Here is a 72,089-nt window from a genome sequence, read left to right as displayed (position 1 = left end):
GGGTGGGGGGGTTAGGAGTCTTAGGAGGACGGGACAAAGGCTGACGACGATGGTTCCGGGCAGGTCTGGGTGGTGTAGGGTGGGGAGTGGTCTCTGGACAACTGACAACATCAGAGGACATGACGAGAGAAATCACAGGACACTGGACAACATTTACTGGACACCGGACAACATCTACTGGACACTAGACAACATCAGTGGAGACAGAAACTGGCTCAGGAACCGCCCTCACTACGACTGGCTTGGGATCAGCGCTAACTGCGGCTGGCTCGGGATCAGCGCTCACTGCTGCTGGCTCGGGATCTCTGGGGACAGGGTCTGGGGACAAGACAGGACTGGCAGGGACTTCTAAAATCTGAACTAGACGAGACAAATAATCAGACAGAGTCTTGGCAGCAAGGACAACAGGCATCTCTTTACGAGCCGAGACAGATTGCAACAGCGCTTCTGCTGCAGAGTCGGCCGCGGCTCTCTCCTCAGCCCTCACGACTGTGGACTTGGATACAGTTCTCTCAGTTGCCGGTTCGGGGTCAAGGTTCACTGCTGCTGACTCGGGGACGCCAGCTCTCACTGCTGTTGGCTCGGGAGGCATCGCCGACCCAGGAGGAGACAGAGACGCAGGACCGGAAGACCCCTTCTTCCTCCTCTTCCTCCTTGGCCGCGGTGCAGAGGTTACAGCTGGGTCTGAGACTGGTTGAGGAAGTTCGGTCTCAGGCAGGGCAGACTCCGTCGCTGAGGACTCTGAAGCAGACTCCCACGAGAACCGTCTGCCTTGCTTCTTGGGGAGACTGATGGGTGTGGGAGGTACCTCAGGATTCGGGGAGGGATTTGCCTGATCCCCCAGTGTTGTAACGGCCAGGAGACGACCCTCTGGGATCACTGGCAGCTGGTGGGGACCTTGAGGGGGAAACCTGCGGCTCCTCCTGGGAGAAACTCTCCCATAGCCGGGCATAGTTCTTCAGAATCCACTCACCCTGAGATGACACTGGGAGGGTGACACTCCTCTTGACAGTGGGGGACGACAACCAGCATTGCTGGCGGAACTCCAATTGACGTTGAAGCTCGGAGGCCCTCCTGTCTGCTGAGTTCCTAGTTGGTCAGTTCATTCTGTTATGTGGAGGGTAGGGATGAACTCACTTGCAGACAGGAAGTACAACACAACGGTTTATTAAATACAAAAAGGGGAAAACAAAACCCACTAGGGGCAAAACAACGACTAGGGCTGAGACGAAATGATTTAACAAGACTTGGTCAACACGATAAACAAAGACTCTTAACATAGAAACACTAACTTCAGATAAACAAACACAGGACTCACTACGTCTTCTTCTAGGTGCAACAATGGGTAGCAAAATATCACAATATAGAGACAATGAACCGACAAAAGACAGAGCACACTAGGGGATATAAATAAGAAGACTAATCAAGACACAACAGGTGGCACAGGTAAGGCAATCACGACAAAACTAGGATAACAAGGGGGGCGGGGCAAGGGAACGAGACAACACAAGCACATGGCCCAAAGACAAGGCCATGTGCTTGTACACAAAACACGGGTCTGTCATGATCCTGCCTCAAGACTAGAGGAAAGTCAGGACATGAAGGCAGAATCATGAAAAATATGGCCTATTGGTGTCACTATGCCTTTTCTTACATTGTACTTAGCACATACTTCACATGTGGACAACAATTCATCCACCATTGAATATAAATAAGGAGACCAATATCCTTGCTGTTTAATTTTTCTTACTACTTCTCCCCTTGCACAATGGTCAAAACCATGTGCATCTGTAATAAGAATATTCAACAGTAAAGTAGGTGCAACAATGTATCCTTCATGTGGAAGCCAGATCTCCTGTGAGTCTTTTTTAGCTCCCCTTTGCTGCCATATTGATTGTTCATAGGGGCCTGCTTGTTGTTGAATTCGAATAATGTCATCCAATTGAGGATGAGGTTCGATAAGTACAACAGGTGCTAATACTGCTACTTGACACCCTGAAGCTTTTTTTTGCTTCTAAATCTGCTGCATTATTTCCTTTAATGACATAGTCATTTCCCTTATTGTGTGCTTGACATTTGATTATTGCTAGTCGTTTTGGTAGCATCATAGCAGCAATCAATTGCCCTATTTGTTCACTATGTTGGATGGGAGTCCCATCACTCTTTTTGAAACCTCTTTGTTTCCACATTGCTCCGAATAGATGACATACACCATGAGCATACGCTGAATCTGTAAAAATGTTAGCAGTTTGTCCTTTTGCTAACTGACATGCAGTTGTGAGAGGTTTTAATTCTGCTAATTGAGCAGAGCAAGGCTGTACACAATGTTGTGATATCACAGATTCATATTCTTTTTTGTTTTTCTTCACTACTGAATATCCTGTATGATTTCCTTCGTGAACTCTAAACTAGAACCATCTACGAAGTAAGTAACTTCTGCTTCAGAAATAGGTGTTGATTCAAGATCTGGTCGTAATCTAGTAAATGCCAAGGACTCATTCACACACTCATGAGGTTCTCCTTCAAAAGTCAAAGGAATTAATTCAGCTGGATTAACTGTATGGCATCTTTTAATGGTAACATCTGGATATGTGAGTAATGAGGAATATGCTAGAATTCGAGCTTGTGTCAGAACAAATTTCCCTTGTTCTATTGATTCCACAACTTCGTGATGGGTATATATTGTTACTGGGTACCCCATAGTTATTGTGGATGCTTTTTCATAAGCATAATACACTGCAGCTAAACCCTGTTGATAACATGGTGGGTATCCCTGGACAACATTGTCTAACTTTGTGCTGTAGTATGCTATAGTCTGTTTTTTCCTCCCACTACAGTTCTCTTGCATTAATACAGCTGATGCATAACCATCAGCTCTATTTGCCACATATAGATGAAACATTTTATCATATTCTGCCATTCCCAGGGCAGGGGCCTGTTGTAGTTCTTTTTTTTATTGTTTCAAATGCTAGTAAGGCATCTGTGTTCCATTTTAATGGATTGCTCAGATGTTGTAATCCTGCTTGTTTCATAATTTCTCTCAAAGGCCCTGTTTTTACTTCATAGTCTTCTATCCAGTCGGCACTAAAACCAGTCATTCCTAGAAAAGTCATCATTTGTCCTACTGTTTGAGGTAACAGTGTTTTACTTAAACCTTCTAATTGAGCTGGAGCTATAGCTTGTGTGCCAAATGAAATTAATCTTCCCAAGTATTCCACTTGAGGCTGGCAATACTGCAATTTGTTTTTAGACACCTTGTGTCCTCCTTGTGCTAATTTTGTCAACACCTTAATTGAATCTTTGCGACATTGTTCTAGTGAGGTAGAACAGATAATTAAATCATCCATGTATTGTAATAGTGTACCGTCTATTACGAGGTCTTCTAAATCAGCCTTAAGAATCTTGTTGAATATATGTGGTGAATGTTTATATCCCTGAGGAATTCTAGAATATGTATATTGTTTATTTGCATGTGTAAATGCAAATAAATATCTACTCTCTTGTGCAAGCGGTACAGTGAAGTAGGCAGAGCAAAGATCAATTACAGTAAAGTATTTGGCATCAGGAGGGACATTTGTCAGTAAAGTGTGCGGGTTTGCTACCTCAGCTGGCATATCTTCCGTTATTTCATTTATTGTTCGTAAATCATGAACAAGTCGCCATCTGTTTTTGTCTGATTTGATTACAGGCATAATTAGAGTGTTACAGTAACTAATAGTTTCTATCAATACTCCTGCCTTCACTAAGCCTTCAATTGTGTCCTTTATTCCTGCTTCAGCATCTGCCCGTAAAGGATATTGTGCTTTTCTAGGTAGACGTGCATTTGGCTTAAGTTGAACTCTTACTGGATTTGCTGATTTTATTAATCCAATATCTGTGTCATGTTGAGACCATAGTTCAGTTGGTACCTGACACTCCATTTCCTTAAATAATTCAGTCTCATTTGTGTTTATTAAATCAGATGCTGTAGTCATCTGTGTCACTTTTTTTTGGCTGATAACTACTTCCTGTGGAATTCCCAGCAAACTGGTTGCACACAAAATTTTGATGTAATTTTTGTCAGCTGAATTAAAAATTAATGGGTTTTCTGTTGATTCCCATTTGCTTTGTTCTGCCCTTTTCATCATTGGTCCTAAATCTTTTGCTTCCCAATTTTTTCCTACATATACTGCAATATGCGGGACAGAGTTATTTACATTGAAACATTTTTTTACAAATTCACCTTCTGGTATGTTTAAAGCTGCTCCCTGTTTACCTATGATGATGTACTGGGAGACTATCTCAATCCGCTGTCCTTTTGTTTCTTTTTGCCATTTCTTTTCTATATTTTCATCCCTTTCTTAATCATACATTATTGTGCAATGAAATTCAGACTTTGATAGCTGTGCTTCAGGTAAACTTTCCCCATTTATTGACTGTCTGTCTCACATCTTGTTCTATCTGTCTTGTCCAATAAACATTTGCTTTTGGCTCTGCAACCATCATTTGTGTTTCTGTTCCTATTATATATATATCAATATATATTCCTTCTGGAGAACACCAAATTTGTATTCCTAATTTACATAATGCATCTCTTCCTAGCAAATTAATAGGAGTTTGATTTGATACCAGAATGGGCATTGTTATACTTTGATCTTTTGTTTGTATACACACTGGAGCTGTTATGGGAATCAATTGAATTTTTCCCGAGAATCCTATTGTCTTTGCAAATTTTCCAGACAAGGGGAGATGTGTGACAGTGGGTATAAAGATAGTCTGGAAGCAGATGCGAGATTAACAGTTTAATGAGATGAGATGAAGATAAATACACAAACAAACAATGATGCTGAGACGACGACACTCCGTAGTGGTGAGGAGGTGAGGAATCCTGATGGTGGCGGAGAGAAGGTGAGTAATCCAATGATGATGGCGTGTAGACAGCAGGAGAGGATGGCACAGGAACTGCGGGGAATAGAGCCGAAGGTAAGTGTCCGTGGCTGAGTGAACGTGCGAAGAGTGGATGAGGTTCAAAGGTAAACACAGACATCCAACGCATACAACACTAAAGCTAGACGGACAGGGTAACCACATTAAACAAATAACAACAATCTCACAAACATATATTGACAAGCCAATATATAGTGGATGAGTAATGAGTGGCAGCTGTTGCTGATGACAATTAACGGAGACGCCCACAAGCTAATCAGTGCAGACGCGAAACACACAGATTTCACAACAAAGTGCAAACATCCCGAGATCACGGTTTACCAACCGTGACAAGATGTTAAGTATATTTCAAATGAATGCAAGTTAGATTAGCGCCTGTATCTACCATAAACAGAATTTGTTTTCCCTCTATTTTAATCTGCGTAATAGGCTCTTGATCAGCTTTTGTTGATAAAATTGGAAGCTGACTCTCCCCTTTAGGATTCTCTGGGCACCCCTAATAGCCTGGATTGGGACCTCCCCAAGGGTTTACTGGGCCCTGCACTGGACTCTGGTTGGGCTGTTGCCAGCTCACCTCCCTTCCGCCATGAGGTTGCTGTGGCCATAGGCGAGTTGGACAGTCAGCTTTTACTGTGCCCGGGCTGTCCACGGGCCCAGCACAAACCTGGAGGCCTGCCTCTGCCTCTTTGGCCTTGCTGTATGGGGTTTTTTCTCCATCCCATTGGTCCTGGCTGTTGAGTATTAACATTTATTATGGGCACAGAGTTCAAGTGTTCATTTGGAGGGACTGCTGTAAGTGGGCTTGACTGAAGAGTAGGTTGTGGAGCAATTACTGGAGGCATTATAGTCATTTGTTCTGCTGCTGCATTTGTTACTGAAGCGTGAATATTTTTCTTATTTTTCTTTGTGAGTTCTTCAAGCTGTAATTGAGTTAGTTTACGTTGTAACTCTTTCTCTTGACTTTTAAGTTTTTAAGTTAATTTTTTCTGTGTTGTTCCACTGCATGAGACACATGGTCACCAAACTCTTTGTGTTTTAGAAGTTAAACCGACAACATCCTCCAGCTTGCTTTTTACCGCTGACGGCATAGCATCAATCACAGCTTGTCTAAACAAGGTTGCCATTAATGGGTCTCCCTCGGGATCACCCTCAGATTCTTGTTTCCACCTTTTCAGCTGTTTCTGAACATATGTGGTTGGATTTTCTGTGTCCCCCACCTCTTCTCCCTTCATTGATTTAGGATTCAGTCTGATCGGATACTCCGCACGCAATGCCTGCCATACTGCTGGGCGGAATGCATCAAAAACAATCCCATCCATATTGTGAGAGTTCACTGCTCTGTTTAGAGTCGTTGTAAGAAGAATTTCATCCATCTTTGTCCCTCCAATAATTTTAGCCAGCAGAGCTTTAACATCTCCCACTGACAATAGCTTTCCAATTGTTTCCTCCTCAAACATCCTAATGAATTTACCCGCCCCCTCATGAATATCAGGAAGGCGAGTGACAAGCCCCTCGAGGTCCTGTGAAGCCCAGGGGACATACTGTCCCTGCTCACCCTTGATTAAAATTGGGAGCTGTGCGGCCAGTGGTCTAAGTGTCCCTTTTTCTCTGCCTTGTTCCCATTTACCATTATTAAATAACTCCTCTGCCTGATTCTCATCCAATTCTCATCACACTTCTGTGTGGCCGGACACTGGCCATCATGGAAACAGCTTTTAGTACACAGTGGAATCATCTCCGGTATTGGACATTGACCCGGCTTCACTGTGTGGACACAGATAGTCAGTTTTAGTTTGTGTATATAGACAGTATGCCACTTCAGTATACAACACAAAACACTCAAAGCATGAATAGCAGGTTTTACCTACAGAGTGAATTATATTCTATCGGGGTCCGGTGCTCAGGCGGCGGGCTGGTCGGTCACTCACTTTCTGGAGAGATAAGAGACACAACATTAGCTGGCGATCTTCTGGAGAGCTTTCTCACCCCTGTCTTCTCGGGTGCAGCTTTTGTAGTCCTCGTCTGAGCATCTTCAGCTGGGACTGATCAGCCCGCGGTGATTGTGTGCAGGTGAATTTCCTCTGTTGTCAGGGCGACGCTGATAGGTGCCCGGGACACGGCTCACACTCCCACCCCCCCCCCCCCAAGCGTCGTCCTGGTCCCTCGGGCGAGTGGGGAAGTGGGGGCTGGGGGGGAATTACACCTGACAGACCTGCGAAAGCTGTCCACAAGCGGGAGAGTCCATCCGCATTGGTGTTGGCGGTTCCAGCTCGATGTCGCATGTCGAAGTGGAAGTCCTGGAGTGCTAGGAACCACCGTGTCACCCGGGCATTGGTATCTTTAGCACGGGCCATCCATTGCAAAGGGGCGTGATCGGTGATCAGGGGGAATTTCCGTCCCAGGAGATAATACTTCAGCTCCAGGACTGCCCACTTGACGGCCAGCGCTGTCGCTAGGGAGGAGACGTTGGGTATGAAACACCTATAGTACCCCGCCAATCCCAAAAAGGCCCGTACCTGTATCTTGGAAGTGGGCCTCGGGGCCGCGAGGATGGCTGCCACTTTCCCCTTCTGCAGACCCCCTTCGAGAAGCACCCTCCGGAGCCGCTCCAGGTGGTCCTCCCAGGTCTCAGAGTGGATGACGACATCGTTGATGTAGGCTGCTGCCTAAGCCTGATGGGGTCTCAGCACGATGTCCATCATCTGTTGGAAGGTGGCTGGAGCCCCGTGAAGCCCGAAGTGGAAAACCCGGTACTGCCAGTGGCCACTGGGGGTGGAGAAGGCGGTCTTGGCTTTGGTGGGTTCTGTTAACGGTACCTTTGGTGAGGTCGAGCGTGGAAATGAACCGGGCTCTCCCCAGCCGCTCCAGCAGCTCGCGACACGGGGCATCGGGTATCCATCAAACTCTGAGACTTCGTTAAGGTGGCAGAAGTCATTACAGAACCGGAGGGTGCCGTTCGGCTTTGGGACCATGACTATGGGATTGGACCACGGACTGCGGGAAGGCTCGATGATCCCCAACTTCAGCATCTCCTGAACCTCCCTTTCGACTGCGTGTCGCCGGGCCTCCGGGATTCGGTAGGGCCCCTGCCGCATGGTGGTCCCTGGTGGTATGCGCACATCATGCTGAAGTACGTGGGTCCGCCTGGGACGTGGGGAGAACACATCAGAGAATTGACCGACCAGATGTTGGAGCTCCATCCTCTGGGCGGCCGACAGTTGGGGGCTGATGTCAACAACCACGGGAGAGGTGGCGGCGAGTGCGGCGACCCGAGTCCTTGTTCCCTCCCAGTGCTTCAGGAGATTAATGTGGTATAGTTGACTTTCCTTCCTTCGTCCAGGTTGGCGTACTCTGTAGGTCACGGGCCCCACTTTCTCCATGACGATATACGGGCCTTGCCATTTAGTGAGGAATTTACATGCTGCCGTGGGGACGAGGATCAACACGTAGTCACCTGGCTGGAACTCACGTGGTTGGGCCGCCCGGTCGTATCGTCGACGTTGTGCTTCCTGGGCTGCTGTCAGGTGTTCCCGGACGAGGGGCATGACGTGGTCGATCCTTTCCCTCATCTCCCTCACGTGCTTGATCGTGGTCCGATGGGTGGTCGGCTGCTGCTCCCAGGCCTCTTTGGCGACATCGAGCAGGCCACGGGGCTGCCGCCCAAACAGCAGTTCGAAAGGTGTGAATCCCGTGGAGGCCTGGGGGACTTCCTGGATGCCGAAGAGGACGTACGGCAGCATTTGGTCCCAATCCCGTCAGTTGTCCGCAGCCACGCGACAGAGCATCCGCTTCAACGTCTGGTTGAACCTTTCGACCAGATCATCGATCTGAGGGTGGTTGACGGTGGTACGAAGCTGCTTCACCTTAAGGAGGCTGCAGAGGTCAGCCATCATCCGGGACATGAAGGGGGTGCCCTGGTTGGTCAATATCTCTCAGGGGATGCCGACCCGGCTACACAGCAGGAAGACTAGACTTTTAGACTTTATACTTTATTTGTCCCCATAGGGCAATTGGTTTTGCAGCAAGATAAACACAGAACAGTCACAGATGCACAAATACAAGACAAAAACACATAAGAAATATTTAATGTAACTGGCCCTTGTTAAAGTAAAATCTGACAATTTCATAATATAGCAACAATTCCATAACCAACCCCATCACAGCAACAACATAATCAAAAACAAGCAATACTATACATATTATAATAATAATAATAACCCCATAACTATTTAATAGTTATAGTCTGTCTACTCCTCCGGGCTGAATTCATAAACAAGATGGCTCTCGGGACGCTTATGCTTATATCTGTTATTCTTCACTGGAGGTAAACTGTACCGAGACCCGGAAGGCAATATCCGGAACTCAGAGTGAAGGGGGGGGGGAGCTATCAGAGATAACTGCGTTGGCCTTCCTAACTACCTGTCTATCATACAGGACAGAAAGGCTACTCTGCTGGACACCTATAATTTTACTACTGACCTTCACTATATTGGAAAGGGCAGTTTTGGCCTTGACAGTGAGACTACCATACCAGCAAATTAATGAGAATGTTAGAACAGACTCAATGTATGATTTATAAAAAAGGGTCATGAGAGTCTTGTCAACACGAAATTTTGACAGTTTGCGAAGACAAAACAGTCTTTGTTGGCCTCTTTTGCAAAGCATTTCAGTGTTGGAGATAAAAGTTATCTTCCCATTTATAATAGTGGTCTGTGGAGTTGATGACTTTCGCCTAAAATCAATCTGCATATCCTTTGTCTTTTCAACATTTAGTTGAAGGAATGCCCTATCACACCAAAGTTCAAAATCATCCACAACTGGACCATGGTCACTTCATTAGAGAGGAGACTGACAATAGCAGAGTCATCAGCAAATTTTAAAATATGTCTATTTTCATGCTGACTGCGGCAATCATCAGAATAAAGAATATAAAGGAGAGGTGAGAGGACACATCCCTGAGGAGACCCAGTGGATGATGACATCTCCTCAGACAAGCAACTATTTACCCTCACTCTCTGAGTTCTGTCGGTTAAAAAATCAAGAATCCATCCCACAATATTAAAATCGAGGTCAAAGTTCTTTAAGAGCTTATCAACTAAAATCAACAAATAAAATCCTAGGCCAAATGCATTGAAGTAAATGGCAGGTGGGATTTTTTTAGAAAGGTCCTAGGGGCTCGAAATTTGGAACGGTGGCTCCCGAGGGCCCCTAGAACGTGCAGTCAAAAGCGCGAGGACCTAGCGCGATGCACTTTTTTTCCTTGGGTCCTACGGCTACGTGTTCCGGGGCCCCTGGTTGAGGGGCCCATGAGATGCCAGGATCTCAAATCTGGGGGCCCCATGACCAATCGTCTCCGAACTGTGGACGTCCCACCTCCCATTGAAATGCGTACCGGTTTGGTGGACTTGGGGTCACTTCTGTAACCGTTTGACCCCTAAAGAAGGTCGTAGGGCCACCAGACTTCTGTGCCGGTCGAGGGGGTCCCCATGAGACACATATCCAAAATTCGGCCCGATCGGACCCTTGCGAACCCGCTAGGCTGAACCCATTCAAGTAAATGGCAGGTGGGACTTCTATAGAAAAGACCCAGGGGTCCGAAACCCGGATTGGTGGGTCCAGGGGGCCGCCCCGATTAAGCTGCCGAAAGCGCGGGGCCCCGGGTCCCTCGCGCAACGTGTCCACAAATCCGCTAGGCCGGACAGGTGGGAATTTTTTTGAAACGTCGCAGGGGTCCCAAACTTCACAGCGGGGTCCGTGGGGCCCCCCCAGCGACCCCACAGAGACTGCGGGCCGATCGGAGCGACTTGCGTCGGCGACCCCAAAAACGGTCACAGGTGGCGCCGGTGAGCGCCCGTGGGGCGGGGGCTCCCGCCCCCCACCTCTGGGACCCTTTTGGGAACGTTCACCTCCTTTGGGCCGTGCGATATGACGGGATGAGCTGGACACAGTTATGGTCGGCCCTGCCCAGTGGGGGGAGCGGGAGAGCTTTATATGCGTCCTTGATAGAACCGTAACACAAGTCCAGTGACTTCTTTTGTCTGGTCGGGCACGTAACATATTGGTGAAAGTCTCTCAGACATTTCTTCAGCGAACAATGGTTAAAATCACCAAAAACGAAGACAGGTGCTTCGGGCGATATTCCTTGCAGTTTTTGTGTTACTTGCAGTATCAACTGCGCTGCTTTATCCGCATTTGCTCTTGGATGAATATACACAACTGTCACAAATATTTGGGGAAACTCCCGCGGCAAGTATGTGGGGCGCAGGGACACTGACAGAAGTTCAACATCCTTAGTGCATAAACTTTCTCTAACAAGGACATTTTTACAATATCTTTGATTCACGTATAGGCAAACCCCCCCCCACCTCGCGACCTTCCAGTAACACTCGGATCTCGGTCCAGGCGGACAGGTGCCCCAAAACCATCAATGACCAGCTCCGAGTTCAAATCACTTTCTGAAAGCCATGTCTCTGTGATCGCCAGTAAACACGCGTCTCTGAATTCATGCTGGAAGCGTACATTGGCTTGCAGCTCATCAGTTTTATTTCGAAGTGACTGGGCATTTGATACAATGATAGAAGGCAGGGGGAACTGGGAAAGAGATTGTTTTCTCAGTCTATGAAGTACGCCACCTCGCTTACCTTGTTTCCTGGTCTTGCGGGGTGGCTCATCTGTAAATTCCCCCTTTCCTCTCGATTTATCGGCAAAACAGCTTAGGTTAGGGAAGATTAAATCCAAGGGAGGGTTATTGACTTGGAAGTTACTCCATTTTAGGAGAAAGTCTCTACTGTATCGGATGTGCGTAGGGTTGGGCAACTCATTCAGTGTCTCCACGAGGTGTAACACCGTCCACAACAAAAACAAAGCAGTCCACTCCATACTACTTGAAAATAAATGAAATAAACTGATATATAAACAAGAAATAAATGAAATAAATTAATATAAACAAACGATGAAAAAAACGTAACGTAAACATTAAACATTAACAAAACATTAATCCTGTGCCTCACTGCTGGTCGCTGCATGAGCATGCCCCCTCCAAGCTCAGGAAGAGCTCCTGGGCGATGGCCTTGGAGGTAGCCTTGCGCAATGGAATGGCTTCGGGGTACCGGGTCGCATAGTCCATGATGACCAATATATGTTCGTGCCCCTGGGCGGACTTTGGCAGCGGCCCTACTAGATCCATTCCTATTTGCTCAAATGGCACCTCGATGATGGGCAGAGGAATTAGCAGAGCTGGGGGAGGAGTATGTAGCGACGTCCGTTGGCAGTCTGGACAAGCCTGACAGAACCGTTTGATCTCCGCCTCCATGCCGGGCCAGTGGAACAGTGTTAATTTCGTTGACTAAATATTTTCGTCATTATTTTCGTCACAAATATATTTTTGCGGACGAAAACGAAACGAAAACTAAAAAAGAAGGCACTGATGGAGACTAAAACTATGACTAAATTGATTGACATGACACGAATAAAGGACGAGACGAAAATAGACTGTGACGAAAATCAAATCAGCAGATGGGAGAGATGCGAGGAATGAGCAAAAGAACCGGCAAAACGGAACAGGCGAGACTGCATGAGAGAAGAGAACCAATCTGAGCCTGACTTATTGAGACGTGAAGCAAAGGTTTTCAGTTTTTAAATGAGCTCCCGGGAAGTCGGCATTCGAAGAGGTGATGTCTAAAAGAGCGACAAAATGTCCACAGCTCACTTCACATGTGACGACGAACAAAACAAAACAAAGTGTAAAGCACGCGGAGCGCTCATTCGTGGCAAGAACACAACCAATTTGAAAAGACATTTACAGACGAGCCACCTGGACATTTTCTCAAATGTAATTTCACAACGATGTTCTTTTGTTTATTGAGCTAAGCAAAATGGGAAGACTGTAGTGCATAGATGTTGTAGCATTAAATATTACAAACTGAAAAGTACTGTAAAATAGCCCCTTCTTCAAGTTAGATGAGAGCACAATACTAATACGCAATATTATGATACATACATTTGATTAATACTAATGTTTAGTATATTTTATAATGTTCTACTTGTTGACAATATCACAAATATTTCTATATTAGTCATGTGAAACGTGAATGTTCACATCCTATATCATTATACGTACTAATATAGAAATATTGTAGTATTTAAAACATACAATATTGCTAGACAAATGAATACCTTATAAAATCTTGTTACTTTTTTTATCCACCCAACTTATTAAATATTTACTTTAAATGTATGCACTTATTGTTCAGCTCAGCTGTAAGATTTAAGGTCCTGGACCTAACTTTATTTTTCTTTTATTGATGGTCAGTTGGCAGCTAGTTATTGTTTACATTATCATGACAGTGTTTGTTGCTGCATAAAAGCTTTTGAATCGAAATAAAGACACAGTTGTGTTGAAATAAATTTGTGTTTTATATATTTTGGTTAAGTTTGTTTCCTATACCAGCTGTAAAAAATTGTCTAGTAAATCTGTTATTGATTTTAGTCTTATTTTAGTCGACTAAAATACCAAGCAATTTTAGTCGACTAAAATACCAAGCAATTTTAGTCGACTAAAATAAGACTAAAATTAAAACAAATCAGATGACTAAAACTTGACTAAAACTAAAAAGAATTATAGTCAAAAGACTAAGACTAAAACTAAATTAAAATTTCATGTCAAAATTAACACTGCAGTGGAATCTGTCTTGGATCCATTGGGTAGCATTCTGCACCCCCAGGTGGCCAGCCATCAGATGGGAATGGGCGAGCTCAATGACCATCTGTGTCCTTGTGTGTGGGTCTACCAGCAGTTTCACCTCCTCCCCTCTCCCCTGTGCGACATAGTACAGCAGGCCATTCTGGACCACGAAGTGTGGAGTCGGGTGTGGTGGTGGTTGGACCTCTTTTCCCTCAACCACCCTTACTTGCTTCCAGCAGTATTTTAGCCGATCATCCCCGAGCTGCTCCTCCACAAATTTCCCCCCGCCCCTAACCTGTTGGAAGACATCATAAAAAAGGTTAGAACTTTGGGGTTGGGGGGGGGACTCACCATCTCGGGCACTGTCCGAGGCTAGGAGGGCAGGGCATCGTCGGGGAGCTCGGTGGAGGTCCTTCTTCTTTGGGCGATTCCCAGCCGAGCTGACAGGCTGGGTGACTCGGCTGAGTAGCTGATCCAAGCCTGGCCAGTCTCTCCCCAGCAGCATGGGTACCGGCAAGTCCTTGACCACGCCCACTTCCAGGGGCCCTGTGCCGGTCTTCGTGGAGATGGTCACCACTCGGGAAGGTACACTCTGGGTGTCACCGTGGACGCATGTGATGGATATGCGGGCTTTGGTTCCCACCCGTGGGGGAAATATAGAGGACTGGACCAGGCTTACGGCGCTTCCGGAGTCTAGCAGAGCTGTAAACGGATGACCGTTGATGAAAACCTCGGTCTGGGGTGCGCCTCGCGGTGGTTCCAGATGACGGCACAGCCTGCCAGCCAGGGGCGATTGGGTGAGGGCGGTAGCTCAGTTGGCATTGGCTCATCCTGTACGCCGGGAACCGCCGACCTGCTGACTGTGCGCTGGGTGCCCTCTGGCATGCGTCGTTCCTGGTACACCCTCCAGGGGAACGGTGGTGCTCGCTCCCCAGCCTCTCGCTTCTGCTAGCTCGACTGCCTCGACGAGATCTCCTACGGTCTGCGGATTCCTCATTCCGGCTGCCTGCCGAAGGGGTCGTGGCAGGGCATACAGGTACCGGTCCATGACGACGCGTTCGGCCACTTGGGCAGCGCTGGGGTTCCTGGTGAGCAACCAGTGGTGGGCGAGGCAGTTGAGTTCGGCGGCTTGGGCACGGGCTGGCAACCGGCTGTTGTATTCCCATGTTTGGAACAATTGGGCCGCAGCGATGGGAGACAGCCCTACACGGGCCAGGATTTCCTTCCGTAGTTCGTCGTACGATTCTCTTTGGCTCACTGGCATGGAGAAATAGGCTTGCTGGGGTTCCCCTGTCAGCAACGGGCAATTTCTTTTTTGTAGAATAAAAATAGATGTCTATTAGAAGTCTTTAAGATGTTTATGATTTAGAACGTATGTAAAACTGACAATTGAAAGACATCTGTCAGATGTTTTTTGAAAGCAGATGCTTTCCAGATCAAGAGATCTTTAACAGACATCTTGCAGACGTACATGTGCTATAATTTCTGTAAACATTTAGATTTTACAGTATTTTAGCCTATTTTTAGCCTCTCAAATCACAATTTATTTATCTATGCAGAATTTTTTTTAAATATTGTGAAGTTGTTTGCTTAATAATCATTGTGTTCTGTTTCTGCATGTTTTTGCCAAGATCTTTTATTTTGGTCTTGCGTCCTCCGAGAAGGAGTAACTTGTATTGTAAAAGGATGTGCGGGAAGAGAGGGAGAGCAGAGTGTGGCGGGCATGGAGACGAGTGTTGCTCTCCTCCAGTTCATGGACGTTGCTCAATAAAAAGTCACTAGCCGTCAATATTTCCAAGTCCATCAACTTTATTCATATCAACCCACGGGCAGCTAAACACCACGCCTTACATATTTATTGGTGGCAGCGGTGGTTGTATTTCTTGCTGTTGGACTGTTATGGTGACAAAGACTAAAATGTATGATAATCACAGCCCTTTATTCATATATGCTGGATCATTTGTATTAGTGGATTCATTTTAGACTGAAACGCGTTTTGCTTTAAAGGGGGGGTGAAATGCTCGTTTTCACTAAATATCCTGTTAATCTTGAGTACATATAGAGTAGTACTGCATCCTTCATAAATCCAAAAAGAATTTAGTTTTATTATATTCATAAGAGAAAGATAGTCTGTACCGATTTTTCCCGGAAAAACACGACCGACTGGAGGCGTGACGTGTGGGCGGGGCTAAAGAATCACGAGCGCGAATAGGCTTTTGCGTTGAGAGAATGTGGAAGCTGTGACATTACCGTGAGGGAAAACCCATCATCCAAAACAAACCATGGCTTATACAGTCAGATTCAGCCGTTTATTTATGATCCAGAATCAGATCCCGAGGCTGAAACTGAACGAAAGCAGCAGCAGCAACAACTCGCTCCGAGCGGGGCTCGAACCCGGGTCTCCGGCATGGGAGGGGACGCACTAACAAGGAGGCAGAGATATTTGAAACAGTTTTACTCACCGTCTACGGTTCCATCACACGATCGTGACCCTTTTTCCTTGGGATTGCATCATCCTTAAGAAATAAACGATACGCAAATCCGTCGTCAAACTGTGCCTTGTGAACAAGCATCTTCGAAATACAGGGAACAAACAAAAACACTTGCACAACTCCGTTGATGCTCCGTAAAAATAAACTCCATCCACTGGTCCCTTAATGCTGTTTTTTTTTTTTTTTTTTGGTAATCTGTGCAGGGTTGTCTTGCCCTGGCAACCAAAAACACACTTCTTTTGTGACTTTTCGCGACGCTCTCGCTCTGATCAGTGAATCGCTCTGATCAGCGAAATGTCTGTGCTGCTCAGCCTCGCTATACGGGAGCGCCCACTCTTCTGGCAGAAGTGCCTTAGCACCCATATAAGGAAATTCCGCTCCATCTAACGTCACACAGAGCCATACGCGAAAAAAACTTGCCGAAACTTGTGACAAACCAGAAGGAGTATTTTGGGAACAAAAATACTCCTTCAAATGTACAACTTAATTTTTGAAACTTTGTCCATGTTTAGCATGGGAATCCAACTCTTTAACACTGTAAAAAACTCAGTATGCATGAAATAGCATTTCACCCCCCCTTTAAGTATCATTTCGATTACATGGATTGTATTCTGACGGTCTATTTATAACTTCAGAGCAGTTTTGTTGTTTTCACCATCGTGTGAGTTTTCATTTCATGTTCATTTATATGTTTCTTAAATTTTTTTTCATGTCGGAGAAAGAAGGGGAAAAATAAGTAAAAACAGAGTATGCAACGGGAGTATTAGAAGTTGGCTTATTGCCAGGATTTAATAGCGCTCACTTTTTTTTTTACACGTGTGCACTATGCTCCCTCCTGTGGCGCCCTTTGGTCACAGCACATAGCCTCAGAACCAAAGCAGACAGTATTGCAAATAAGACAAAAATTGTGTTCATCGACCTTCACTACATTAAGTCTAACCTGCAAACCATCTTTATCTTTAAAATACTTTGAATTAATACAACACTGCATTGACTTCACTCTTTTCAAACATGGCAGAGGACAATGTAACAAACCCGCGAGTGCACTTCAGAGCTGTTTTACCTCCAGACTTCACTGGAGATGGCAACAAAAGCTTTTTTCAATGGGCTTGTCGAAACCTCAGGTATGGACAAACCTCAGCTTGCCAAAGTACTTCCTTCAGATTGGCAGGTGCTGCATTCAGTTACTGGGATAGTTTGTCAGATGATATAAAAGCTAATTACGACACCACTTGTAGCAAATTAGCTGCAGTTTTCAATCAAAAACAGCTATTAAGAAACTTTCAAACTAACTTGAATGCCAGACCGTGTCTGAGTAATGAGCCATTGGAAATCTATGCTGCCGAATTGACCCGCCTTGTTCACCAAGATTTTCCAGACTATGGAGAATCAGCCATCAAAGGTGAAATTTTGTGACGTTTTATAGCTGGACTTGAACCTGCATTGCAAACTAAGTTGTATGAGTTTGGTGTTACTACACTTGAAGATGCGATTAAAGTAGCTGGTCGGTGTGAGAGAGCACGTTCTGCAGAGTCTTTTCCTTAACCGGGGCCTGCTGCACCTCAACCTGCCATGGTACACAGCCTCACGACAGAGTCCACCAATATGCTTGCTGCGCAGCTCAATGACCTCCATCTGAAAGTAGACAAACTTCAGTCTGTTGTTACTATGCTGACGCAGCCAAAGCCTCATTATACCAGTTCCATTTCATCTCCAGAACATCACTTTGTCTATCGTCGATGATCACCCTCACTAGACAGAGCTGAAGACAATCATTATTTGTGATCTTCTCGCTATCAACATTTCACTGCATCTGATGAGCCCTACTTCAGAGGTAGATCTCTTGTACGTTCCAGTGACAGCCATCACAGACCAAAAGGAAGCCCCAGGCCAAGTTATCATCCGCAGCAAGGCTATGAAAGATCCTTACACTATGACTGTCGAGATATTCGCTTTTGCCCTCAGTGGGGGTTTGCTGCATATGATGACTCACTGACTGCTCAGCCCAACTATAGGCGTCAATCAAACGACGACAGCAGTCCAGGCAGGAACCGAGATCGACAGAGGGGTGAGTAGTATTACAGACATCGCTCTCCAAGTCTAGAACGACCACATTCATGCCATGTACGCTTCACCGAAACAGCAGCGTTCAGGAAACGAATGGTAGCTGGAGATGAGGGCCAATCTTCAGTTCAACTGTCAGCGGCCCATAGCGACAACACAGTGACATCTTCAGACTCTGCAATCTGGACACCGTACATAAAAGGACTCATTGAGGACCAAGAAGTCAGTGTTTTTCTTGACACTGGTGCTGGTTTGTCACTCATTAGTGAGGCCTTACGTCAACGCATCCCTGCACTGAAACACCGCCCCTTACTGAAAAGTTTCCAGGTGGCACACACACTGACAGGACAACAATTAGACATTTTAGGCTCATTACCTGTCACATTACATCTTGGGTCATACACATTTAGTATGAACATGTATGTTGTAAGAGACTCCAGACAGGATGCCCTTCTTGGGTGGGACTTTTTCAAAACACATGGTGCCTCAATTGACACAGCCTCTGGTACTTTTATGTTCAATAATGAGAAAATTTCCCTTCTCAGTTCCTCACATGCATTGCCTTTTTGCTGTAATGTGTTCTTGCTCTCACAGGTCTCAGCCCCCCCCCCTTGACAGAGTTTGTTGTTCCTGCTTCAGTTGCATGCAACTCAGAAACAAAAATTCAGCTTCATGGTTTTCATGGTAATCTAGAACCAAATGTGACATTTGACATAGACTTGGCTGTTGCTCGTAGCTTCTCTAATGTTGAAAATGGGCTCACTGTAGTTCATTTACTTAATCCTACACACCAGGATATTGAGCTGCCCAAACAGACCCATTTAGGTCAATTCTACACTGAGCGTAATGTGCCTTTTGATTTGTATAGGCCTATGGATAGTATTTTGGCTCAGGTTAGCCTGCAGAGCCTTTCATGCCAAATACCTGATGTTCACATAGGTACTGACACTCTTACTCCAAGTGAGGTAGAAGTAGTTAACTCCCTCCTACAAGAGAACTGTGATGTCTTTAGCACTACCTCTGCGGATCTAGGTAGAACTGATTTGATTAAAGGGGGGGTGAAATGCTCGTTTTTACTCAATATCCTGTTAATCTTGAGTACCTATAGAGTAGTACTAGATCCTTCATAACTCCAAAAAGTCTTTAGTTTTATTATATTCATAAGAGAAACATAGTCTGTACCGATTTTTCCCGGAAAAACACGAGCGCCTGGAGGCGTGACGTGTGGGCGGAGCTAAAGAATCACGAGCGTGAGTAGGCTTTTGCGTTGAGAGTGTTTGGAAGCTGTGACATTACCGTGAGGGAAAAAACATCATCCAAAAAAAAAACAACATGGCTAACAGTCAGATTCAGCGTATATTTATGATCCAGAATCAGATCCAGAGGCTGAAATTTAACAAGAGCAGCATCAGCAACGACGTCTCTATGTGGTATGTATTGAAACTGTATATATTTGCTTAGCGGTTTTGGAAAATGACTAAGTTCCACTTTATGTCATCTTTTTTTTTTTTTTTTAAGCTGTACATGTGGAAAGTGCAGTTTGATGACAACATCGCATGTTGTTTACTTGATGTGCTTACGTGCCGATAGCTAAGTTTACAACAAAGAGATATTTGAAGCAGTTTTACTCACTGCTTTACTCACCATATAAGGAGATTCCGCTCCATCTAACGTCACACTCGAAAAAAACTTTCTGAAACTTGTGACAAACCGGAAGAGGTATTTTTGGAACAAAAATACTCCTTCAAACTTACAGCTTAATTTTTGAAACTTTATCCATGTTTAGCATGGGAATCCAACTCTTTAACAGTGTAAAAACTCAGTATGCATGAAATAGCATTTCACCCCCCCCCCCCCCCCCCCCCCCCCCCTTTAAGCATAGCATACAGACATCCTCTACACCCCCTGTACATCAGAGAGCATACTGTACATCTCCTGTACTACGAAAGGAAATCGACAACCAAGTACAGAAACTTCTTGATGCTGACTTAATTGAGCCAAGTCATAGTCCATGGGCTTTCCCGGTGATACTTGTCCATAAGAAAGATGGCTCTTATAGATTTTGTATTGATTATATGCATTGATTCAAAGATACACACCCACTTCCACATGTGGATGACAGTTTAGACGCCCTTTCTGGAGCCACCTTGTTTAGCACTCTAGATTTGTCCAGTGTCTACTGGCAAATTCAAATGGATGATTCTAGTAAGGAGAAAACTTACCTACAGGTAAAAACCTTTACTACAGGTGATTCCCTCTATCAATTTAAGGTCATGCCAATGGGTCTCACTAATGCCCCTCCAACATTTCAGAGATTGATGGAGCTTGTTCTCCGTGGCCTCCACTGGTCCAAGACTTTAGTATATCTTGACGACATAATAGTCTTCAGTAAGACCTTTAAAGACCACATTCATGATCTCTCTGAAGTGTTTGGTAGACTACGGCAAGCTGGCCTCAAACTCCATCCTCAATAGTGTCCGTTTTTCAAGCAGTCTGTACTCTTTCTAGTACATGTTGTTTCGAAGGATGGCATTTAACCAGATTGTAAAGTCACCGAGAAAGTGTTGAACTGGCCTCGTCCAACTACACCTACAGAGGTTAGAGCTTTCATAGGCCTCTGTTCCTACTATCGGCAATTTATCAAAGACTTTGCAGAAATGGCAGCCCCTTTACACAGCCTTACGAAGAAACATGCCAAATTTACATAGAGTGACCAATGTGAGGACACTTTTCAGTATTTTCGCTATGCTTTAGCTTCCCCTCCTATTCTGACCTACCCTGATTTCAGCAAGTCTTTTATCCTGTATACGGATGCATCTCACCATGCCGTTGCTTTAGCTTCCCCTCCTATTCTGACCTACCCTGATTTCAGCAAGTATTTTATCCTGTATACGGATGCATCTCACCATGCCATTGGCTCTGCTCTTGCACAACAACAACAGGGTGTTGAAAAGTTCGTAGCCTATGCAAGTCATGTGCTAAGTGCAACAGAGCGCAACTGGTCCACCTTTGACAGCGAATGGTGGGCTATTGTTTTGTCCATTAGACATTTCTCACACTACTTGCAATGGTGCCCCTTTGTGATTGTTACTGATCATCGCCCCTTGTTAGGTTTAAAGAAAATGCCTATCGATCAAGATCCAACAGGACGTAGGACACGTTGGGCATTGGAGCTTGATGTGTACAATTGGGTCACAAAGCACAGGAATAGTGCAAAGCACACAAATGCAGTATGGACATTCCACTGTAGTTCAACTTGGTCATAAAAAGACACTTGCAGGAGCTACAGAGCATTTCTACTGGCCATACATGACTAGAGATATAGAGAACTACTGCCAACAGTGTGTCCCATGTCAGTTAAGATCTATGCCAATCCCACATCGTGTAGCTCCCCTGCAGACTATTCATGCTAGTCGTCCTTTTGAAAAGGTGGCAGCTGACATTACTGAGCTTCCTGTGTCACCATTAGGCCACAAATATGTTTTTGTTCTCAAGACTACTTCACCAAGTATGTAAATTTGTCTCCTATGAAAGACCAAAAAGCTGTAACAGTTGCACAATGTATCTTTGAACAGTATGACACAGAGCATGGTGTTCCTGAATGTCTTCATACAGATCAAGGTCTTCAGTTTGAGGCAGACATAATCAAGGAGTTGTGTTCAAAGTTAGGCATCACAAAAACCAGAAATTCTTGTTATCATCCTGAAGGAGATGGTTTAATTGAAAGATTTAATCGCACCCTGAAAGATCAGTTGAGGAAATGTCTGTATCAGCAAACAGAGCCATGGGATACCATGTTGAGGGCAATCCAGCTGTCTTATAATACTAATGTGCACAGCAGCACTGGATAAACCCCTTTCTTCCTTGTACATGGATGTGAAGCCAGATTGCCAGTTCATGTGCTTTTCCCTTGTCCTACTGAACCTTCCAGTGTCTCTGCCAGCACCCCAGCAGAGTATGCTACGTCTGTCTACAGGAAATTGCAGTTTTCTTTCAAGTTCCGTCAGGAGAATCAGGAGCATGCTCATGAGCAGCAAAAAACTCATTATGAAAAAAAGGTCAAATACACCTCATACAATGTGGGGGACTTGGTTTGGTTAAATGATCCTGCTCATTCCCATTGTAAACTGGCCCCACGTTAGAAAGGACCCTACATTGTAACACAAAAGGTTCAGCATAATGATGGTTATTCTGTACTGTATGCTATTCAGCCAAAAGGTTTTCCTGTAAAGACACAGCAAGTGGTACATCATAACCATCTGAAACCTTACCTGTCTTCCACCTATCAGCTTGGACAAACAGTCTCAGATACATCATCTTCCATTGCACAGCCTGTTGAAAGGAAAGTAACCACTAGTACTTCTAATTCCTCTACACCTGCTGTCCAGGAGAACTTGCCCTCTTTTATCTTTACTGGTGAGGTCCCCAGTCAGAGTCCAGCTAGGTCTTTGCTTTCGGGACAGTCCCCCGGTAACTTTAATCAAAATACTGGACAGTTTACTGTCACACAGCCTGATGACGTAGACACTGTATCCTCAAAAGTGAACCATCCTACAATGGCTCCGCATGGTGTATTAGGTCGCAGGCCTGTCAAATTGCCCGCAAGGTTTAAAGATTATGTTGTGAAATAAGAGAGAGAGAAAAAAATAGTTTTAGAACCTTTGCTGCAGTTCAAATAAACACTCTGTATTGTGTTAAATGAAAATTTAGCATCAATAATCTGCATATTGTTTTGTCTGGTTTAAATACATTCTTACTTTCTGTATGTTGAAAACGTGGACGTTTCTTTTCCCACAGGGTAACTAATGCGAAGTTGTTTGCTTAATATTCATTGTCTTCTGTTTCTGCATGTTTTTGCAAGGACTTTTATTTTGGTCTTGCCTCCTCCGAGAAGGAGGAACTTGTATTGTAAAAGGAAGTGCAGGAAGAGAGGGAGAGCAGAGTGTGGCGGGCACGGAGACGAGTGTTGCTCTCCTCCAGTTCATGGACGTTGCTCGATAAAAAGTTACTAGCCGTCAATATTTCCAAGTCCATCGTCTTTATTCATATCAACCCATTGGCAACTAAACCCCACGCCTTACAATATCTTGAAAAATGCTTTAATGTCTTTAAAGCTTTGGCCATTTTTTCTTTCTTTTTTTCTTCTCTCTGGCCAAAATCTAGAAAAAAATATGCTGGTTATGACTAAGTGCAATTTAGGCTAAGACTCTCTTTGTTTAGTTTTTTTGCTATGAAAAAATGACACTAAACATATTTACTACTAAAACCGGTTTCAGAACAGTAATAATACAGAGAAACACACGAACAGAGATGATAAAATACAGATTCTGCTCTGAGTGAACCGATATTTATTTCTCTCTTTCGTTTTTAAGCCCTGCCTATAGCATATGGAGCCACGCACATGCAGGGAAAAAAATAGGCTAATTAATATGGCATGGCGTGAACACAGAATTCAGCTCATCCAACCACAATCAAACATACCTGAGCAAACTAATCAAGGCATTCAGATTACTTGAAAGCTAGAGGCAGGTGAGTTTGATCAGGGTTGTTATTGACCTGCTCTCCATGGATCTTTAAAACACCATTTTACTGAGGTAGATATTACAGCACCACTTATTCATTTGATTGTTGTGCGCTTCGCTGTCCGCTTCTCCTGACGCACCAATTCAGCGCATTTTCCAGCAGAGGATGACAGCTCGAGTGTATTTCTCATTGATTGCTGTTTTATTGTGTCTGTTTGGATACTTGAACATAACTCACGCTATTCAAAGACGAACCACAGGTGAGAAGACCTGTTTACTTCATTACACCGCCTGAAGAAATGCAGAAATTAGTGACTCTCCATCTTTAAAAGTTTAAAACACGAGGAAATGGGCACAGAGACGAGTGTTGCAGGAAATGGGCTACAGAGAAGCAGCACTGGACTGTTGCTCAGTGGTCCAAAGTACTTTTTTCGGATGAAAGCAAATTTTGCGGGTCATTCGGAAATCAAGGCTGAAATCAGACTGAGAGCTGATTTCTGCTCAGCGGACGTTTGGCCATGCAGGTCAGGTGACCCATGAGATGAGCGCGCGCGCTGCACCTACTGCTGCTGGTCCGTGAAACACAGGAGGACGGTCACACACAGAGTAGCAACGACAAAAACGCTGGAATCAGTCGATTGAGATGTATGGTAAATCAATGTTTAGTTAGTTCTCTCTGAATGTGTAGGAAAAATGTATCTAGCACTAAGTAGCAGCTTAAAGTCGAACTACACTGCACTGGCTAGCTTAGTAGCCTGCAAACTAAGTTAAGCATTGAAGGTTAGAATACCGCCGGTGCAGCAGCAGTCTATCTGTTCCCCTCGAAATGTCCGTTTCCCTTTACGCAAACATAGTCAAGTCACCTTTATTTATATAGCGCTTTTAACAAAAAGGATTGCGTCAAAGCAACTGAACAAAATTAATTAGGAAAACAGTGTGTCAATAATGCAAAATGACAGTTAAAGGCAGTTCATCTTTGCTTCAGTGATGTCATCATCTCAGTTCAGTTGCCGAGTACGATCAGAACTAGCGTGCACAAGAAGCGAGACTGCATGTACGGCAAGTAAAATGGTTCAAAATACCGTCCTAAATCCTAAACCTGAAAATAGTTTTAAGACGAGGGGGTTTTTTTATTTTATTTTTTTATCAGATTTATTACCGATTTCAGTGTGATGCTTGAGGCTTTGTCTATTTTGTTTTAATACTGTCTTATACTTATTCATTTATGCTCATTTATTTTTATTTTTGTATTATATGCCTTGCTGTTGTTGTATTTATGTATGCACTGAAAGCTTAACTGTGTGGTGTGTATGCAAAACATACACTAGAATAAGTATACAATGAACCATAAAAGTTGTGTATAAATCAGAACCATATGCACACATGACAACTTTAATTCATAGTGACCCCCCCCCCCCCCCCCTTTATTCAATAAACTATAAACCTGGTAAACAGACTCTGTGCCTTGGTCAGAAAGTACGAATGATCTTTGTTGCCCCAAACCTGTGAAATAAATTAATGCAGTACACAACTGCTTCATATTTAGTCAGAATAGCATAGGCTATTTTGTGTAATGGTCAATAAATGTACTCATTTAAATTTTTGGTCCTGGACATGCATTTGTGACTATGAAATTAATCCTAGCTGTTAACATAACATAATCAGTTTATATGTCTCAAAGAAGTGTTGAAAAGGAAAATATTTAGTACAGTAGTAGCCTTTTTAACCATTTATCAATGTCTTGCTTTTTTCCAATTCTAAAATAATAATTGCCTGGCCTCTTTTTGTCCAGCAGCCACTTTTTTCTTCTAAACTTTACATTGTTTTCTGAGGAGATGTGATTAAGTTTGCCATCTATTGAAATAGCTTTATTGTTAAAATCTAAACAAATAACCTGCAATGAGGTTATAAAGGCCTAATTGAAGGAATATACCTATATAAACCAAAATTAGAAAACAGGTCATTGTCCATGTGCTAGTTGCTTTAAGTCAGTTAAGTATAGTTTCTTGACAAGCACTGACTTTTTTTTATTATAAAGTGTTGGTGTATCATTATACTCACTTTACTATGAAAAAATGTGTTAGTGTAGAGAAGTTGCTTACCATTAACTTGGAAATTGGAGGACATATCCAAGTTAAATATTTATGCTCTTTTTTTTAAGACATGGATAAATACCTTGAGTTTTGTAATTTAGAATTTCCTCATATAGGTTTGATCTATATGAACTATATTCCACTGTATCAGTAAGAAGGTAAACAGATTAATCATAGAATATCAGTTAAAATGTATTGTTGCTCTATATTGAAACGTCAGCATTTGGACATCAGCATGGACAGATTACACTAATTTGCAATGGAAAAATTAAACTGCAAAAACTAATAACAGAACATTAACTGGAGTGTGAGAATCATTTTACTATGTTTCAGTGTAGCAAGAGATTTGTCCCTTTTTGCTTTCCTTACATCCAGGTGTGTTTGGTGTATTTGCATGCGGCACAATTTAGGCTACTTTGGGGCAATGTTTGATAAACTATTTGGTTGGGTTTATTACACAGACCTTGCAACCCGAGAGGAAACAAGAATTCCAGAGGGGAACAGAATCAACTGCTGCGCCATGAAATATGAAAAGCTATTTTCTGGACTGAAGACTTAGGGTGTTTTTTTGCAGATGTGTGTGTTCAGTAGAGCTAATGTTATATTTTTGGCCAACCAGTGTGTGAAATATAGTGTGACAGCCTAGATTTAAGTAACTATAACACAAGAACAAGCTTTGACTTATTTATTTGCTCTGTGATTAAAGGGCTGTTTAAAGTCTTTTAGTCTTGAAGATGTCTACAGCTATGTCTAAGTCATGAAATCACAGAAAAGGCGATTAAAGCTGCAAACTGTGCGTGTATAAGCAGCAAACCACGTATCTCAAATGCATGTTCAAATAAAATATAGCCTATTCTGCAATTTGAGGTCACAATATCAGACATAAGTTGATTTGTATTTTTTTATTAGTAATTTAATTTTATAGTACAGTGCACTTATACTATAAAATATGCGAAAATTAAACCATTTAAATGCATAAACAAATTCTACTGTTATGTTGATTTCTGGCCTTTTTCACTTTTTTTTGTTTTTATCATTGCACGCCTCATCCATGATTAATGTTGGAGAACAAGCATTTACAATTTTTGAGAAGCTGAATGAGCAATAAAGTTAAAGTGAGCCCCTTTTTTAAAATACCTGGAGGTGAGGAATAATAAAAAAATTAATTGTACTCAGTTGTGTTTAAGGCACTAAAATAGCCCATTATGCCTACATTATAGTCAAACACATTTTTTATATAAAATAATGAAGATTTCTGTGCCACCCCAGACTGGTTGCTGGCCCTTACTTGGCCACCCCTATAAAAACATCCTGGCTTCGCCACTGCTGAAGTCCAGTGTCAAGTACCCACAGTCAGTGATGGTCTGGGGTGCCACGTCAGCTGCTGGTGTTGGTCCACTGTGTTTTATCAAGGGCAGGGTCAATGCAGCTAGTTATCAGGAGATTTTGGAGCACTTCATGCTTCCATCTGCTGAAAAGCTTTATGGAGATGAAGATTTTGTTTTTCAGCATGACCTGGCACCTGCTCACAGTGCCAAAACCACTGGTAAATGGTTTACCGACCATGGTATTGCTGTGCTCAATTGGCCCGCCAACTCTCCTGACCTGAACCCCATAGAGAATCTGTGGGATATTGTGAAGAGAAAGTTGAGAGACGCAAGACCCAACACTCTGGATGAGCTTAAGGCTGCTATCAAAGCATCCTGGGCCTCCATAACACCTCAGCAGTGCCACAGGCTGATTGCCTCCATGCCACGCCGCATTGAAGCAGTCTGTTCTGCAAAAGGATTCCCGACCAAGTATTGAGTGCATAACTGAACACAATTATTTGAAGGTTGACTTTTTTTTTTCTGTATTAAAAACACTTTTCTTTTATTGGTCAGATGAAATATGCAATTTTTTTTGAGATGGGAATTTTGGGTTTTCATGAGCTGTATGCCAAAATCATCAGTATTAAAACAATAAAAGACCTGAAATATTTCAGTTGGTGTGCAATGAATCTAAAATATATGAAAGTTTTTGTAATGTACTTTTTGTAAAAATGTAATTTTTATCATTACATTATGGAAAATAATGAACTTTATCACAATATGCAAATTTTTTGAGAAGGACCTGTTTGTGTGTGTGTGTATATATATATATATATATATATATATATATTTATTTTTTTGTAGAATAAAAATAGATGTCTATTAGAAGTCTTTAAGATGTTTATGATTTAGAACGTATGTAAAACTGACATCTGAAAGACATCTGCCAGACGTTTGTAGACAGCAGATGCTTTCCAGATCAAGAGATCTTTAACAGACATCTTACAGACGTACATGTGCTATAATGTTTGTAAACATTCAGATTTCACAGCATTTTAGCCTATTTTTAGCCTGTCAGAACACATTTTTTTTTATATATGCAGCAAACATTTTAAATATCTTGAAAAATGCTTTAATGTCTTTAAAGCTTTGGCCATTTTTTTCTTTCTTTTTTCTCTAGTTTAAATCTGGCCAGAATCTAGAAAAAAAATGATGCTGGCTATGACTAAGTGCAATTAAGGCTAAGACTCTCGTTGTGTGTTTTTTTTTCACCCTATGAAAAAATGACGCTAAACATCTTTACTACTAAAACCGGTTTCAGAACAGCAATACTACAGAGAAACGCATCAACAGAGATGATAAAATAGAGATTCTGCTCTGAGTGAACCGATATTTCTTTCTCTCTTTCGTTTTTAAGCCCTGCCTATAGCATATGGAGCCACGCACATGCAGGAAAAATAATAGGCTAATTACAGTATTATGGCATGGTGTGAACGCAGCATTTAGCTCATACAATCCCAATCAAACATACCTGAGCAAACTAATCAAGGCATTCAGATTACTTGAAAGCTAGAGGCAGGTGAGTTTGATCAGGGTTGTAATTGACCTGCTCTCCATGGATCTTTAAAACCCCATTTTACTGAGGTAGTTATTACAGCACCACTTATTTGTTTGATTGTTGTGCGCTTCGCTGTCCGCTTCTCCTGACGCAACAATTCAGCACATTTTCCAGCAGAGATCGTTGTGAGATCGCAGGACGGGAGGATGACAGCTCGAGTGTATTTCTCGTTGATTGCTGTTTTATTGTGTCTGTTTGGATACTTGAACATAACTCACGCTATTCAAAGACGAACCACAGGTGAGAAGACCTGTTGACTTCATTACACTTCCTGAAGAAATGCAGAAATTAGTGACTCCATCTTTAAAAGTTATTAACACCATTTAGGAATGAGTAGTAGGTTTTAAAGGATGGCTTTACAAAAAAGAAAAAGCAGTATAATACTTAGAATATAATTCACTCTGTAGGTAAAACCTGCTATTCATGCTTTGAGTGTTTCATGTTGTATACTTAAATGGCATACTGTCTATATGCACAAACTAAAACTGACTATCTGTGTCTACACAGTGAAGCCGGGTCAATGTCCATTACCAGGGATGATTCCACGGTGTGCTAAAAGCTGTTTCCATGATGGCCAATGTCCGGCCACACAGAAGTGTTGCCCAACCACTGGTGGCTTTGCATGCAGTGAAACAAGCGGCCAGGGACAAGGCCAGGGAAGTGGTCCGGGACAAGGTCAGGGACAAGGACAGGGAAGTGGACAGGGACAAGGCCAGGGTAGGGGACAGGGCCAGGGACAAGGCCAGGGTAGTGGTCAGGGACAAGGACAGGGCCAGGGTAGCGGCCAGGGACAGGGACAAGGTCAGGGACAGGGTAGCGGTCAGGGACAAGGACAGGGTAGCGGTCAGGGACAGGGAAGTGGCCAGGGACAAGGACAGGGCCAGGGACAAGGCCAGGGTAGGGGCCAGGGCCAGGGACAGGGCCAGGGACAAGGCCAGGGTAGGGGACAGGGCCAGGGACAAGGCCAGGGTAGTGGTCAGGGACAAGGACAGGGTAGCGGTCAGGGACAGGGACAGGGAAGTGGACAGGGACAAGGACAGGGTAGCGGTCATGGACAGGGAAGGGGACAGGGCCAAGGACAGGGACAGGGCCAAGGCCAGGGTAGTGGCCAGGGCCAAGGCCAAGGCCAAGGCCAGGGAATCGGCCAGGGAAGTGGTCAGGGACAAGGCCAGGGAAGTAGTCAGGGACAAGGCCAGGGAAGTGGACAGGGACAAGGCCAGGGTAGTGGTCAGGGACAGGGTAGCGGCCAGGGACAGGGTAGCGGTCAGGGACAAGGCCAGGGAAGGGGACAGGGCCAGGGACAAGGCCAGGGACAAGGCCAGGGTAGTGGTCAGGGCCAGGGACAGGGTAGCGGCCAGGGGCAAGGTCAGGGACAGGGAAGTGGACAGGGACAAGGACAGGGTAGCGGTCAGGGACAAGGCCAGGGTAGGGGACAGGGCCAGGGACAAGGCCAGGGTAGTGGTCAGGGACAGGGACAAGGACAGGGCCAGGGTAGTGGCCAGGGACAAGGTCAGGGACAGGGTAGTGGTCAGGGACAGGGCCAGGGTAGCGGTCAGGGACAGGGAAGTGGTCAGGGCCAGGGACAGGGACAAGGCCAGGGAAGTGGTCAGGGGAGTGGTTATGGTCAGGGGAGTGGTTATGGTCAGGGCAGCGGCCATGGTCAGGGGAGTGGTTATGGTCAGGGAAGCGGTCAGGGCAGCGGTTATGGTCAGGGTTGTAATTGACCTGCTCTCCATGGATCTTTAAAACCCCATTTTACTGAGGTAGTTATTACAGCACCACTTATTTGTTTGATTGTTGTGCGCTTCGCTGTCCGCTTCTCCTGACGCAACAATTCAGCACATTTTCCAGCAGAGATCGTTGTGAGATCGCAGGACGGGAGGATGACAGCTCGAGTGTATTTCTCGTTGATTGCTGTTTTATTGTGTCTGTTTGGATACTTGAACATAACTCACGCTATTCAAAGACGAACCACAGGTGAGAAGACCTGTTGACTTCATTACACTTCCTGAAGAAATGCAGAAATTAGTGACTCCATCTTTAAAAGTTATTAACACCATTTAGGAATGAGTAGTAGGTTTTAAAGGATGGCTTTACAAAAAAGAAAAAGCAGTATAATACTTAGAATATAATTCACTCTGTAGGTAAAACCTGCTATTCATGCTTTGAGTGTTTCATGTTGTATACTTAAATGGCATACTGTCTATATGCACAAACTAAAACTGACTATCTGTGTCTACACAGTGAAGCCGGGTCAATGTCCATTACCAGGGATGATTCCACGGTGTGCTAAAAGCTGTTTCCATGATGGCCAATGTCCGGCCACACAGAAGTGTTGCCCAACCACTGGTGGCTTTGCATGCAGTGAAACAAGCGGCCAGGGACAAGGCCAGGGAAGTGGTCCGGGACAAGGTCAGGGACAAGGACAGGGAAGTGGACAGGGACAAGGCCAGGGTAGGGGACAGGGCCAGGGACAAGGCCAGGGTAGTGGTCAGGGACAAGGACAGGGCCAGGGTAGCGGCCAGGGACAGGGACAAGGTCAGGGACAGGGTAGCGGTCAGGGACAAGGACAGGGTAGCGGTCAGGGACAGGGAAGTGGCCAGGGACAAGGACAGGGCCAGGGACAAGGCCAGGGTAGGGGCCAGGGCCAGGGACAGGGCCAGGGACAAGGCCAGGGTAGGGGACAGGGCCAGGGACAAGGCCAGGGTAGTGGTCAGGGACAAGGACAGGGTAGCGGTCAGGGACAGGGACAGGGAAGTGGACAGGGACAAGGACAGGGTAGCGGTCATGGACAGGGAAGGGGACAGGGCCAAGGACAGGGACAGGGCCAAGGCCAGGGTAGTGGCCAGGGCCAAGGCCAAGGCCAAGGCCAGGGAATCGGCCAGGGAAGTGGTCAGGGACAAGGCCAGGGAAGTAGTCAGGGACAAGGCCAGGGAAGTGGACAGGGACAAGGCCAGGGTAGTGGTCAGGGACAGGGTAGCGGCCAGGGACAGGGTAGCGGTCAGGGACAAGGCCAGGGAAGGGGACAGGGCCAGGGACAAGGCCAGGGACAAGGCCAGGGTAGTGGTCAGGGCCAGGGACAGGGTAGCGGCCAGGGGCAAGGTCAGGGACAGGGAAGTGGACAGGGACAAGGACAGGGTAGCGGTCAGGGACAAGGCCAGGGTAGGGGACAGGGCCAGGGACAAGGCCAGGGTAGTGGTCAGGGACAGGGACAAGGACAGGGCCAGGGTAGTGGCCAGGGACAAGGTCAGGGACAGGGTAGCGGTCAGGGACAGGGCCAGGGTAGCGGTCAGGGACAGGGAAGTGGTCAGGGCCAGGGACAGGGACAAGGCCAGGGAAGTGGTCAGGGGAGTGGTTATGGTCAGGGGAGTGGTTATGGTCAGGGCAGCGGCCATGGTCAGGGGAGTGGTTATGGTCAGGGAAGTGGTCAGGGCAGCGGTTATGGTCAGGGAAGTGGTTATGGTCAGGGAAGCGGTCAGGGCAGTGGTTATGGTCAGGGAAGCGGCCAGGGCCAGGGGAGTGGTTATGGTCAGGGAAGTGGTTATGGCCAGGGAAGTGGTCAAGGGAATGGTCAGGCATGTGGCCAAGGAAATGGTCAGCGCCGTGGTGGTTGAATTGTTAATGGGATTTCTGCCTAACACTTACTGGAGATCTCTTCAATTCTATGCTCTATTCATATGGCCATGTTTTCCCGGTTTACTCGAACAGTTTAGAAATTTGTTGGCCCCCCCCCCACCTCAAATAAAAAATGCTTGATTTGAAGAGTTGGTGTTTTTGGTATTATTTGGCTGTTTCCTCACATCGCTAACTGCCTTCTGCCATCTGTGCTTTAAGTTCCTCTCCTTGAGACCTGTTCCTTTAGCCAAGTATTGAATTTCAGCCTGAGCCCTATGGGCCCCAACTTAAGACATCGGGACAGTTTTCACGTCATAGCTCAGACGTGGGTGGGGAATCGGGGTTGTTTTAGTCGTCTTGGATCTATGTTTTAAAATCTCCAATTATGGTGATGAAAAGGATTTGCCTCACTGGTGGAAACGACACCAGACCTATACCGTAACTGTCAAGAGAGGCTCGACTGTGATTGGTGTCCAGCAACAGCAGCGAGTGCTGGAAGAGTTCCACATAAAAGCGCACTCAAAGCTTGCCGCAAAACCCCAGCAAGTTAGAACCATAATATGTTGGGGCCAGGGGAAAAATAATATTTACTGAGTTTCGGTTAGGTTTTGTGAAGGGCTTTTGCTCCACTTGCAACGTATGCCCGTATTGTAAGCGCTCTAAAATAGTGCCTCTACATTAATGTAATTGCTGTTATGAGCAAAAATGATGGTTGTTTCCTCAAGGGAAAAAATGCAAGTGATTGTGCTTCGCGACTCCTAGTCCGGCAAAGTGGCTTTAGCTTTCACTCTCTGCACAAACTATTAAATATGTGCCTAATATAGCACACCTCTATATAGGTTAAATGTTTAAACTAACATTGTGATAATTAAGTATTTTATGTATAGATTTTATTTTGGTTAAGTGGTGATTGCTTTGAGAAGGCTAAGTTGATCAAACATTGGTTAACTCACTGGCCGCTTGGTCGTTAGGCTACTTGAATATACAAACGCTTGAATTTAACAAAAAATTTGCCAAACATAATTCTTAAAGTTCTGGAGCAAACATTGGCTCTGAGGCATCATTTTTGGAAGACTTAAGGCTCTCTCATAACAGTTTCATTGAAGAACATGTATCCTTCTGGAGCTCCCCTGCACGAGACAGACTCTTCTGATGATCCTCTACAGAAAAATTTTACTCTGAAGCACTCATTTGAAGTTCCTCTACCTTATACCTATTTGTCTGGAGTATGTTTTCAAAAGAAACATCCTTCCGAAGGAACTTCTCTGTATGCTGGGTTCAGTGTCATACCGCACACCTTAAAGGCCCCCCGCAGAGAACAAGATAGCCCCCACCCACCAGCAGTAATATCATAGTTATTGTGCACCTGCTGCAGGTCTCTTCCATTTACATAGCTAACTGACTTATCAGTCGTGGATGTGGTGAATAATCGTTGCATTGATGCATTTCACGTAGGTTAATGGCCAACACGTTTCCGTTCAAACAATGTCCTAAGACTCGCTAACTGCCAAAAAAAAACATATATATAAAAATAAATGAATAACTATATGTGCTAAATTTGGAGAAAAATGAAATGTCTATATATTTACATCTGCAAGACGAATTATTTAGAGTGTTTGCTCATCTGCAAGATTGGATGTTTCCTTTTAGATGTCAAATATACAGGTCCTTCTCAAAAAATTAGCATATTGTGATAAAGTTCATTATTTTCCATAACGTAATGATAAAATTTAACTTTCATATATTTTAGATTCATTGCACACCAACTGAAATATTTCAGGTCTTTTATTGTTTTAATACTGATGATTTTGGCATACAGCTCATGAAAACCCAAAATTCCTATCTCAAAAAAAAAATAGCATATCATGAAAATGTTCTCTAAACGAGCTATTAACCTAATCATCTGAATCAACTAACTAACTCTAAACACCTGCAAAAGATTCCTGAGGCTTTTAAAAACTCCCAGCCTGGTTCGTTACTCAAAACCGCAATCATGGGTAAGACTACCGACCTGACTGCTGTCCAGAAGGCCATCATTGACACCCTCAAGCGAGAGGGTAAGACACAGAAAGAAATTTCTGAACGCATAGGCTGTTCCCAGAGTGCTGTATCAAGGCACCTCAGTGGGAAGTCTGTGGGAAGGAAAAAGTGTGGCAAAAAATGCTGCACAATGAGAAGAGGTGACCGGACCCTGAGGAAGATTGTGGAGAAGGACCGATTCCAGACCTTGGGGGACCTGCGGAAGCAGTGGACTGAGTCTGGAGTAGAAACATCCAGATCCACCGTGCACACTTGCTCAATGGTCCAAAGTACTTTTTTTCGGATGAAAGCAAATTTTGCGGGTCATTCGGAAATCAAGGTGCCAGAATCTGGAGGAAGACTGGGGAGAAGGAAATGCCGAAATGCCTGATGTCCAGTGTCAAGTACCCACAGTCAGTGATGGTCTGGGGTGCCACGTCAGCTGCTGGTGTTGGTCCACTGTGTTTTATCAAGGGCAGGGTCGATGCAGCTAGTTATCAGGAGATTTTGGAGCACTTCATGCTTCCATCTGCTGAAAAGCTTTATAGAGAGGAAGATTTCGTTTTTCAGCACGACCTGGCACCTGCTCACAGTGCAAAAACCACTGGTAAATGGTTTACCGACCATGGTATTGCTGTGCTCAATTGGCACGCCAACTCTCCTGACCTGAACCGCATAGAGAATCTGTGGGATATTGTGAAGAGAAAGTTGAGAGACGCAAGACCCAACACTCTGGATGAGCTTAAGGCCGCTATCAAAGCATCCTGGGCCTCCATAACACCTCAGCAATGCCACAGGCTGATTGCCTCCATGCCACGCCGCATTGAAGCAGTCTGTTCTGCAAAAGGATTCCCGACCAAGTATTGAATGCATAACTGAACATAATTATTTGAAGGTTGACTCTTTTTTTTTATTTATTAAAAACACTTTTCTTTTATTGGTCGGATGAAATATGCAAATTTTTTTGAGATGGGAATTTTGGGTTTTAATGAGCTGTATGCCAAAATCATCAGTATTAAAACAATAAAAGACCTGAAATATTTCAGTTGGTGTGCAATGAATCTAAAATATATGAAAGTATAATTTTTATCATTACATTATGGAAAATAATGAACTTTATCACAATATGCAAATTTTTTGAGAAGGACCTGTGTGTGTGTGTATATATATATATATTTTTTTTTTGTAGAATAAAAATAGATGTCTATTAGAAGTCTTTAAGATGTTTATGATTTAGAACATATGTAAAACTGACATCTGAAAGACATCTGTCAGACGTTTGTAGACAGCAGATGCTTTCCAGATCAAGAGATCTTTAACAGACATCTTACAGACGTACATGTGCTATAATGTTTGTAAACATTCAGATTTTACAGTATTTTAGCCTATTTTTAGCCTGTCAAAACACATTTTTTATATATATATATGCAGCAAACATTTTAAATATCTTGAAAAATGCTTTAATGTCTTTAAAGCTTTGGCCATTTTTTTCTTTCTTTTTTCTCTAGTTTAAATCTGGCCAAAATCTAGAAAAAAAAATGATGCTGCTATGACTAAGTGCAATTAAGGCTAAGACTCTCGTTGTGTGTTTTTTTTCACCCCATGAAAAAATGACGCTAAACATCTTTTCTACTAAAACCGGTTTCAGAACAGCAATACTACAGAGAAACGCATCAACAGAGATGATAAAATAGAGATTCTGCTCTGAGTGAACCGATATTTCTTTCTCTCTTTCGTTTTTAAGCCCTGCCTATAGCATATGGAGCCACGCACATGCAGGGAAAAAAATAGGCTAATTACAGTATTATGGCATGGTGTGAACGCAGCATTTAGCTCATACAATCCCAATCAAACATACCTGAGCAAACTAATCAAGGCATTCAGATTACTTGAAAGCTAGAGGCAGGTGAGTTTGATCAGGGTTGTAATTGACCTGCTCTCCATGGATCTTTAAAACCCCATTTTACTGAGGTAGTTATTACAGCACCACTTATTTGTTTGATTGTTGTGCGCTTCGCTGTCCGCTTCTCCTGACGCAACAATTCAGCACATTTTCCAGCAGAGATCGTTGTGAGATCGCAGGACGGGAGGATGACAGCTCGAGTGTATTTCTCGTTGATTGCTGTTTTATTGTGTCTGTTTGGATACTTGAACATAACTCACGCTATTCAAAGACGAACCACAGGTGAGAAGACCTGTTGACTTCATTACACTTCCTGAAGAAATGCAGAAATTAGTGACTCCATCTTTAAAAGTTATTAACACCATTTAGGAATGAGTAGTAGGTTTTAAAGGATGGCTTTACAAAAAAGAAAAAGCAGTATAATACTTAGAATATAATTCACTCTGTAGGTAAAACCTGCTATTCATGCTTTGAGTGTTTCATGTTGTATACTTAAATGGCATACTGTCTATATGCACAAACTAAAACTGACTATCTGTGTCTACACAGTGAAGCCGGGTCAATGTCCAATACCAGGGATGATTCCACGGTGTGCTAAAAGCTGTTTCCATGATGGCCAATGTCCGGCCACACAGAAGTGTTGCCCAACCACTGGTGGCTTTGCATGCAGTGAAACAAGCGGCCAGGGACAAGGCCAGGGAAGTGGTCCGGGACAAGGTCAGGGACAAGGACAGGGAAGTGGACAGGGACAAGGCCAGGGTAGGGGACAGGGCCAGGGACAAGGCCAGGGTAGTGGTCAGGGACAAGGACAGGGCCAGGGTAGCGGCCAGGGACAGGGACAAGGTCAGGGACAGGGTAGCGGTCAGGGACAGGGTAGCGGTCAGGGACAGGGAAGTGGCCAGGGACAAGGACAGGGCCAGGGACAAGGCCAGGGTAGGGGCCAGGGACAGGGCCAGGGACAAGGCCAGGGTAGGGGACAGGGCCAGGGACAAGGCCAGGGTAGTGGTCAGGGACAAGGACAGGGTAGCGGCCAGGGACAGGGACAGGGACAGGGAAGCGGTCATGGACAGGGAAGGGGACAGGGCCAAGGACAGGGACAGGGCCAAGGCCAAGGCCAAGGCCAGGGAAGTGGTCAGGGACAAGGCCAGGGAAGTGGTCAGGGACAGGGTAGCGGCCAGGGACAGGGGCAAGGTCAGGGACAGGGAAGTGGACAGGGACAAGGACAGGGTAGCGGTCAGGGACAAGGCCAGGGAAGGGGACAGGGCCAGGGACAAGGCCAGGGTAGTGGTCAGGGCCAGGGACAGGGTAGCGGCCAGGGGCAAGGTCAGGGACAGGGAAGTGGACAGGGACAAGGACAGGGTAGCGGTCAGGGACAGGGCCAGGGTAGGGGACAGGGCCAGGGACAAGGCCAGGGTAGTGGACAGGGACAGGGACAGGGCCAGGGTAGTGGCCAGGGACAAGGTCAGGGCCAGGGAAGTGGAAAGGGACAGGGCCAGGGTAGCGGTCAGGGACAGGGCCAGGGTAGCGGTCAGGGACAGGGCCAGGGAAGTGGTCAGGGCCAGGGACAGGGACAAGGCCAGGGAAGTGGTCAGGGGAGTGGTTATGGTCAGGGGAGTGGTTATGGTCAGGGCAGCGGCCATGGTCAGGGGAGTGGTTATGGTCAGGGAAGCGGTCAGGGCAGCGGTTATGGTCAGGGAAGTGGTTATGGTCAGGGCAGTGGTTATGGTCAGGGAAGCGGCCAGGGCCAGGGGAGTGGTTATGGTCAGGGAAGTGGTTATGGCCAGGGAAGTGGTCAAGGGAATGGTCAGGCATGTGGCCAAGGAAATGGTCAGCGCCGTGGTGGTTGAATTGTTAATGGGATTTCTGCCTAACACTTACTGGAGATCTCTTAAATTCTATGCTCTATTCATATGGCCATGTTTTCCCTGTTTACTCGAACAGTTTAGAAATTTGTTGGTCCCCCCCACCTCAAATAAAAAATGCTTGATTTGAAGAGTTGGTGTTTTTGGTATTATTTGGCTGTTTCCTCACATCGCTAACTGCCTTCTGCCATCTGTGCTTTAAGTTCCTCTCCTTGAGACCTGTTCCTTTAGCCAAGTATTGAATTTCAGCCTGAGCCCTATGGGCCCCAACTTAAGACATCGGGACAGTTTTCACGTCATAGCTCAGACGTGGGTGGGGAATCGGGGTTGTTTTAGTCGTCTTGGATCTATGTTTTAAAATCTCCAATTATGGTGATGAAAAGGATTTGCCTCACTGGTGGAAACGACACCAGACCTATACCGTAACTGTCAAGAGAGGCTCGACTGTGATTGGTGTCCAGCAACAGCAGCGAGTGCTGGAAGAGTTCCACATAAAAGCGCACTCAAAGCTTGCCGCAAAACCCCAGCAAGTTAGAACCATAATATGTTGGGGCCAGGGGAAAAATAATATTTACTGAGTTTCGGTTAGGTTTTGTGAAGGGCTTTTGCTCCACTTGCAACGTATGCCCGTATTGTAAGCGCTCTAAAATAGTGCCTCTACATTAATGTAATTGCTGTTATGAGCAAAAATGATGGTTGTTTCCTCAAGGGGAAAAAATGCAAGTGATTGTGCTTCGCGACTCCTAGTCCGGCAAAGTGGCTTTAGCTTTCACTCTCTGCACAAACTATTAAATATGTGCTTAATATAGCACACCTCTATATAGGTTAAATGTTTAAACTAACATTGTGATAATTAAGTATTTTATGTATAGATTTTATTTTGGTTAAGTGGTGATTGATTTGAGAAGGCTAAGTTGATCAAACATTGGTTAACTCACTGGCCGCTTGGTCGTTAGGCTACTTGAATATACAAACGCTTGAATTTAACAAAAAATTTGCCAAACATAATTCTTAAAGTTCTGGAGCAAACATTGGCTCTGAGGCATCATTTTTGGAAGACTTAAGGCTCTCTCATAACAGTTTCATTGAAGAACATGTATCCTTCTGGAGCTCCCCTGCACGAGACAGACTCTTCTGATGATCCTCTACAGAAAAACTGTACTCTGAAGCACTCATTTGAAGTTCCTCTACCTTATACCTATTTGTCTGGAGTATGTTTTCAAAAGAAACATCCTTCCGAAGGAACTTCTCTGTATGCTGGGTTCAGTGTCATACCGCACACCTTAAAGGCCCCCCGCAGAGAACAAGATAGCCCCCACCCACCAGCAGTAATATCATAGTTATTGTGCACCTGCTGCAGGTCTCTTCCATTTACATAGCTAACTGACTTATCAGTCGTGGATGTGGTGAATAATCGTTGCATTGATGCATTTCACGTAGGTTAATGGCCAACACGTTTCCGTTCAAACAATGTCCTAAGACTCGCTAACTGCCAAAAAAAAACATATATATAAAAATAAATGAATAACTATATGTGCTAAATTTGGAGAAAAATGAAATGTCTATATATTTACATCTGCAAGACGAATTATTTAGAGTGTTTGCTCATCTGCAAGATATGGAAGCTTTAGCCTAAGTTCTGCCAGGAAGACTCAATCACTTCGTCACTAATTACCTTCATCATTATCCAATCACGTCTTTATACTCCTGTATAAAAGATCGTACTTACACATGTTTGAGTTCGCAGATGCCAACGCGACAACAACCACAGATTCCGACGCGATTGTACTTGCTCAAGCTGTTGTGTTTATTCATCTCCTTGCTGTAATTAAGTTCGTGCCCCGCAAACTATCTAGAGTTTGACGTTCCTCTAAGATGCACACGGGATCGTTGGCTTAGCTCCGTGTCGCGGCGATCATCTGCAGTCGTTTGTGTTGGATGATTTACAAGCTTTTCTCGGCAGAGGATGTGAACATTGGCGGAGTTCCGTGTGCTTCCAGGCCAGGGTTGCCAGGTTCTCAAAACCGCCAGTTACTACTATTTAAAAAAAAAAAAAAAAAAAAAAAAAAAAAAAAATACGATCTTGGCAACGCTGGTGCTTTCCGAGATGTCGCGTCAGTGCTGCTTGGGTCTCAACACCTGAAAAGACTTTGGTCTCAATCAACAAATATTCATCTGTACGCTCACGTGAACCTGCAGCAATGAAGTTTCTCCGGACCAGCAGACAGAATTAAGGCTGCCAGTCTCTTCGGCATCTCGCCTCCATCACTTCACAAGTCTACAGCATTATAAGTATCATTTTGTTCTATGCACTTGCGGCGCCTGGGCATTAATTTATTCTCTGCAAGGATTTATACTTGCACGTTCAAATAAAACACTGTGCGTTTCGTGCTTGTTTATTGACTTGCACAGCATAATTAAGATGTTGATCATAGTGCATGCAATTTTCTGAATTTCTTCGTAATGAGGCACTTTAAGGCTCATCATAAACGCTACAATCTTTATACTGATAAAGATTTTTCGCATTTCTTAAAAAAAAAAAAAAAAAAGCTCTGTCTAGCACACTTGAGATTCGCTGTTTTAATCCTATGCTTTAATATTTGTTTATTCAGTCTTTCATTTGCGTTATTCCTGAAAGTTCATACTCTAATGGGATTCTATGGTTGCAGATGCAGGGAACCGCTGCTCTCACCTCATCTTTACATGGCTTACTCTTGGGCTAGTGAATTATGAACACCGGATCTACCAAGCTGATGCGTATATGGACCCTTCTTTTGAGTCGTAGGTAAGATTCGGCTCAATGCTCCGTCAGCAGGCATATAACTCCACGTGACACGAGTTGCTGATGACCTTATTTCAGAGTAGTGACATATCTCCAGTTTAAACCGAATATTAATTAGCAGGCATGGTTTGTTTGCACTCCTGGTCTCCGTCTCAAGGCGCGGTCACACTAGACTTTAAACATGCGAAATTATTTCGAACGCCACTGCGAATATGGGCGGGAGCAAGATAAAACAGTCTCCCCTCAATTATCACAAGATGGATTATTATGTTTGCTAGCACTGTGTCTTTTGCAACGGCGTCGAAAGCGTTTTATTATATTGCAACGTTACTCTGTATCTCTCTATAAATATATACACCCTAAGGGGAGGAGGGGGAGAAGAAAGAGAGAAAAAAAATATATATATATATATATATATATATATAAAACGTTGTCATTCCAATGTATCACCTGTTCCCGTCGACACTACAAACCATGCAGCTTTTCTTTTATAAATCTTTTAATGTATTATAAACTAGGACGCTGTGCAACAGCTAAAGTATATAGCGCTTCCTTTTTGAATTTTTGTACAGAGGCCATGCAGCAATGTATCGCTCTTCTACTGGTCCACATCCTCACGTTATGCAAATTCCCTGGTCAGAGTTCACCAAACTTGAACTTTGGAACGCAGCGAAATGAATGGAAGTCAATGGAGAGAAAAGTGCAGTGTGACCGCCCATCACCCATAACTAACTAACGGCCGGAGGGGCGCGTTAAGTAGGTTCTGCTCATGCTGTCAAACTGACGTCATCAGAAAATTATTCGTTACAGGGTGGAAATATTCAGAATTTGATAAGATTGCTAAGACAAACAATGTTTAATTGTTTACACCAAGATTAGCAATGTGTGCTAGTAAGTCAATTCGATTTATGCGTATTTTAAACTTAACCTCTGATACCTCAACTTAATATTATAAGAGGAAAAAAAAAAAAAAAATTGGGGAGTGACAGTTAAGGGGTTAAGCTACAATCAAGGCTTGTTTATATTCGCGCATCTACTGGTGTTGGTTCATCACTCTTATTCGGCTGTTGCGGCTTTCACTTTACACTTTTAAACTTTCAGACAGCTGTGCCCTCAGCCAACCCGGATTCTTCAGTCTGCCCTCCGTTAGCAGACATAATACTAAACGAAGTGCTACGTCAGCTGGAAATCACATTTCTAAGGCGTCGCTCCCTCTACAATCAAGTCTACACGTTTGCATGGTCCGCTTCTAATGTTTTTCCTTCCAATTTTTGCGTTCCTATTCTAATTTCGACCGTTGCTCCTTTCTTGTCCCAAAAAAAAAAAAAAAAAAAAAAAATCGCAATCTTAATTTCTCTATTCGCAGACTCCTTGCCAGCATCTAATCCACGCTAAATTTTATAATCAAATTTTCAAGCCTTTTGGTTATTCAGTTCTATTACTACTTGAGGGTTAAATCTTCCAACAAATTAAAGACAAATGTCTGCCTATTACCCTGCCCATATTGCAAAATGAATTACTTCCATCTGCTACGGCCTTCCTTCAAAGTACCTCAATATTCTTCTGGAGGCAGTGTTTATCTGCTTTCTACAGGTTATGCTTCCAGGGGAATTCACTTCAAACCAATCAATTTGATCCTGCTCGCGGCATTTCCTTCAGATCTATGATTCGGACCAAAAATTCTTCACACTCTCCTCAAGCACTCAAAAACCGATGTGCAAGGTTCTGGTGTCACCTTAACAATTCTAAAATCAATAATCCTGTCCCTTCTCTGCATGGTGAAATTTCTTAAAAATCCGACCTAGAATTTCTAAAACGCACCAGCTCTATTTTTCCTAACGGAGCCCCCTTTCCAAGGCTGTTTAGAACTCACTTAACCGCTGTTCTCAAAGCTGCAGTCTATCTACTGGCCATTCATTCAGAATTGGGGCAGCTACTTCAGCAGCTGAATGAGGGATCTCTACATCAGCTGTTAAGATCATGGGCAGATGGTCTTCCGAAGCATTTGAATCATACATCAGACCTGATTCAAAACCATTATTGAAGCTCAGCAAGCTCTCCTGTAACTAATCAGGTAAATTCATGCAATTACTGGTGGTGGTGTTACTATATCTGTATGGTCTTTCAAGGCCTGTCTGTGTCTGCCTATCGTGGCTATTTCTGTACGGTCTATCGAGACCTGTCCGTGTCCGGCTATCATGGCTATTTTTCTGTATGGTCTATCAAGGCCTGTCCCATGTCTGCCTATTGTGGCTATCTGTGTCTGGCCTATCGTGGCTATTTCTGTACGGTCTATCGAGACCTGTCCGTGTCCGGCTATCATGGCTATTTTTCTGTACGGTCTATCAAGGCCTGTCCCATGTCTGCCTATTGTGGCTATCTGTGTCTGGCCTATCGTGGCTATTTCTGTACGGTCTATCGAGACCTGTCCGTGTCCGGCTATCATGGCTATTTTTCTGTATGGTCTATCAAGGCCTGTCCCATGTCTGCCTATTGTGGCTGTCTGTGTCTGCCTATCGTGGCTATTTCTGTATGGTCTATCGAGACCTGTCCGTGTCCGGCTATCATGGCTATTTTTCTGTACGGTCTATCGAGGCCTGTCCGTGTCTGCCTATCGTGGCTGTCTGTGTCTGGCCTATCGTGGCTATTTCTGTACGGCCTATCAAGGCCTGTCCGTGTCCGGCCATCATGGCTATTTTTCTGTATGGTCTATTGAGGCCTGTCCTGTGTCTGCCTATTGTGGCTATTTCTGTACGGCCTATTGAGGCCTGTCTGCGTCTGCCATTGTGGCTGTCTGCGTCTGGCCTATCGTGGCTATTTATGTACGGCCTATCGAGGCCTGTCTTGCGTCTGCCTATCGTGGCTGTCTGCGTCTGGCCTATTGTGGCTATTTATGTACGGTCTATCGAGGCCTGTCTGTGTTGGCTATCATGGCTATTTCTGTACGGTCTATCGAGGCCTGTCCGTGTCTGCCTATCGTGGCTGTCTGCGTCTGGCCTATTGTGGCTATTTCCGTTGGTCTATCGAGGCCTGTCCGTGTCTGGCTATCATGGCTATTTTTCTGTATGGTCTATCAAGGCCTATCTGTGTCTGGCCATCATGGCTATTTCTGTACGGTCTATCAAGGCCTGTCTGCGTCTGCCTATTGTGGCTGTCTGTGTCTGGCCTATCGTGGCTATTTATGTATGGTCTATCGAGGCCTGTCTGTGTCTGGCTATCATGGCTATTTTTCTGTATGGTCTATCGAGGCCTGTCTGCGTCTGCCTATCGTGGCTGTCTGCGTCTGGCCTATCGTGGCTATTTCTGTTGGTCTATTGAGGCCTGTCTGTGTCTGCCTATCGTGGCTGTCTGCGTGAGGCCTATCGTGGCTATTTATGTTGGTCTATCGGGGCCTGTCTGTGTCTGCCTATCGTGGCTGTCTGCGTCTGGCCTATCGTGGCTATTTATGTACGGTCTATTGGGGCCTGTCTGTGTCTGCCTATCGTGGCCGTCTGCGTCTGGCCTATCGGGCTATTTATGTTCGGCCAATTGGGGCCTGTCCGCGTTTGCCTATTGTGGCTGTCTGCGTCTGGCCTATCGTGGCTATTTATGTTCGGCCTATCGAGGCCTGTCCGTGTCTGCCTATCGTGGCTATTTCTGTTGGTCTATCGAGGCCTGTCCGTGTCTGCCTATCGTGGCATTTCTGTTGGTCTATCGAGGCCTGTCTGTGTCTGCCTATCGTGGCTATTTCTGTTGGTCTATCGAGGCCTGTCCGTGTCTGCCTATCGTGGCTATTTCTGTTGGTCTATCGAGGCCTGTCTGTGTCTGCCTATCGTGGCATTTCTGTTGGTCTATCGAGGCCTGTCTGTTTCTGCCTATCGTGGCTATTTCTGTTGGTCTATCGAGGCCTGTCTGTGTCTGCCTATCGTGGCTATTTCTGTTGGTCTATCGAGGCCTGTCTGTGTCTGCCTATCGTGGCTATTTCTGTTGGTCTATCGAGGCCTGTCTGTGTCTGCCTATCATGTCTGTGTCTGCCTATCATGGCTGTTTCTGTTGGTATATTGAGGCCTGTCTTTGTCTGCCTATCGTGGCTATTTCTGTTGGTCTAACGAGGCCTGTCCATGCCTGCCTATCGTGGCTGTCTGTGTCCTGCCTATCGTTGCTGTCTGTGTCTGGCCTATTTCTGTAAAACTTAAGAAGTTTAATCTAACGTCATTATACTGGTCATGCTAACTCTCTTTCTATTTCTTCCAGGAACCTTAGGATTCACAACTGGTGGGTATACTTCATCTACTTTTTTTGGGGGGGAAGGCTGGCCCCGTCTGGAGGTCTCATAATCCACCTAATTTTGGGGGTCTGCTGCGCCCCTGCCTTCGTCTTCAGGCAGGAAATGCAGATTCGCTACCCTCGGATTACGAACCATGGACGGGGCCTTCCGCCAAAGAAATTTATAATTGTGCTCGCTGAGCTGTCAATAAATGTATGCTTCGTACATTCCTCTATCTCCCGAGTCTTTCTGGTAGAAATGGAAGCTTTAGCCTAAGTTCTGCCAGGAAGACTCAATCACTTCGTCACTAATTACCTTCATCATTATCCAATCACGTCTTTATACTCCTGTATAAAAGATCGTACTTACACATGTTTGAGTTCGCAGATGCCAACGCGACAACAACCTCCACCCTCCCCACCACCACCAGGATGGTCCTGTCCTTACCTTCCAGGGGGGGTCTGCTGCGCCCCTGCCTTCGTCTTCAGGCAGGAAATGCAGATTCGCTACCCTCGGATTACGAACCATGGACGGGGCCTTCCGCCAAAGAAATTTATAATTGTGCTCGCTGAGCTGTCAATAAATGTATGCTTCGTACATTCCTCTATCTCCCGAGTCTTTCTGGTAGAATGGATGTTTCCTTTTAGATGTCAAATATACAGGTCCTTCTCAAAAAATTGTGATATTGTGATAAAGTTCATTATTTTCCATAACGTAATGATAAAATTTAACTTTCATATATTTTAGATTCATTGCACACCAACTGAAATATTTCAGGTCTTTTATTGTTTTAATACTGATGATTTTGGCATACAGCTCATGAAAACCCAAAATTCCTATCTCAAAAAAAAATAGCATATCATGAAAATGTTCTCTAAACGAGCTATTAACCTAATCATCTGAATCAACTAACTAACTCTAAACACCTGCAAAAGATTCCTGAGGCTTTTAAAAACTCCCAGCCTGGTTCGTTACTCAAAACCGCAATCATGGGTAAGACTACCGACCTGACTGCTGTCCAGAAGGCCATCATTGACACCCTCAAGCGAGAGGGTAAGACACAGAAAGAAATTTCTGAATGCATAGGCTGTTCCCAGAGTGCTGTATCAAGGCACCTCAGTGGGAAGTCTGTGGGAAGGAAAAAGTGTGGCAAAAAATGCTGCACAATGAGAAGAGGTGACCGGAACCTGAGGAAGATTGTGGAGAAGGACCGATTCCAGACCTTGGGGGACCTGCGGAAGCAGTGGACTGAGTCTGGAGTAGAAACATCCAGATCCACCGTGCACACTTGCTCAATGGTCCAAAGTACTTTTTTTCGGATGAAAGCAAATTTTGCGGGTCATTCGGAAATCAAGGTGCCAGAATCTGGAGGAAGACTGGGGAGAAGGAAATGCCGAAATGCCTGATGTCCAGTGTCAAGTACCAACAGTCAGTGATGGTCTGGGGTGCCACGTCAGCTGCTGGTGTTGGTCCACTGTGTTTTATCAAGGGCAGGGTCGATGCAGCTAGTTATCAGGAGATTTTGGAGCACTTCATGCTTCCATCTGCTGAAAAGCTTTATAGAGAGGAAGATTTCGTTTTTCAGCACGACCTGGCACCTGCTCACAGTGCAAAAACCACTGGTAAATGGTTTACCGACCATGGTATTGCTGTGCTCAATTGGCACGCCAACTCTCCTGACCTGAACCGCATAGAGAATCTGTGGGATATTGTGAAGAGAAAGTTGAGAGACGCAAGACCCAACACTCTGGATGAGCTTAAGGCCGCTATCAAAGCATCCTGGGCCTCCATAACACCTCAGCAATGCCACAGGCTGATTGCCTCCATGCCACGCCGCATTGAAGCAGTCTGTTCTGCAAAAGGATTCCCGACCAAGTATTGAATGCATAACTGAACATAAATATTTGAAGGTTGACTCTTTTTTTTTTATTTATTAAAAACACTTTTCTTTTATTGGTCGGATGAAATATGCAAATTTTTTTGAGATGGGAATTTTGGGTTTTAATGAGCTGTATGCCAAAATCATCAGTATTAAAACAATAAAAGACCTGAAATATTTCAGTTGGTGTGCAATGAATCTAAAATATATGAAAGTATAATTTTTATCATTACATTATGGAAAATAATGAACTTTATCACAATATGCAAATTTTTTGAGAAGGACCTGTGTGTGTGTGTATATATATATATTTATTTTTTGCAGAATAAAAATAGATGTCTATTAGAAGTCTTTAAGATGTTTATGATTTAGAACATATGTAAAACTGACATCTGAAAGACATCTGTCAGACGTTTGTAGACAGCAGATGCTTTCCAGATCAAGAGATCTTTAACAGACATCTTACAGACGTACATGTGCTATAATGTTTGTAAACATTCAGATTTTACAGTATTTTAGCCTATTTTTAGCCTGTCAAAACACATTTTTTTTATATATATATGCAGCAAACATTTTAAATATCTTGAAAAATGCTTTAATGTCTTTAAAGCTTTGGCCATTTTTTTCTTTCTTTTTTCTCTAGTTTAAATCTGGCCAAAATCTAGAAAAAAAAATGATGCTGGCTATGACTAAGTGCAATTAAGGCTAAGACTCTCGTTGTGTGTTTTTTTTCACCCTATGAAAAAATGACGCTAAACATCTTTTCTACTAAAACCGGTTTCAGAACCGCAATACTACAGAGAAACGCATCAACAGAGATGATAAAATAGAGATTCTGCTCTGAGTGAACCGATATTTCTTTCTCTCTTTCGTTTTTAAGCCCTGCCTATAGCATATGGAGCCACGCACATGCAGGAAAAAAAAGAGGCTAATTACAGTATTATGGCATGGTGTGAACGCAGCATTTAGCTCATACAATCCCAATCAAACATACCTGAGCAAACTAATCAAGGCATTCAGATTACTTGAAAGCTAGAGGCAGGTGAGTTTGATCAGGGTTTTAATTGACCTGCTCTCCATGGATCTTTAAAACCCCATTTTACTGAGGTAGTTATTACAGCACCACTTATTTGTTTGATTGTTGTGCGCTTCGCTGTCCGCTTCTCCTGACGCAACAATTCAGCACATTTTCCAGCAGAGATCGTTGTGAGATCGCAGGACGGGAGGATGACAGCTCGAGTGTATTTCTCGTTGATTGCTGTTTTATTGTGTCTGTTTGGATACTTGAACATAACTCACGCTATTCAAAGACGAACCACAGGTGAGAAGACCTGTTGACTTCATTACACTTCCTGAAGAAATGCAGAAATTAGTGACTCCATCTTTAAAAGTTATTAACACCATTTAGGAATGAGTAGTAGGTTTTAAAGGATGGCTTTACAAAAAAGAAAAAGCAGTATAATACTTAGAATATAATTCACTCTGTAGGTAAAACCTGCTATTCATGCTTTGAGTGTTTCATGTTGTATACTTAAATGGCATACTCTCTATATGCACAAACTAAAACTGACTATCTGTGTCTACACAGTGAAGCCGGGTCAATGTCCAATACCAGGGATGATTCCACGGTGTGCTAAAAGCTGTTTCCATGATGGCCAATGTCCGGCCACACAGAAGTGTTGCCCAACCACTGGTGGCTTTGCATGCAGTGAAACAAGCGGCCAGGGACAAGGCCAGGGAAGTGGTCTGGGACAAGGTCAGGGACAAGGACAGGGACAAGGCCAGGGTAGGGGACAGGGCCAGGGACAAGGCCAGGGTAGTGGTCAGGGACAGGGACAAGGACAGGGCCAGGGTAGCGGCCAGGGACAAGGTCAGGGACAGGGTAGCGGTCAGGGACAAGGACAGGGTAGCGGTCAGGGACAGGGAAGTGGCCAGGGACAAGGACAAGGCCAGGGTAGGGGCCAGGGCCAGGGACAGGGCCAGGGACAAGGCCAGGGTAGTGGTCAGGGACAAGGACAGGGTAGCGGCCAAGGACAGGGACAGGGAAGTGGACAGGGACAAGGACAGGGTAGCGGTCATGGACAGGGAAGGGGACAGGGCCAAGGACAAGGCCAGGGAAGTGGTCAGGGACAAGGCCAGGGAAGTGGTCAGGGACAAGGCCAGGGAAGTGGTCAGGGACAAGGCCAGGGAAGTGGTCAGGGACAAGGCCAGGGAAGTGGTCAGGGACAAGGCCAGGGACAAGGCCAGGGAAGTGGACAGGGACAAGGCCAGGGTAAGGGAAAGGGCCAGGGTAGTGGCCAGGGACAGGGTAGCGGCCAGGGACAGGGGCAAGGTCAGGGACAGGGAAGTGGACAGGGACAAGGACAGGGTAGCGGTCAGGGACAAGGCCAGGGAAGGGGACAGGGCCAGGGACAAGGCCAGGGTAGTGGTCAGGGACAGGGTAGCGGCCAGGGACAAGGCCAGGGTAGGGGACAGGGCCAGGGACAAGGCCAGGGTAGTGGTCAGGGACAGGGACAAGGACAGGGCCAGGGTAGTGGCCAGGGTAGCGGTCAGGGACAGGGCCAGGGTAGCGGTCAGGGACAGGGCCAGGGTAGCGGTCAGGGACAGGGAAGTGGTCAGGGCCAGGGACAGGGACAGGGACAAGGCCAGGGAAGTGGTCAGGGGAGTGGTTATGGTCAGGGGAGTGGTTATGGTCAGGGCAGCGGCCATGGTCAGGGGAGTGGTTATGGTCAGGGAAGCGGTCAGGGCAGCGGTTATGGTCAGGGAAGTGGTTATGGTCAGGGAAGCGGTCAGGGCAGCGGTTATGGTCAGGGAAGTGGTTATGGTCAGGGAAGCGGTCAGGGCAGTGGTTATGGTCAGGGAAGCGGCCAGGGCCAGGGGAGTGGTTATGGTCAGGGAAGTGGTTATGGCCAGGGAAGTGGTCAAGGGAATGGTCAGGCATGTGGCCAAGGAAATGGTCAGCGCCGTGGTGGTTGAATTGTTAATGGGATTTCTGCCTAACACTTACTGGAGATCTCTTCAATTCTATGCTCTATTCATATGGCCATGTTTTCCCTGTTTACTCGAACAGTTTAGAAATTTGTTGGTCCCCCCCCCACCTCAAATAAAAAATGCTTGATTTGAAGAGTTGGTGTTTTTGGTATTATTTGGCTGTTTCCTCACATCGCTAACTGCCTTCTGCCATCTGTGCTTTAAGTTCCTCTCCTTGAGACCTGTTCCTTTAGCCAAGTATTGAATTTCAGCCTGAGCCCTATGGGCCCCAACTTAAGACATCGGGACAGTTTTCACGTCATAGCTCAGACGTGGGTGGGGAATCGGGGTTGTTTTAGTCGTCTTGGATCTATGTTTTAAAATCTCCAATTATGGTGATGAAAAGGATTTGCCTCACTGGTGGAAACGACACCAGACCTATACCGTAACTGTCAAGAGAGGCTCGACTGTGATTGGTGTCCAGCAACAGCAGCGAGTGCTGGAAGAGTTCCACATAAAAGCGCACTCAAAGCTTGCTGCAAAACCCCAGCAAGTTAGAACCATAATATGTTGGGGCCAGGGGAAAAATATTTACTGAGTTTCGGTTAGGTTTTGTGAAGGGCTTTTGCTCCACTTGCAACGTATGCCCGTATTGTAAGCGCTCTAAAATAGTGCCTCTACATTAATGTAATTGCTGTTATGAGCAAAAATGATGGTTGTTTCCTCAAGGGGAAAAAATGCAAGTGATTGTGCTTCGCGACTCCTAGTCCGGCAAAGTGGCTTTAGCTTTCACTCTCTGCACAAACTATTAAATATGTGCCTAATATAGCACACCTCTATATAGGTTAAATGTTTAAACTAACATTGTGATAATTAAGTATTTTATGTATAGATTTTATTTTGGTTAAGTGGTGATTGATTTGAGAAGGCTAAGTTGATCAAACATTGGTTAACTCACTGGCCGCTTGGTCGTTAGGCTACTTGAATATACAAACGCTTGAATTTAACAAAAAATTTGCCAAACATAATTCTTAAAGTTCTGGAGCAAACATTGGCTCTGAGGCATCATTTTTGGAAGACTTAAGGCTCTCTCATAACAGTTTCATTGAAGAACATGTATCCTTCTGGAGCTCCCCTGCACGAGACAGACTCTTCTGATGATCCTCTACAGAAAAACTGTACTCTGAAGCACTCATTTGAAGTTCCTCTACCTTATACCTATTTGTCTGGAGTATGTTTTCAAAAGAAACATCCTTCCAAAGGAACTTCTCTGTATGCTGGGTTCAGTGTCATACCGCACACCTTAAAGGCCCCCCGCAGAGAACAAGATAGCCCCCACCCACCAGCAGTAATATCATAGTTATTGTGCACCTGCTGCAGGTCTCTTCCATTTACATAGCTAACTGACTTATCAGTCGTGGATGTGGTGAATAATCGTTGCATTGATGCATTTCACGTAGGTTAATGGCCAACACGTTTCCGTTCAAACAATGTCCTAAGACTCGCTAACTGCCAAAAAAAAACATATATATAAAAATAAATGAATAACTATATGTGCTAAATTTGGAGAAAAATGAAATGTCTATATATTTACATCGGCATTTTCATCTGCAAGACGAATTATTTAGAGTGTTTGCTCATCTGCAAGATTGGATGTTTCCTTTTAGATGTCAAATATACAGGTCCTTCTCAAAAAATTAGCATATTGTGATAAAGTTCATTATTTTCCATAACGTAATGATAAAATTTAACTTTCATATATTTTAGATTCATTGCACACCAACTGAAATATTTCAGGTCTTTTATTGTTTTAATACTGATGATTTTGGCATACAGCTCATGAAAACCCAAAATTCCTATCTCAAAAAAAAATAGCATATCATGAAAATGTTCTCTAAACGAGCTATTAACCTAATCATCTGAATCAACTAACTAACTCTAAACACCTGCAAAAGATTCCTGAGGCTTTTAAAAACTCCCAGCCTGGTTCGTTACTCAAAACCGCAATCATGGGTAAGACTACCGACCTGACTGCTGTCCAGAAGGCCATCATTGACACCCTCAAGCGAGAGGGTAAGACACAGAAAGAAATTTCTGAACGCATAGGCTGTTCCCAGAGTGCTGTATCAAGGCACCTCAGTGGGAAGTCTGTGGGAAGGAAAAAGTGTGGCAAAAAATGCTGCACAATGAGAAGAGGTGACCGGACCCTGAGGAAGATTGTGGAGAAGGACCGATTCCAGACCTTGGGGGACCTGCGGAAGCAGTGGACTGAGTCTGGAGTAGAAACATCCAGATCCACCGTGCACACTTGCTCAATGGTCCAAAGTACTTTTTTTCGGATGAAAGCAAATTTTGCGGGTCATTCGGAAATCAAGGTGCCAGAATCTGGAGGAAGACTGGGGAGAAGGAAATGCCGAAATGCCTGATGTCCAGTGTCAAGTACCCACAGTCAGTGATGGTCTGGGGTGCCACGTCAGCTGCTGGTGTTGGTCCACTGTGTTTTATCAAGGGCAGGGTCGATGCAGCTAGTTATCAGGAGATTTTGGAGCACTTCATGCTTCCATCTGCTGAAAAGCTTTATAGAGAGGAAGATTTCGTTTTTCAGCACGACCTGGCACCTGCTCACAGTGCAAAAACCACTGGTAAATGGTTTACCGACCATGGTATTGCTGTGCTCAATTGGCACGCCAACTCTCCTGACCTGAACCGCATAGAGAATCTGTGGGATATTGTGAAGAGAAAGTTGAGAGACGCAAGACCCAACACTCTGGATGAGCTTAAGGCCGCTATCAAAGCATCCTGGGCCTCCATAACACCTCAGCAATGCCACAGGCTGATTGCCTCCATGCCACGCCGCATTGAAGCAGTCTGTTCTGCAAAAGGATTCCCGACCAAGTATTGAATGCATAACTGAACATAAATATTTGAAGGTTGACTCTTTTTTTTTATTTATTAAAAACACTTTTCTTTTATTGGTCGGATGAAATATGCAAATTTTTTTGAGATGGGAATTTTGGGTTTTAATGAGCTGTATGCCAAAATCATCAGTATTAAAACAATAAAAGACCTGAAATATTTCAGTTGGTGTGCAATGAATCTAAAATATATGAAAGTATAATTTTTATCATTACATTATGGAAAATAATGAACTTTATCACAATATGCAAATTTTTTGAGAAGGACCTGTGTGTGTGTGTATATATATATATTTATTTTTTGCAGAATAAAAATAGATGTCTATTAGAAGTCTTTAAGATGTTTATGATTTAGAACATATGTAAAACTGACATCTGAAAGACATCTGTCAGACGTTTGTAGACAGCAGATGCTTTCCAGATCAAGAGATCTTTAACAGACATCTTACAGACGTACATGTGCTATAATGTTTGTAAACATTCAGATTTTACAGTATTTTAGCCTATTTTTAGCCTGTCAAAACACATTTTTTTTATATATATATGCAGCAAACATTTTAAATATCTTGAATAATGCTTTAATGTCTTTAAAGCTTTGGCCATTTTTTTCTTTCTTTTTTCTCTAGTTTAAATCTGGCCAAAATCTAGAAAAAAAAATGATGCTGGCTATGACTAAGTGCAATTAAGGCTAAGACTCTCGTTGTGTGTTTTTTTTCACCCTATGAAAAAATGACGCTAAACATCTTTTCTACTAAAACCGGTTTCAGAACCGCAATACTACAGAGAAACGCATCAACAGAGATGATAAAATAGAGATTCTGCTCTGAGTGAACCGATATTTCTTTCTCTCTTTCGTTTTTAAGCCCTGCCTATAGCATATGGAGCCACGCACATGCAGGAAAAAAAAGAGGCTAATTACAGTATTATGGCATGGTGTGAACGCAGCATTTAGCTCATACAATCCCAATCAAACATACCTGAGCAAACTAATCAAGGCATTCAGATTACTTGAAAGCTAGAGGCAGGTGAGTTTGATCAGGGTTTTAATTGACCTGCTCTCCATGGATCTTTAAAACCCCATTTTACTGAGGTAGTTATTACAGCACCACTTATTTGTTTGATTGTTGTGCGCTTCGCTGTCCGCTTCTCCTGACGCAACAATTCAGCACATTTTCCAGCAGAGATCGTTGTGAGATCGCAGGACGGGAGGATGACAGCTCGAGTGTATTTCTCGTTGATTGCTGTTTTATTGTGTCTGTTTGGATACTTGAACATAACTCACGCTATTCAAAGACGAACCACAGGTGAGAAGACCTGTTGACTTCATTACACTTCCTGAAGAAATGCAGAAATTAGTGACTCCATCTTTAAAAGTTATTAACACCATTTAGGAATGAGTAGTAGGTTTTAAAGGATGGCTTTACAAAAAAGAAAAAGCAGTATAATACTTAGAATATAATTCACTCTGTAGGTAAAACCTGCTATTCATGCTTTGAGTGTTTCATGTTGTATACTTAAATGGCATACTGTCTATATGCACAAACTAAAACTGACTATCTGTGTCTACACAGTGAAGCCGGGTCAATGTCCAATACCAGGGATGATTCCACGGTGTGCTAAAAGCTGTTTCCATGATGGCCAATGTCCGGCCACACAGAAGTGTTGCCCAACCACTGGTGGCTTTGCATGCAGTGAAACAAGCGGCCAGGGACAAGGCCAGGGAAGTGGTCTGGGACAAGGTCAGGGACAAGGACAGGGACAAGGCCAGGGTAGGGGACAGGGCCAGGGACAAGGCCAGGGTAGTGGTCAGGGACAGGGACAAGGACAGGGCCAGGGTAGCGGCCAGGGACAAGGTCAGGGACAGGGTAGCGGTCAGGGACAAGGACAGGGTAGCGGTCAGGGACAGGGAAGTGGCCAGGGACAAGGACAAGGCCAGGGTAGGGGCCAGGGCCAGGGACAGGGCCAGGGACAAGGCCAGGGTAGGGGACAGGGCCAGGGACAAGGCCAGGGTAGTGGTCAGGGACAGGGACAGGGAAGTGGACAGGGACAAGGACAGGGTAGCGGTCATGGACAGGGAAGGGGACAGGGCCAAGGACAGGGCCAGGGTCAGGGCCAAGGCCAGGGAAGTGGTCAGGGACAAGGCCAGGGAAGTGGTCAGGGACAAGGCCAGGGAAGTGGTCAGGGACAAGGCCAGGGACAAGGCCAGGGAAGTGGACAGGGACAAGGCCAGGGTAAGGGAAAGGGCCAGGGTAGTGGCCAGGGACAGGGTAGCGGCCAGGGACAGGGGCAAGGTCAGGGACAGGGAAGTGGACAGGGACAAGGACAGGGTAGCGGTCAGGGACAAGGCCAGGGAAGGGGACAGGGCCAGGGACAAGGCCAGGGTAGTGGTCAGGGACAGGGTAGCGGCCAGGGACAAGGCCAGGGTAGGGGACAGGGCCAGGGACAAGGCCAGGGTAGTGGTCAGGGACAGGGACAAGGACAGGGCCAGGGTAGTGGCCAGGGTAGCGGTCAGGGACAGGGCCAGGGTAGCGGTCAGGGACAGGGCCAGGGTAGCGGTCAGGGACAGGGAAGTGGTCAGGGCCAGGGACAGGGACAAGGCCAGGGAAGTGGTCAGGGGAGTGGTTATGGTCAGGGGAGTGGTTATGGTCAGGGCAGCGGCCATGGTCAGGGGAGTGGTTATGGTCAGGGCAGCGGTTATGGTCAGGGAAGTGGTTATGGTCAGGGAAGCGGTCAGGGCAGTGGTTATGGTCAGGGAAGCGGCCAGGGCCAGGGGAGTGGTTATGGTCAGGGAAGTGGTTATGGCCAGGGAAGTGGTCAAGGGAATGGTCAGGCATGTGGCCAAGGAAATGGTCAGCGCCGTGGTGGTTGAATTGTTAATGGGATTTCTGCCTAACACTTACTGGAGATCTCTTCAATTCTATGCTCTATTCATATGGCCATGTTTTCCCTGTTTACTCGAACAGTTTAGAAATTTGTTGGTCCCCCCCCCACCTCAAATAAAAAATGCTTGATTTGAAGAGTTGGTGTTTTTGGTATTATTTGGCTGTTTCCTCACATCGCTAACTGCCTTCTGCCATCTGTGCTTTAAGTTCCTCTCCTTGAGACCTGTTCCTTTAGCCAAGTATTGAATTTCAGCCTGAGCCCTATGGGCCCCAACTTAAGACATCGGGACAGTTTTCACGTCATAGCTCAGACGTGGGTGGGGAATCGGGGTTGTTTTAGTCGTCTTGGATCTATGTTTTAAAATCTCCAATTATGGTGATGAAAAGGATTTGCCTCACTGGTGGAAACGACACCAGACCTATACCGTAACTGTCAAGAGAGGCTCGACTGTGATTGGTGTCCAGCAACAGCAGCGAGTGCTGGAAGAGTTCCACATAAAAGCGCACTCAAAGCTTGCCGCAAAACCCCAGCAAGTTAGAACCATAATATGTTGGGGCCAGGGGAAAAATATTTACTGAGTTTCGGTTAGGTTTTGTGAAGGGCTTTTGCTCCACTTGCAACGTATGCCCGTATTGTAAGCGCTCTAAAATAGTGCCTCTACATTAATGTAATTGCTGTTATGAGCAAAAATGATGGTTGTTTCCTCAAGGGGAAAAAATGCAAGTGATTGTGCTTCGCGACTCCTAGTCCGGCAAAGTGGCTTTAGCTTTCACTCTCTGCACAAACTATTAAATATGTGCCTAATATAGCACACCTCTATATAGGTTAAATGTTTAAACTAACATTGTGATAATTAAGTATTTTATGTATAGATTTTATTTTGGTTAAGTGGTGATTGATTTGAGAAGGCTAAGTTGATCAAACATTGGTTAACTCACTGGCCGCTTGGTCGTTAGGCTACTTGAATATACAAACGCTTGAATTTAACAAAAAATTTGCCAAACATAATTCTTAAAGTTCTGGAGCAAACATTGGCTCTGAGGCATCATTTTTGGAAGACTTAAGGCTCTCTCATAACAGTTTCATTGAAGAACATGTATCCTTCTGGAGCTCCCCTGCACGAGACAGACTCTTCTGATGATCCTCTACAGAAAAACTGTACTCTGAAGCACTCATTTGAAGTTCCTCTACCTTATACCTATTTGTCTGGAGTATGTTTTCAAAAGAAACATCCTTCCAAAGGAACTTCTCTGTATGCTGGGTTCAGTGTCATACCGCACACCTTAAAGGCCCCCCGCAGAGAACAAGATAGCCCCCACCCACCAGCAGTAATGTCATAGTTATTGTGCACCTGCTGCAGGTCTCTTCCATTTACATAGCTAACTGACTTATCAGTCGTGGATGTGGTGAATAATCGTTGCATTGATGCATTTCACGTAGGTTAATGGCCAACACGTTTCCGTTCAAACAATGTCCTAAGACTCGCTAACTGCCAAAAAAAAACATATATATAAAAATAAATGAATAACTATATGTGCTAAATTTGGAGAAAAATGAAATGTCTATATATTTACATCGGCATTTTCATCTGCAAGACGAATTATTTAGAGTGTTTGCTCATCTGCAAGATTGGATGTTTCCTTTTAGATGTCAAATATACAGGTCCTTCTCAAAAAATTAGCATATTGTGATAAAGTTCATTATTTTCCATAACGTAATGATAAAATTTAACTTTCATATATTTTAGATTCATTGCACACCAACTGAAATATTTCAGGTCTTTTATTGTTTTAATACTGATGATTTTGGCATACAGCTCATGAAAACCCAAAATTCCTATCTCAAAAAAAAATAGCATATCATGAAAATGTTCTCTAAACGAGCTATTAACCTAATCATCTGAATCAACTAACTAACTCTAAACACCTGCAAAAGATTCCTGAGGCTTTTAAAAACTCCCAGCCTGGTTCGTTACTCAAAACCGCAATCATGGGTAAGACTACCGACCTGACTGCTGTCCAGAAGGCCATCATTGACACCCTCAAGCGAGAGGGTAAGACACAGAAAGAAATTTCTGAACGCATAGGCTGTTCCCAGAGTGCTGTATCAAGGCACCTCAGTGGGAAGTCTGTGGGAAGGCAAAAGTGTGGCAAAAAATGCTGCACAATGAGAAGAGGTGACCGGACCCTGAGGAAGATTGTGGAGAAGGACCGATTTCAGACCTTGGGGGACCTGCGGAAGCAGTGGACTGAGTCTGGAGTAGAAACATCCAGATCCACCGTGCACACTTGCTCAATGGTCCAAAGTACTTTTTTTCGGATGAAAGCAAATTTTGCGGGTCATTCGGAAATCAAGGTGCCAGAATCTGGAGGAAGACTGGGGAGAAGGAAATGCCAAAATGCCTGATGTCCAGTGTCAAGTACCCACAGTCAGTGATGGTCTGGGGTGCCACGTCAGCTGCTGGTGTTGGTCCACTGTGTTTTATCAAGGGCAGGGTCGATGCAGCTAGTTATCAGGAGATTTTGGAGCACTTCATGCTTCCATCTGCTGAAAAGCTTTATAGAGAGGAAGATTTCGTTTTTCAGCACGACCTGGCACCTGCTCACAGTGCAAAAACCACTGGTAAATGGTTTACCGACCATGGTATTGCTGTGCTCAATTGGCCCGCCAACTCTCCTGACCTGAACCGCATAGAGAATCTGTGGGATATTGTGAAGAGAAAGTTGAGAGACGCAAGACCCAACACTCTGGATGAGCTTAAGGCCGCTATCAAAGCATCCTGGGCCTCCATAACACCTCAGCAATGCCACAGGCTGATTGCCTCCATGCCACGCCGCATTGAAGCAGTCTGTTCTGCAAAAGGATTCCCGACCAAGTATTGAATGCATAACTGAACATAATTATTTGAAGGTTGACTCTTTTTATTTATTTATTAAAAACACTTTTCTTTTATTGGTCGGATGAAATATGCAAATTTTTTTGAGATGGGAATTTTGGGTTTTAATGAGCTGTATGCCAAAATCATCAGTATTAAAACAATAAAAGACCTGAAATATTTCAGTTGGTGTGTAATGAATCTAAAATATATGAAAGTATAATTTTTATCATTACATTATGGAAAATAATGAACTTTATCACAATATGCAAATTTTTTGAGAAGGACCTGTGTGTGTGTGTGTATATATATTTATTTTTTTGTAGAATAAAAATAGATGTCTATTAGAAGTCTTTAAGATGTTTATGATTTAGAACATATGTAAAACTGACATCTGAAAGACATCTGTCAGACGTTTGTAGACAGCAGATGCTTTCCAGATCAAGAGATCTTTAACAGACATCTTACAGACGTACATGTGCTATAATGTTTGTAAACATTCAGATTTTACAGTATTTTAGCCTATTTTTAGCCTGTCAAAACACATTTTTTTTAATCTATGCAGCAAACATTTTAAATATCTTGAAAAATGCTTTAATGTCTTTAAAGCTTTGGCCATTTTTTTCTTTCTTTTTTGTCTAGTTAAAATCTGGCCAAAATCTAGAAAAAAAATGATGCTGGCTATGACTAAGTGCAATTAAGGCTAAGACTCTCTTTGTTTTTTTGACCCTATGAAAAAATGATGCTAAACATCTTTTCTACTAAAACCAGTTTCAGAACAGCATTAATACAGAGAAACACATGAATAGAGATGATAAAATACAGATTCTGCTCTGGGTGAACCGATATTTCTTTCTCTCTTTCGTTTTTTAAGCCCTGCCTATAGCATATGGAGCCACAAACATGCAGGAAAAAAAATAGGCTAATTACAGTATTATGGCATGGTGTGAACGCAGCATTTAGCTCATACAATCCCAATCAAACATACCTGAGCAAACTAATCAAGGCATTCAGATTACTTGAAAGCTAGAGGCAGGTGAGTTTGATCAGGGTTGTAATTGACCTGCTCTCCATGGATCTTTAAAACCCCATTTTACTGAGGTAGATATTACAGCACCACTTATTTGTTTGATTGTTGTGCGCTTCGCTGTCCGCTTCTCCTGACGCAACAATTCAGCACATTTTCCAGCAGAGATCGTTGTGAGATCGCAGGACGGGAGGATGACAGCTCGAGTGTATTTCTCGTTGATTGCTGTTTTATTGTGTCTGTTTGGATACTTGAACATAACTCACGCTATTCAAAGACGAACCACAGGTGAGAAGACCTGTTGACTTCATTACACTTCCTGAAGAAATGCAGAAATTAGTGACTCCATCTTTAAAAGTTATTAACACCATTTAGGAATGAGTAGTAGGTTTTAAAGGATGGCTTTACAAAAAAGAAAAAGCATTATAATACTTAGAATATAATTCACTCTGTAGGTAAAACCTGCTATTCATGCTTTGAGTGTTTCATGTTGTATACTTAAATGGCATACTGTCTATATGCACAAACTAAAACTGACTATCTGTGTCTACACAGTGAAGCCGGGTCAATGTCCAATACCAGGGATGATTCCACGGTGTGCTAAAAGCTGTTTCCATGATGGCCAATGTCCGGCCACACAGAAGTGTTGCCCAACCACTGGTGGCTTTGCATGCAGTGAAACAAGCGGCCAGGGACAAGGCCAGGGAAGTGGTCCGGGACAAGGTCAGGGACAAGGACAGGGAAGTGGACAGGGACAAGGCCAGGGTAGGGGACAGGGCCAGGGACAAGGCCAGGGTAGTGGTCAGGGACAGGGACAAGGACAGGGCCAGGGTAGCGGCCAGGGACAAGGCCAGGGTAGGGGCCAGGGCCAGGGACAGGGCCAGGGACAAGGCCAGGGTAGGGGACAGGGCCAGGGACAAGGCCAGGGTAGTGGTCAGGGACAAGGACAGGGTAGCGGCCAGGGACAAGGTCAGGGACAGGGCCAAGGCCAGGGAAGTGGTCAGGGACAAGGCCAGGGAAGTGGTCAGGGACAAGGTCAGGGACAAGGCCAGGGAAGTGGACAGGGACAAGGCCAGGGTAAGGGAAAGGGCCAGGGACAAGGCCAGGGTAGTGGTCAGGGACAGGGTAGCGGCCAGGGACAGGGGCAAGGTCAGGGACAGGGAAGTGGACAGGGACAAGGACAGGGTAGCGGTCAGGGACAAGGCCAGGGTAGGGGACAGGGCCAGGGACAAGGCCAGGGACAAGGCCAGGGTAGTGGTCAGGGCCAGGGACAGGGTAGCGGCCAGGGACAGGGTAGCGGCCAGGGACAGGGGCAAGGTCAGGGACAGGGAAGTGGACAGGGACAAGGACAGGGTAGCGGTCGGGGACAAGGCCAGGGTAGGGGACAGGGCCAGGGACAAGGCCAGGGTAGTGGTCAGGGACAAGGACAGGGCCAGGGTAGTGGCCAGGGACAAGGTCAGGGACAGGGAAGTGGAAAGGGCCAGGGACAGGGCCAGGGTAGCGGTCAGGGACAGGGCCAGGGTAGCGGTCAGGGCCAGGGCCAGGGTAGCGGTCAGGGCCAGGGAAGTGGTCAGGGCCAGGGAAGTGGTCAGGGCCAGGGACAGGGACAAGGCCAGGGAAGTGGTCAGGGGAGTGGTTATGGTCAGGGGAGTGGTTATGGTCAGGGCAGTGGCCATGGTCAGGGGAGTGGTTATGGTCAGGGAAGCGGTCAGGGCAGCGGTTATGGTCAGGGAAGTGGTTATGGTCAGGGAAGCGGTCAGGGCAGTGGTTATGGTCAGGGAAGCGGCCATGGTCAGGGGAGTGGTTATGGTCAGGGAAGTGGTTATGGCCAGGGAAGTGGTCAAGGGAATGGTCAGGCATGTGGCCAAGGAAATGGTCAGCGCCGTGGTGGTTGAATTGTTAATGGGATTCCTGCCTAACACTTACTGGAGATCTCTTAAATTCTATGCTCTATTCATATGGCCATGTTTTCCCTGTTTACTCGAACAGTTTAGAAATTTGTTGGTCCCCCCACCTCAAATAAAAAATGCTTGATTTGAAGAGTTGGTGTTTTTGGTATTATTTGGCTGTTTCCTCACATCGCTAACTGCCTTCTGCCATCTGTGCTTTAAGTTCCTCTCCTTGAGACCTGTTCCTTTAGCCAAGTATTGAATTTCAGCCTGAGCCCTATGGGCCCCAACTTAAGACATCGGGACAGTTTTCACGTCATAGCTCAGACGTGGGTGGGGAATCGGGGTTGTTTTAGTCGTCTTGGATCTATGTTTTAAAATCTCCAATTATGGTGATGAAAAGGATTTGCCTCACTGGTGGAAACGACACCAGACCTATACCGTAACTGTCAAGAGAGGCTCGACTGTGATTGGTGTCCAGCAACAGCAGCGAGTGCTGGAAGAGTTCCACATAAAAGCGCACTCAAAGCTTGCCGCAAAACCCCAGCAAGTTAGAACCATAATATGTTGGGGCCAGGGGAAAAATAATATTTACTGAGTTTCGGTTAGGTTTTGTGAAGGGCTTTTGCTCCACTTGCAACGTATGCCCGTATTGTAAGCGCTCTAAAATAGTGCCTCTACATTAATGTAATTGCTGTTATGAGCAAAAATGATGGTTGTTTCCTCAAGGGGAAAAAATGCAAGTGATTGTGCTTCGCGACTCCTAGTCCGGCAAAGTGGCTTTAGCTTTCACTCTCTGCACAAACTATTAAATATGTGCCTAATATAGCACACCTCTATATAGGTTAAATGTTTAAACTAACATTGTGATAATTAAGTATTTTATGTATAGATTTTATTTTGGTTAAGTGGTGATTGATTTGAGAAGGCTAAGTTGATCAAACATTGGTTAACTCACTGGCCGCTTGGTCGTTAGGCTACTTGAATATACAAACGCTTGAATTTAACAAAAAATTTGCCAATATAATTCTTAAAGTTCTGGAGCAAACATTGGCTCTGAGGCATCATTTTTGGAAGACTTAAGGCTCTCTCATAACAGTTTCATTGAAGAACATGTATCCTTCTGGAGCTCCCCTGCACGAGACAGACTCTTCTGATGATCCTCTACAGAAAAACTGTACTCTGAAGCACTCATTTGAAGTTCCTCTACCTTATACCTATTTGTCTGGAGTATGTTTTCAAAAGAAACATCCTTCCGAAGGAACTTCTCTGTATGCTGGGTTCAGTGTCATACCGCACACCTTAAAGGCCCCCCGCAGAGAACAAGATAGCCCCCACCCACCAGCAGTAATATCATAGTTATTGTGCACCTGCTGCAGGTCTCTTCCATTTACATAGCTAACTGACTTATCAGTCGTGGATGTGGTGAATAATCGTTGCATTGATGCATTTCACGTAGGTTAATGGCCAACACGTTTCCGTTCAAACAATGTCCTAAGACTCGCTAACTGCCAAAAAAAAACATATATATAAAAATAAATGAATAACTATATGTGCTAAATTTGGAGAAAAATGAAATGTCTATATATTTACATCTGCAAGACGAATTATTTAGAGTGTTTGCTCATCTGCAAGATTGGATGTTTCCTTTTAGATGTCAAATATACAGGTCCTTCTCAAAAAATTAGCATATTGTGATAAAGTTCATTATTTTCCATAACGTAATGATAAAATTTAACTTTCATATATTTTAGATTCATTGCACACCAACTGAAATATTTCAGGTCTTTTATTGTTTTAATACTGATGATTTTGGCATACAGCTCATGAAAACCCAAAATTCCTATCTCAAAAAAAATAGCATATCATGAAAATGTTCTCTAAACGAGCTATTAACCTAATCATCTGAATCAACTAACTAACTCTAAACACCTGCAAAAGATTCCTGAGGCTTTTAAAAACTCCCAGCCTGGTTCGTTACTCAAAACCGCAATCATGGGTAAGACTACCGATCTGACTGCTGTCCAGAAGGCCATCATTGACACCCTCAAGCGAGAGGGTAAGACACAGAAAGAAATTTCTGAACGCATAGGCTGTTCCCAGAGTGCTGTATCAAGGCACCTCAGTGGGAAGTCTGTGGGAAGGAAAAAGTGTGGCAAAAAATGCTGCACAATGAGAAGAGGTGACCGGACCCTGAGGAAGATTGTGGAGAAGGACCGATTCCAGACCTTGGGGGACCTGCGGAAGCAGTGGACTGAGTCTGGAGTAGAAACATCCAGATCCACCGTGCACACTTGCTCAATGGTCCAAAGTACTTTTTTTCGGATGAAAGCAAATTTTGCGGGTCATTCGGAAATCAAGGTGCCAGAATCTGGAGGAAGACTGGGGAGAAGGAAATGCCAAAATGCCTGATGTCCAGTGTCAAGTACCCACAGTCAGTGATGGTCTGGGGTGCCACGTCAGCTGCTGGTGTTGGTCCACTGTGTTTTATCAAGTGCAGGGTCGATGCAGCTAGTTATCAGGAGATTTTGGAGCACTTCATGCTTCCATCTGCTGAAAAGCTTTATAGAGAGGAAGATTTCGTTTTTCAGCACGACCTGGCACCTGCTCACAGTGCAAAAACCACTGGTAAATGGTTTACCGACCATGGTATTGCTGTGCTCAATTGGCCCGCCAACTCTCCTGACCTGAACCGCATAGAGAATCTGTGGGATATTGTGAAGAGAAAGTTGAGAGACGCAAGACCCAACACTCTGGATGAGCTTAAGGCCGCTATCAAAGCATCCTGGGCCTCCATAACACCTCAGCAATGCCACAGGCTGATTGCCTCCATGCCACGCCGCATTGAAGCAGTCTGTTCTGCAAAAGGATTCCCGACCAAGTATTGAGTGCATAACTGAACATAATTATTTGAAGGTTGACTTTTTAATACAGAAAAAAAAGAAGAAAAAAAAAACACTTTTCTTTTATTGGTCGGATGAAATATGCAAATTTTTGTTGAGATGGGAATTTTGGGTTTTCATGAGCTGTATGCCAAAATCATCAGTATTAAAACAATAAAAGACCTGAAATATTTCAGTTGCTGTGCAATGAATCTAAAATATATAAAAAGTATAATTTTTATCAATACATTATGGAAAATAATGAACTTTATCACAATATGCAAATTTTTTGAGAAGGACCTGTGTGTGTGTGTATATATATATATTTATTTTTTTTGTAGAATAAAAATAGATGTCTATTAGAAGTCTTTAAGATGTTTATGATTTAGAACGTATGTAAAACTGACATCTGAAAGACATCTGTCAGATGTTTGTAGACAGCAGATGCTTTCCAGATCAAGAGATCTTTAACAGACATCTTTCAGACGTACATGTGCTATTATGTTTGTAAACATTCAGATGTTACAGTATTTTAGCCTATTTTTAGCCTCTCAAAACACATTTTTTTTAATCCATGCAGCAAACATTTTAAATATCTTGAAAAATGCTTTAATGTCTTTAAAGCTTTGGCCATTTTTTTCTTTCTTTTTTGTCTAGTTAAAATCTGGCCAAAATCTAGAAAAAAAATGATGCTGGCTATGACTAAGTGCAATTAAGGCTAAGACTCTCTTTGTTTTTTTGACCCTATGAAAAAATGATGCTAAACATCTTTTCTACTAAAACCAGTTTCAGAACAACATTAATACAGAGAAACACATGAATAGAGATGATAAAATACAGATTCTGCTCTGGGTGAACCGATATTTCTTTCTCTCTTTCGTTTTTTAAGCCCTGCCTATAGCATATGGAGCCACAAACATGCAGGAAAAAATAGGCTAATTATTATGGCATGGTGTGAAGGCAGCATTTAGCTCATCCAATCCCAATCAAACATACCTGAGCAAACTAATCAAGGCATTCAGATTACTTGAAAGCTAGAGGCAGGTGAGTTTGATCAGGGTTGTAATTGACCTGCTCTCCATGAATCTTTTAAACCCCATTTTACTGAGGTAGATATTACAGCACCACTTATTCATTTGATTGTTGTGCGCTTCGCTGTCCGCTTCTCCTGACGCACCAATTCAGCACATTTTCCAGCAGAGATCGTTGTGAGATCGCACGACGGGAGGATGACAGCTCGAGTGTATTTCTCGTTGATTGCTTTCTTATTGTGTCTGTTTGGATACTTGAACATAACTCGCGCTATACAAAGACGATCCACAGGTGAGAAGACCTGTTGACTTCATTACACCGCCTGAAGAAATGCAGAAATTAGTGACTCCATCTTTAAAAGTTATTAACACCATTTAGGAATGAGTAGTAGGTTTTAAAGGATGGCTTTACAAAAAAAGAAAGCAGTATAATACTTAGAATATAATTCACTCTGTAGGTAAAACCTGCTATTCATGCTTTGAGTGTTTCATGTTGTATACTGAAGTGGCATACTGTCTATATGCAAAAACTACAATTTTATGTTTGTGCATAAAACTGTGTCCACACAGTGAAGCCGGGTCAATGTCCAATACCAGGGATGATTCCACTGTGTGCTAAAAGCTGTTTCCATGTTTCCAGGGACAGGAAAGTGGTCAGGGACAGGGCCAGGGACAAGGTCAGGGTAGTGGTCAGGGACAGGGAAGTGGTCAGGGACAGGGACAAGGACAGGGTAGTGGTCAGGGACAGGGCCAGGGTAGTGGCCAGTGACAGGGCCAGGGACAAGGACAGGGACAGGGAAGTGGCCAGGGCCAAGGCCAGGGACAGGGAAGCGGCCATGGTCAGGGACAGGGAAGCGGTCTGGGACAGGGACAAGGCCAGGATAGTGGCCAGGGTCAGGGACAAGGACAGGGAAGTGTATCTAGAGCCCTAACATTCTCACTGTCCTCAATTAAAGTTTGGATGTGTGTCTCTAATTCTGAAATCTTCTCTGTCAGCCTAACTATTTCCCTGCATTTATTACATGTGAATCCCTCATCAGCGACAGAGATAGATAAACTGTACATGTGGCAAGAGGTGCAAATAACAATAGCAGGAGAAGCCATTACTGTGACGATCGTGCACCAGAGAGACACAGGAGAGACACAGGAGAGAGTAGACCCAAACGCAAGTATGTTTAATGGGATAATCCAAATCGTTGTTAGACACAAGCCATGGTCAAAACCAAAAAGACAGTCCAAAAATAAACAAGTAAACAAACAAAGAAGGGAACAGGAAAGGGAACAGAACTGGAACTCGGAGGACGAGAAGAAAATGAAGGAACTCGGAATACGAGAAAGCTGATAACACAAAGGGTAAGGACTCCATACAAACAACAGGAAAAGACTTTAATATATAGGGAGACTAATGACACTAGAGTTCCTATACCTGATGAAATGAACAGAAGTGCAATTACTGTGAAGACAGGACCAGACTAGAGGAATTCTAGTGCCTACGGTGAAGTGCCTAAGGGGAAGTGAGCCCACTAGTGGACACCCAGAGAAACAGAGACTAGACAGCGTGACATTACCCCCTCCTCCAGGGAGCAGCTGCCAGATGCTCCACCCAAACCCAAGGGAAAACCAAAGACACAAAGAGACAAGGAGGGAGGTGGAGCGGCGGAGGATCAGGGGGAGGGACGGAGGGCCAGATAAAATGGTAAACAGAGACAAGAGGACCAGGTAGAATGGGGTAACCGAGACAAGACGACCAGGTAAAATGGGGAAACAGAGAAAAGAGAAGTGCAACCCAAATCAAGGAGTCCTGGAGGGTGGTGGACCGGCGGAGGATCAGGGGGAGAGACGGAGGGTCAGGTCCTTAGAGGGAAACAGAACGAAAGATACAGACAAGAAACCCAGGAGGGAGGTTGACTGGCGGAGGATCAGGGGGAGGGACAGAGGTCCGGGTCCATAGGAGGAAACAGAAAGAAAGACACAGACAGAAAAACAACAAAAAATAAACACAAAAACACCAGTCCAAGAAGGGCATCACGTGACGCCCCCCAGGGTGGAGCAGAAGACCACCACAACCATGTGGTCGGACCGGACACCCCCCAGGTTGGAGCAGAAGACCACCACAACCGTGTGGTCGGAACGGGTGCCCCCCAGGGCGGAGCAGAAGACCACCACGTCAGTGTGGTCAAGATCGGAGTCCCCCAGGGCGGAGCAGAAGACCACCACAACCATGTGGTCAGGACAGACGCCCCCCAGGGTGGAGCAGAAGACCACCACATCCTTGTGGTCGAGGCAGAAAGCCCCCAGGGAGGAGCAGAAGACCACAACATCTGTGCGGCTGGACCAACGGGAGGACAAGTCTGGTTGGGCAAGTCTGAAACATAAAACATGAGCATGTTAAGGGTTGCCTCTGTGGCCACAACAGGAACAGTCAGTTGCTCAGAGAGTTCGACTGAGACATGACGAGTCTCTGGAAGTTCCGCAGAGGCGAGGAGAGACTCTGGTAGCTCATCAGAGACGTGAAGAGGCTCTGGTAGTTCCATAGAGAAGTGATGAGTGTTTATACTGGATTCCAGAAGATTGGTGCTGACTTGACTCTGCTCATGAAGATTATTGGTGACCTGCATTTGTTCATGAAGATCATTGGTGACTTGTATTTGTTCATGAAGATCAATGGTGACTTGCCTTTGTTCATGAAGATCAGTGGTGACTTGAATTCTCCCATGAAGAACCACGGTGACTTGACTCTGTCCTTGAAGATCACCAGTGACTTGACTCGGTCCTTGAAGATCACCAATGACTTGACTAGGTCCTTGAAGATCACCAGTGACTTGACTCGGTCCTTGAAGATCACCAGTGACTTGACTCTGTCCTTGAAGATCACCAGTGACTTGACACTGTCCTTGAAGATCACCAGTGACTTGACTTGACTCTGAAAGGTCAATGGTAACTAGCCTTGACTCTGGAAAGTCTATGGTAACTAGCCCTGACTCCGGAAGGTCAATGGTGACTAGTCCTGACCCTGGAAGGTCAACGATGACTAGCCCAGACTCTGGAAGGTCAAAAGTGACTAACCCTGACTCTGGAAGGTCAACGGTGACTAACCCTGACTCTGGAGGGTCCACGAGCACTTGACTCGACTCTGGAGGGTCCACGAGCACCTGACTCGACTTTGGAAAATCAACGGGCACCTGACTCCACTCTGAAAGGTCAACAGGAACTAGCCCTGACTCTGGAAGATCAACGGTGACTAACCCTGACCCTGGAAGGTCGACGGTGATTAACCCTGACTCTGGAAGGTCAACGGTGACTAACCCTGACTCTGGAGGTTCCACGAGCACCTGACTCGACTTTGGAAAATCAACGGGCACCTGACTCGACTCTGGAAGGTCAACAGGAACTAGCCCTGACTCTGGAAGGTCAACGGTGACTAACCCTGACTCTGGAAGGTCAACGGTGACTAACCCTGACTCTGAAGGGTCCATGAGCACCTGACTCGACTCTGGAGGGTCCATGAGCACCTGACTCGACTCTGGATGGTCAACCGGAACCTGACTCAACTCTGGAAAGTCAACGGGCACCTGACTCACCTCGGGAAGGTCAACAGGAACTAGCCCTGACTCTGGAAGGTCAACGGTGACTAACAGAACAGAACAGAACAGAACACAGTATTAAGAACCAAGGGTTCCCAAACTTTTGAGGGGGTTATTTTAATAATTTCAGCAATTTTTTTTTGTCTTATAGACTAAATGTAAATATATTTTATGTACAATATCTTACTCAGGACAATACTAAATAAAAATTAACACGCATTTAGAATGATCTCTCTTATTTTTTGAAAATTACTCATATTTTCACAAGGGGTGCCCAAACTTTCGAGCCCCACTGTATATATAGACATGTCTGTTCTCCTCATGAACCGATTTTGGACAGGCTTCTGAAGCAGAGTAATGGTCTATAGCTGATCTACAGCTAAATATAGAAGTGTTGGGTATAACCAATGGATATTTCGCACTACGTACATTTAATAATAATAAAATATGACACTTACCACAAGGGAAAGAGGAGAATGAGAAGGAGGAGGAGAAGAATGAGGAGGAGGATGTTACAGACACGCCTCGTTCGCAACAAGGTCTTACCTGTATGCTAACTCTAAGAACTAACTCTATCTCTACTTACCTCTCTCCAGAAGCTCCCAGTCTTCATCGTGCGTGTGTGTGGTACACCCTCTTCCTCCAGCATCTCTACCCCTCACCAACGGATCCATTCTTCACTGCCTCCAGCACCATCACTTTACCCACCACTACCCTCCTCTGCTTGTGCCTAAATAAACTGTGTTTCTGTTACCCACAGCCTCCTGAGTTCCGTAACAGAGGATGAGAAGAATGAGGAGGAGGAGGTGGAGAAGAATGAGGAGGAGGATGAGAAGGAAATAGAGAAGGAGATGAAGAATGAAGAGGAGGATGAGAAGAAGAAAATGGAGAATGAGGAGGATGAGAAGAATGAGGAAGAGGCTGAGAAGGATATGGAGGAGGATGAGAAGAAGGAAATGTAGAAGGAGATGGAGGATGAGAAGAATGAGGAGAAGAATGAGGAGGTGGATGAGGAGGAGAAGAATGAAATGGAGAAGGAGATGGAGGATAAGAAGAATGAGGAGGCAAATGAGAAGGAGATGGAGAATGAGAAGAACGAGGCAGGAACTGCTGTTTTCTCCAGCTGGAGAAAAAAAAAACCCTCGCTGCTATGTAAAAAAAAATTGTTAATGGAGATTGAGAAGGCAAAGTTGAATGAAAAGGAGATGAAAAAAAAAGAAAAGTAGGCTACATTAAGGATATCTCAATAACACTGTCATTTCTCTTTGCAGGATTGGAACAAGGTTGGTTTTGGGGGGTTCTTCTTCAAGCAGTAATACCTCTCTTTATATTTTGGGGGTTAATGTTAAAGCTCTTGTATGTTAAATTATTCTGGGAGCAAGAACCCCATTAGGAAATATACTGCCAAAGATAAATTGTGTTCAATAAACTCAAGTTAACTTGCCAAATTGATACTGGACGCTGTTTATCCTGTTCAACTTGTTCAACGTTCATATCGTTCAATCGAACTCCACCAGCATTATAAAGTTAGTTTTCATTGTGATATTAGTTTAAAATTCCCCTGTGGTGGAAAGAGGTCATGTAAAAGTAATGCATTTAACATGTTTTTACCATAGTAACATGTCGCTCAACCATGTTACATGTAATAAAACCCTCAGTAACCACAACACACATCATGTATCTCCCGTCGTAACTGTAGTTTTACTTTGGTATTTGTAGCATACAAATGGTACCATACTTTTTACCACAGTAATTGCCCTTTTAAGACTTTTCGCCATTTTACCATTTTACCAGTTTAATGGTCTCAGCTTAAATTATTCACTCCTCGATGGCCCCATCTTGGGTTCATCTCTCCTGGGGGTCTTACTCAGATTCCGTGTCTGAACCCTTATCAGTGCGGATATCCAGGGAATGTTCCACCAGGTCAGCCTTCTTCCTGAAGATAGACCACTTCTTCAGTTTATCTGGGGTGACTCCAAGGAAAAAGGCACCCCTGATATCTTTGAATGGCAAGTTCTGCCATTTAGGACAACACGCAGCCCCTGCTGTGCAACCTTTGCCTTACAGCAGCATGTAAGAGACCATAGCCAACTGGGTAATGATTAAAGGTTCTCCACAGAACTATGCTTTTACGTTGACAATTGCTTGCAGAGCTTGCCATCACCAGAGGAGGCTAAGCAATTGGTTGACAAGCTGAGGGGTTTGTTAGCTGAAGGAGGCTTTGAATTGAGGCAATGGGCCAGCAATATTCCAGCTGTCATTAACCATCTTCCACCTGAAGCAAGATCGGATGGGTTTGAACTCTGGCTAGCCCATGAAAAGACTGATGTCCAAGAGTCCACATAGGGCCTTAGCTGGAATTGCCCAGTAGATGTCCTGACTTACCATCACCGGCCCATCGATCATGGGGCTCCAACCATGAGGATTATTTATAAAGTTTTAGCCAGTCAGTATGACCCCTTAGGATATATCTTCCCGTATACTATGAGGGCTAAGGTACTCATCCAACAACTTTGGAACAAGCAGCACAGCTGGGATGATACTCAACTTCAGAGCTCAGAGCTGGAATGAATGGGAAAGTCAGTTGCAGTTTCTTCACAAAATCAGTTTCCCAAGATCATATGTACCAGCTTCAGTAGATCAAACAAGATCTATTACAGACCTTCACGTGTTCAGTGATGCTTCAGAGAGCACATATGGAGCAGTCGCCTACCTGCACACTTAAGATCAGCAGGGTAAGTTCCATCTGTCATTCGTATTGGCACGTTCTAGAGTAGCACCTAAAAGAGTCCGGTCAATACCCCGCTTGGAGCTCTGTGCTGCGGTAATTGGTGCACAGCTAAAAACCCAGTTGCAGAAGGAGTTAACATTGCCACTTTGCCACACAGTTCTCTGGACAGACCCTACTACAGTGCTGTCTTGGATTCAGTCAGAGTCTTGCCATCATAAGGTTTTCGTTGGTACCAGAGCGGCTGAAATCCATGACCTTACCAACACCACCGCTTGGCAATACGTGGAT

General features: G+C 44.6%; 2 protein-coding genes across 3 annotated transcripts; both read left to right on the top strand.

Annotated features, from left to right (window-relative positions):
- The first annotated feature begins 28,720 nt into the window (after nucleotides 1-28,720).
- Nucleotides 28,721-61,724, top strand: LOC127963588 (fibroin heavy chain). The gene is made up of 14 exons (XM_052563578.1): nucleotides 28,721-28,948; nucleotides 29,216-29,579; nucleotides 29,628-29,803; nucleotides 29,840-29,966; nucleotides 31,464-31,574; nucleotides 37,381-37,478; nucleotides 48,783-48,926; nucleotides 49,047-49,088; nucleotides 49,119-49,400; nucleotides 49,473-49,556; nucleotides 54,651-54,752; nucleotides 55,191-55,232; nucleotides 60,408-60,534; nucleotides 61,051-61,724. The coding sequence occupies exons 1-14, from the start codon at nucleotides 28,855-28,857 to the stop codon at nucleotides 61,577-61,579; spliced, it is 2,322 nt and encodes a 773-aa protein (XP_052419538.1). The 5' UTR covers nucleotides 28,721-28,854; the 3' UTR covers nucleotides 61,580-61,724.
- LOC127963589 (uncharacterized) lies at nucleotides 39,653-45,734 on the top strand. Of its 2 annotated transcripts, XM_052563580.1 has the most exons (3): nucleotides 39,653-40,892; nucleotides 42,782-43,191; nucleotides 43,315-45,734. In XM_052563580.1, the coding sequence occupies exons 2-3, from the start codon at nucleotides 42,972-42,974 to the stop codon at nucleotides 44,205-44,207; spliced, it is 1,113 nt and encodes a 370-aa protein (XP_052419540.1). In that variant the 5' UTR covers nucleotides 39,653-40,892; nucleotides 42,782-42,971; the 3' UTR covers nucleotides 44,208-45,734. The 2 variants fall into 2 exon arrangements, with proteins under 2 accessions (XP_052419540.1, XP_052419539.1); XM_052563579.1 differs by having other exon boundaries at nucleotides 39,707-40,892; nucleotides 42,782-45,734.
- Nucleotides 61,725-72,089: the final 10,365 nt, after the last annotated feature.

The sequence above is a fragment of the Carassius gibelio genome, chromosome B8 (assembly GCF_023724105.1).
Source record: "Carassius gibelio isolate Cgi1373 ecotype wild population from Czech Republic chromosome B8, carGib1.2-hapl.c, whole genome shotgun sequence".
In the NCBI taxonomy this organism is placed as follows: domain Eukaryota; kingdom Metazoa; phylum Chordata; class Actinopteri; order Cypriniformes; family Cyprinidae; genus Carassius; species Carassius gibelio.
This window is presented reverse-complemented; position numbering and strand designations above follow the sequence as displayed.

Coding starts and splice junctions, on each gene's coding strand:
- LOC127963588 (XM_052563578.1), top strand. CDS start 28,855: ATGACAGCTCGAGTGTATTTCTCGTTGATTGCTGTTTTATTGTGTCTG. Junction 48,927..49,046: donor GGGACAAGGACAGGGTAGCG/GTCAGGGACAGG, acceptor GTAGCGGCCAAG/GACAGGGACAGGGAAGTGGA. Junction 55,233..60,407: donor GGGACAAGGACAGGGTAGCG/GTCAGGGACAAG, acceptor GTCCGGGACAAG/GTCAGGGACAAGGACAGGGA.
- LOC127963589 (XM_052563579.1), top strand. CDS start 43,783: ATGTACGGTCTATCGAGGCCTGTCTGTGTTGGCTATCATGGCTATTTC.